We start from the raw sequence: 66,869 nt of genomic DNA on the forward strand, positions 1-66,869 counted from the left end.
GTTCTGTATTGTAGCCAGATTAAACAATGATGAGGTCAAATGGAAACATACAGGCTTTCAACACTGGCTCCAAGGGCTAGCATCTAGAAGAAACAGACTGATTCTACAGAGTTCTGAAGGGAGCCGGTGACTTAGCAGTTCTGTCTTCAGTTTCTCTGTGGTGAGCTGAGCACAAAAAGAGAGCAAAGCCTGAGGTTAAGTTTCCTTTAGTCTGTATCTCTCATCAAAATAAAAAGAACAAACTGAAGAGACTGCAAACACAGTACATGCTCACTCCAAGATTGAGTAAGCAGTTTTAAACTATGACCAGCCCACTGAGAGGGCCCAATTTATTCCAAAAAGTTTTGGGAATGAAATGCGTTCCTTACCCTTGTTTTTAAACAAACCAGCAGCCTCTTAGTCATAAAAACATTCCCTCCAGGTAGTAACTATCATTTTCTTTAATATTATTGTTACGGGATCTTTGGGGTGTTGCTTTTCTGGCCAGAAACCTGTGGCCGGTGGCGCCTTTGCCCAAGTTTTGCTCAGGCCTACTGGGCTCATTCTGCCTGCTCGGCCTGGCAGGCTGCACTCAGTTCACACTACTGGCCTGAATCCCAAGCCTCCAAGGTAGACTGGAGTCAGGCATGAAGCTGCAAGGAACATGGGGTCTGGCCACTGAGCAGTAAGGCACGCCAGCTGCTGCCACGTGGTGGGCAGCTCCCTGTGCCAGCATTGGTGCCAGCTTTCTGCAAGGCTGCAACTGGACCAGGTGCATTGCAAACAGCTTCCCCAGCTGACACTAGGGAATGTGGTGGTGCCCGGAAGCTTGGAGATGCCAAGACCCACAAGGACCCAAAGAGGGAATCATAGCCCTGGCTGAGGGAGCTCCCAGGTCTGGGATTCCCAAAGGGCTGCAGCTCTTCTATCCTTCTCTTTGCTCAAAACATGGCAAGCGAGGGGCATGTTTCAGCCCCGTTTGTGTTATAACAGCTCTTTTAGCCTCACCATTCCACAGGTCCCAAGTTCTTGTTCTGCTACCAGGAAGAATGAGGCATGCAGACACTTGAAGGGTGAGCAAGACAAAGAGGAGTTTTATTGAGTAACAAAACAGTTTAGAGAAGACCGCAGTGGGCAGCTCCTCTTCGTAGCCAGGGTGCCCTGACGAGTGTTCAGCTCCTAGCAGAGAGGGCAGCTCCTCTCTGCAGGCAGGTCGTCCTGACAAGTTTTCAGTTCTCAACAGAGAGGGTGCCTCCTCTCTACAGCTGGTAGTCCCGTTGTCTCTAGCTCTCTGCAGAGAGGAGGCTCTAGAGTGGGCGGCTCCTTTCTGCAGGCAGCTTGTCCCATCGTCTGCAGCTCTCAGCAGAGAGGGTAGTTTCTCTCTGCAGCTAGTCGTCCTGTCATTTCTCAGTCCTTTGCTCTACTCTGGCTAAACCCGGGGCATTTATGGGCCTTCAAGGGGAGGAAGTGCACACCAATTGGTTTATGGGTGGCCATGAGTGGGCCTAGAAAAGGTACCACAGGTCCCCACTCTGGTCCTCAGGACTGAAAGCCCTGCCCCCAGCCTTCAGGCCCTCCCTGGCCAGAAGGTGGGACCTCACAGGGACCTACCCCCTTTTGCCCAGGAGCCTGTATGCCTCCTGCCACCGTCCATGGCGCCCAGACTGCTCCCTCCAAGGGGCAACTGCAGGCCAGTGCCGAGCCACCCTCAGGTCCCCACTCAGTCCCCTAACCCCACCCACACTTGTGGGTGGTCAAGGTCTGGAGGAGGCCAAAGTGGCAGGATCCCAGCGTGAACACACTAGGCCAGCCTGTGATAGTACTCGGGCTCGGCCTCAACCCAGCTCTGAGATCAAAGCTGGTGCTGGGAGCCGGGGAGAGGCCAGGCAGCCAGAGTAGGCACCTTTGAGCCTGCAAGGGCAAGTGGGGGAGCTTCTCAGGCCCCCAGGAGTGCAGAGAGGCCCAGGTCCATAGCCCCAACTTGGGCCTTGAGTAGCTGCAGCTGCACCTGGTCATCCCAATGTGGGGTGGACCCTGGGGATGCAGCCCAGGCAGCCCCAGACAGAGTCTCTTCCTGAGGGGCAGGAACCCGGAGCCTTTGGCGGGGTGGGCACGAAAACTGCACCGCTGGTCAGTCCCAAAGCGGGTGCCGCTCCCACTTTCCACCCTAGGCCCTCGAAATGCGGCTCCACTTCCACCTTCTCTCCAAGCCCTCCCTGCAGCACCAGCGGGCGAGAGAGGGGATGCAGGGCCACGGTTGGGAGCCATGAAGGCTCTGGGCTTGGGGCTGAGTTCACCTGGCCATACGACGATGGGGGCGGCACAGTCGGCTGCCTTAAGGACTTGGGGCACAGGGGATGCGCTGCTGCTACTGTTGCTCCCTCAGCCTCTCCTGCTGCCACCGCCCACACCTCCCCCACTGTGGATGGCCTGCTGCTGCTATTATTAGCAAGTACTTTCAAATGCCCTAACTTATTTTATGTGACGAAGGATTATTCCCTTTTTATAGATGAAGAAACTAAATTTCACGGAGACTAAGTCACATGGCTAGTAACTGACAGAGTTAAACCTGAACCCAAACCAACTACTTCAAAACATCATCAATGTTTTCCTGTGCTCCAGCTTTCAAACTTCATTAGCGAAATGTTGGGGTCATTTAAACCTGCTGCTTTGCATTCAGGGAAACAACTAACAACCACAAGGAAACATGGGACATTTACAGAAATCATTTATTCTAGATTTTGTGAAATAACCCAAATTGAAACTTGACTTCCTCCAACTCTTGAACCTATTATAACATACTTCCAGAAATATGCATACTATTAAGATTTTTAAAATATTCTATATGATTATAACATGTTTTTCTTTTTATTATTTTTCCATAAGTTATTGAGGTACAAGTGGTATTTGGTTACATGAGTAAATTCCTTAGTGGTGATTTGTGAGATTTTGGCGCACCCATCACCTGAGCAGTATATACTGTACCATATTTGTAGTCTTTTTATCCCTTGCTCCCTCCCACTCTTCCCCCCATGTCCCCAGAGTCCATTGTATCATTCTTATGCCTTTGCATCCTCATAGCTTAGCTCCCACGTATCAATGAGAATATACCATGTTTGTTTTTCCATTCCTGAGTTACTTCACTTAGAATAATACTTTCCAGTCTCATCCAGGTCACTGCAAATGCTGTTAATTCATTCCTTTTTGTGGCTGAGTAGTATTCCATCATATAAATATGCCATAGTTTCTTTATCCACTCGTTGATTGATGGGCATTTGGGTTTGTTCCACTATTTTGCAATTGTGAATTGTGCTGGTATAAACATGCATGTGCAAGTATCTTTTGCAAATAATGACTTTTTTCCCTATAGGTAGATATCCAGTAATGGGATTGCTGGATCAAATGGTAGTTTTACTTTCAGTTCTTTAAGAAATCTCCACACTGTTTTCCATAGCGGCTGTACTAGTTTACATTCCCACCAGCAGCGTAGTAGTGTTCCCTGATCACCGCATCCATGCCAACATCTACTGTTTTTTGATTTTTTGATTATGGCCATTCTTGCAGGTTGAGGTGGTATTGTGTTGTGATATTGATTTGCATTTCCCTTATCATTAGTGATGTTGAGCATTTTTTCATATGATTGTTGGCCATTTGTATTTCTTCTTTTGAGGATTGTCTATTCATGTCCTTAGCCCACTTTTTGATGTGATTGTTTGTTTTTTTTTACTGATTTTTTGAGTTCATTGTAGATTCTGGATATTAGTCCTTTGTCAGATGTATAGATTGTGAAAATTTTCTCCCACTCTGTGGGTTGTATGTTTACTGCTAACTGTTCCTTTTGCTCTGCAAAAGCTCCTTAGTTTAAGTAGGTCCCAACTATTTATCTTTTTTATTTATTGCATTTGTTTTTTGGTTCTTGGTCATGAAATCATTGCCTAAGCCAATGTCTAGAGGGTTTCTCCCAATGTTATCTCCTAGAATTTTTATAGTTTCAGGTCCTTAATCCATCTTGAATTTGTTTTTGTATAAGGTGAGAGATGAGGATCCAGTTTCATTCTCCTACATGTGGTTTGCCAGCACCATTTGTTGAATAGGGTGTCCTTTCCCCACTTTATGCTTTTATTTGCTTTGTTGAAGATCAGTTGGCTGTAAGTATTTGGGTTTGTCTCTGGGCTCTCTATTCTGTTCTATTGGTCTTTGTGACTATTTTTTTTTTTTTTTTTTTTTTTGAGGCAGAGTCTCGCTCTGTCACCCGGACTGGAGTGCAGTGGCCGGATCTCAGCTCACTGCAAGCTCCGCCTCCCGGTTTACGCCATTCTCCTGCCTCAGCCTCCCAAGTAGCTGGGACTACAGGCGCCCGCCACCTCGCCCGGCTAGTTTTTGTATTTTTAGTAGAGACGGGGTTTCACTGTGTTAGCCAGGATGGTCTCGATCTCTTGACCTCGTGATCCGCCCGTCTCGGCCTCCCAAAGTGCTGGGATTACAGGCTTGAGCCACCGCGCCCGGCCGACTATTTTTATACTAGTACCATGCCATTTTGGTGACTATGGCCTTATAGTATAGTTTGAAATCAGGCAGTGTGATGCCTCCAGATTTGTTATTTTTGCTTAGTCTTGCTTTTGGCTATGCAGGTTCTTTTTTGATTCCATATGAAATTTAGAATTGTTTCTTCTAATTCTGTGAAGAATGATGGTGGTATTTTGATGAGGATTACATTGAATTTGTAGATTGCTTTTGGCAGTATGGTCATTTTCACAATATTGATTCTACCCATCCATGAGCATGGGACGTGTTTCCATTTGTTTGTGTCGGCTATGAATTCTTTCAGCAGTGTTTTGTAGTTTTCCTTGTAGAGGTCTTTCGATTCCTTGGGTATATTCCTAAGTTTTTTCTTTTTTTCTTTTTTCTTTTTTTTGCAGCTATTGTAAAAGGGGTCGACTTCTTAATTTGATTCTCTGCTTGGTTGCTGTTGGTGTAATAGAACAGCTACAGACTTGTGTACATTAATCTTGTATCTGGAAACTTTGCTGAATTTTTTTATATTGGTTTATAGTACTAAAATCATAATTCGACAAGTAGCAATTGAGCATGAACTATATTTTAGTCCTACGTAATCATTCTGCGATTACATAAAAGTAGGCCAAAGTCCTTGTTTCAAGTAGTCTGCAGGCTTATGGTAAATAATAACACAAAAAATACAAGTCACTGCTATGTATACATAATATAAATGAGAATTTGCCCGAGGCAAAAGAATTATTTAACTTTCTTTCTTTCTTTTCTTTTTTTTTTTTTTGAGACGGAGTCTTGCTCTGTCGCCCGGGCTGGAGTGCAGTGGTCGGATCTCAGCTCACTGCAAGCTCCGCCTCCCGGGTTCACGCCATTCTCCTGCCTCAGCCTCCGGAGTAGCTGGGACTACAGGCGCCCGCTACCTCGCCCGGCTAGTTTTTTGTATTTTTAGTAGAGATGGGGTTTTACCGTGTTAGCCAGGATGGTCTCGATCTCCTGACCTCGTGATCCGCCCGCCTCGGCCTCCCAAAGTGCTGGGATTACAAGCTTGAGCCACCGTGCCCGGCCTTAACTTTCTTTTCTTTTCTTTTTTTTTGTTTTTTTGAGACGTAGTCTCGCTCTGTCGCACAGGCTGGAAGGCTGGAGAGAAATGGCATGATCTCAGCTCACCGCAACCTCTGCCTCCGGGTTCAAGTAATTCTCCTGCCTCAGTCTCTAGAGTAGCTGGGACTATAGGCACATGCCACCACGCCCAGCTAGTTTTTGTAGTTTTAGTAGACAAAGGGTTTCACCATGTTGGCCAGGATAGTCTTGATCTCTTGACCTTGTGATCCGCCCACCTCTAAGCCATAACATCCTTGCTTTGAATATATTGTCAACAAAATGAGTTCATTAAATAAAACTCTTCTATTAATTAAAAAGATCAGTGGTCTGCTCAAGTAACTGCTTTATCATTCTCTACACAGGATAAATAGACATTCAATATGTTGGTTAAAATATAGACTTATCACCAAAAAAATAAATAAAAGAAGAACTAGCATCTAGTCTTCTTTAGTTGTTTAAAGACACATTCTATGGACAAAGCATGTACTTGCTGCATGAGAATCCAGATGTTGACCACAATCTAGTCCCTTGGAGTTTTCCATTGTCCCCCCAAAGGCAAAGTTCTGTCAACGCCTCTCAACTGCACCCTAGGCACAAGTCTAGCTTATGCCCACCCACCCTGCCCAACTGTCTCCTTAAAACAGGCCTTTCTGCCCATATTTTTGTTCATCCAGAAAGGGAAGCTATGGTGAGGTAAGAGTCTTGAGGAAAATATACAACAGAATACTTTATAAATATAGTAAATTCAGTTTTATTCTTCCTATTGTTTAAGACTTGGGATAGACTGAGAACTTTTCCTGCTTCTCTAATATTTTTGATCCAAGCTGTTTTATCCTGGAGGGTTCTCTTACTCTCAGGGGAGAAACAGTAGGACTTTGCTTTTGACTGCATAGCCTAAAAGCATGGCCTGGAGCAAGTCTCTAAGACAGGGCAAGAGAAAATCAACAGGATGGGGAAAGGATTGAGAAAAGTCTGTTGCTGGGTAGAAATGCTGAACTCTAATCAGAGTGCCAACAAGGATACAATGAAAGCTGGAATGAAGGCAGAGCCCACTCTTAAAGGCTCTTATGCCTTTGCTCAACCCCTCAACCCATAGGGGTCAATGCTACCTGATCACAAGGCTTGAAAAGGGAGGACTTTGTGATAATAAATGTCTCTTCCCTAATATTTTTACCTGTGGAAACACTCTCCTGCTCCAAAAGTCTGGTTTGACCCTGAGGAAGGGGAAGGAATTCCCCACCACATGGCTAAGATTGAATTTCTTAGCATCTTTGGGAGATAAATCTCAGAACCAGATTTAACTTCATTTTGAACAAATAAGGAATGTAACATTTCTACATCCCTAAACAGATACAGTGCCAAAAAGGTCTTCTCCATATAACATTATAGTCAAATTTTTGAACGTCAAAGACAGAATTCTAAAAACAGCAAGAGAAGAGCATCTAGTCACTTATAAAAGAACCTCCATCAGATTAACAGTGGGTTTCTGAGCAGAAACTTTACAAGATTGGAGAGAATGAGATAATATATTCAAAGTTCTGAAAGAAAAAGAGCCATAGATTCCATACCCAGCGAAGTTATTTTTCATAAATAAAGGAGAAATAAAGTCTTTCCTAAGCAAGCAAAAACTGAGAGAATTCATCACAATTAGACTGACTCTACAAGAAATGCTCATGGGGTCCTACACTTAGAAGTGAAACAGCAATATCTATCATCATGAAAATTCATAAGAACATAAAAACAACTGGTAGAGCAAACACACAAACAAGGAAAAGGAAAAGCTCATATGTTACCAATACAGAAAACCACAAAATGACACTGATAAACAAGAAGAGAGAGAGAGAGAGAGAAAAACAAACCATAAATAAATTAATAGAATGAAATAGCACTAATATATCAATAATAACCTTGAATGTTAACAGATTAAATTTCCACTTAAAAGAAATACATTGGCTAACTGGATTTTTTTTTTTTTTTTTTTTTTCAGATGGAGTCTCACTCTGTGGCCCAGGCTGGAGTGCAGTGGCATAATCTTGGCTCACTTCAACCTCCACCTCCAGGTTCAAGTGATTATCTTGCCTCAGCCTCCTGAGTAGCTGGGACTATAGGTATGCACCATCACGCCTGGCTAATTTTTGTATTTTTAGTAGAGACAAGGTTCACTATGTTGGCCAGGCTGGTCTCGAATTCCTGACCTTGTGATCCACCCCCTTGGCCTTCCAAAGTGCTGGGATTATAGGCGTAAGCCACTGCGCCCAGCCCTGGATTTTTTAAATGATCCAACTATAAACTACCTATAAGAAACTCATCTCACATGTAAAGACACATGTAGACTAAAAGTAAACAACCGAAAAAGATATTCTATTGAAACAAACCACAAGCAAGCAGAAATAACTATAATTATATCAAATAAAATAGACTTTAAGTTAAAAATAGTAAAAAGAGATATCAATTCAGCAAGAGATTATGACAATTCTAAACATAAATGCACCATGCACTGAGGATCCAGATATATATATAGCAAATATTACTAGATTTAAAGGGAGAGACAGACTGTAATACAATAATAGTTGGGGACTTTGATACTCCATTCTCAGCATTAAACAGATTATCTAGAAAGAAACTAACAAAGAAGTATTGGATTTAAACTGAATATTAGATCAAATTGACCTAACAGACATTGACAGAGCATTTCATTCAGCAATTACAGAATACATATTCTTCTCAGTACATGAAAGATTCTCCAAGATAGACCACATGTTAGGACACAAAATAAGGCTCAGAAAATTTTTAAAAATCAAAATTATATCAAGTACCTTCTCAGACCACAATGGAATAAAACTAGAAATCCATAAAAAGAGAAACATTGAAACTATACAAATATATGAAAATTAAACAGCAGACTCCTGAAAGACCACTGGGTCAAGGAAGAAGTTAATGAAGAAATCAAAAGTCTCTTGAATCAAATGAAAACCAGAACACAGCACGTCAGAACCTATGAGATACAACACAAGCAGTGACAAGAGGGAAGTTTATAATAGCGATAAGCATCTACATAAAAAAAGGTGAAATATTTTAAATAAACAATCTAACAATGCACCTCAAGGAACTAGAAAAGCAAGAACAAACCAAACTCAAAATTCACAGAAGGAAAGAAATAACAAAGATCAGAGCAGAACTGAACAAAGTAGAAACAAAGAATCAACAAAACAAAAGTTTGTTTATTTAAAAAGATAAACAAAATTGATAAAACATTTGTTAGACCAATCAAGAATAAAAGAAAGAATGCCCAAATAAAAATAATCAAAAATGAAAAAGGAGACATTACAAACGATATCACAGAAATACGAAAAAGCATCAGAGATTATTATGAATCACTACACACTAAAAAACTGGAAAGCCTGGGGGAAATGAATAAATTCCTGGACACATACAACCTACCATGATTGAGTCAGGAATAAATAGAAAACTTGAACAGACCAACAAGTAATAATATCAAGGTAAATAATAAAAAGTCTCTCAAAAACCAAACAGCCAGGAATCGATAGCTTCACAGCTGAATTCTACCAAATATTTAAAGAAAAACTAACACCATTTTTCTTCAAACTCTTCCAAAATTGAAGAGGAGGGAATTCTCCCTGATTCATTATATAAGGCCAGCATTACCCTGACACCATAAGCACACAAGGACACAACAACAACAAAAACAAACCTACAGGCCAATATCACTGATGAATGTACTTGCAAAAATCCTCCACAAAATATTATCAAACTGTGTGCAAAACCCCATCAAAAAATAATACACCATAATCCAGCGGACTTATTCCAGGGATGCCAAGATGGTTCAGCTACACAAATCAGTCAGTGGGATACATCATATCAATAGGCTGAAGGACAAAAACCATATGATCATCTCAATGGACAAAGAAAAAGCATTTGATAAAATTCAACATCCTGGAAAGTGACATCAGCAAGTTGGCTGACTAAAGAAGCCTAGACTTCTTCCCCCAACAAGAAAGGAACAAGTCAATGAATAAACAGCTAAGATTTGACTAGAGTGTCAAAGATATAGTGTTAAAGTGTTAGGGTGCAGGAGGTGAGTGGAGATGTACCTGTGGTGACTGGAAGTCCAGGAGAGAAGCATGGAGGCACCGGCCTCTGCAGCTCCATCTTCCCCACACAGATCAGATTGGCCTGGACTCAGAAGGGACTTCCCATTGTAGGTAAAAGGCAAGGAAGCAAAAGATTCTTACCAGCCCCCATTGCCACTGCAGATACCTACAGTTTTTCCAACAGGCAAATCCCACAGTCCTCACAATTTCTGAGCCCAGTTTGAAGAGCTACTAGGAATTCACACCGCTGCATTGCCCTAGATTAGGAACACAAGGTGTGACTTCCCACCCTGATTAATCCCCTGTGAGCCAAGATGCTGCAGATATCTCTTTGATATATTGATTTCCTTTCTTTTGGATATATACTCAGAAGTGGAATTGCTGGATCATGTGGTGATTTTATTTTTAGTGTTTCTGAGGAACCGCCGTACTGTTCTTCATAGTGGATATTCTAATTTACATTCCCACCCACAGTGTACAAGGGTTCCTCTTTATCCATTTCCTCACCAGCATTTATTAGATAATAATCTTTTTGATGAAGGCCATTTTAACTCATGTGAGATGATATCTATTATGGTTTTGATTTGCATTTCTCCGATGGTTAGTGGTGTTGAGCACCTTTTCATATACCTGTTGGCCATTTGTTTGTCTTCTTTTGAGAAGTATCTAGTCAGATCTTTTGGTTATAAGTCCCTTGTCAGAAGGATAGTTAGCAAACATTTTCTTCCATTCAGTGGATTGTCTCTTCACGTTGTTGATTGTTTCTTTTGTTGTGCAGAAGCTTTTCAGTTTGATGTTACACATTTGTCAGTTTCAGGTTTTGTTTCCTGTGTTTTTAAGGTAATACCCCAAAAATCTGCCAAGACCAATGTCTTGGATCATATCTTCAATGTTTTCTTCTAGTGCGTTTCATAGATTCAGGTCTTAGACACAAGTCTTTAATTCATTGTGATTTGTCTTTTTTTGTGTATAGCGAGAGATAGGGTTCTATTTTTATTCTTCTGCATATAGTTACCCAGTTTTACCAGCATCATTTATTAAAAATACTGTCCTTTCCCTATTGCATGTTTTTAGCATCTTCTTTGAAAATGAGTTGGCTGTAAATATCTGAATTTATATCTGAATTCTCTATTCTGTTCTATTGGTATGTGTCTGTTTTTATGCCAGTCTCATGCTCATTTGGCTACTATAGAGTTATGTTAAAATTTGAAGTCAGGTAGTGTGATGCTTCCAGCTTTGTTCTTTTGGCTCCAAATTGCTTTACCTATGAAGGGTCTTTTGTGGTTCCATATACATTTTAGGATTTTTTATCTATTTCTGTGAAAAATATCATTGGCATTTTGGTACGAATTTCAATGAATCTGTAAATTGCTTTGGATATTATCATTTTCACAATATTAAGTCTTCTAATCCATGAGTATGGAATAACTTCCCATTTTTTGTGTGTCCTCTTCAATTTCTTTCATCACTGTTTTATTTTTTTTTATAGATCATTAACTTCTTTGATTAAATTGATTCCTACGTATTTTATGTTCTTTCTTTTTCTGCTTTCCAACTTTTATTTTAGGGTCAAAGGGTACAAGTGCAGATTTGTTACATGGGTAAATTACACGTTGTGGGTGTTTGATGTACAAATAATTTTGTCACCCAGATAATCAGCATAATATTCAATAGGTAGTTTTTCCTTCCTCACCCTCCTCCCACCCTCCACCCTCAAGTAGGCCCCGGTGTCTAGTGTTCCCTTCTTTGTGTCTATGTGTACTCAATGTTTAGCTCACATTTGTAAGTGAGAACCTGCAGTATTTGGTTTTCTATTCCTGTGTTAATTTGCTTAGGATAATGGCCTCCAGTTCTATCCATTCGGCTGCAAAGGACGTGATCTCATTATTTTTATAGCTGTGTAGTACTCCATGATATATATGTACCACATTTTCTTTATTCATCCCACTGTTGATGGGCATCTAGGTTAATTCCAGATCTTTGTTATTAGGAATAGTGCTGTGATGAACATATGCATGCATGTGTCTTTATGAAAGAACAATATATATTCCTTTAGGTGTATACCCAGTTATGGAATTGCTGAGTCAAATGGTAGTTCTATTTCAAGTTCTTTGAGAAATCTTCAGACTGCTTTCCACAATGGCTGAACGAATTTATGTTCCAACCAGCAGTTTATACATGTTCCCTTTCCTCCACAACCTCACAAGAATCTATTATTTTCCACTTTTTAATAATAGCCATTCTGACTGGTGTGAGATAGTATCTCACTGTGGTTGTGATTTGCATTTCCCTAATGATTAGTGATATTGAGCATTTATTCCTGTCCTTGTTGCCCACCTGTATGTTTTCTTTTGAGAAGTGTCTGTTCATGTCCTTTGCCCACTTTTTAGTGGGGCTGTTTGGTTTTTGGTTATTGATTTGTTTGCAAACATTTTCCCCATTGTGTATGTTGTGTGTTTACTCTTTGATAGTTTCTTTTGATGTACAGATGCTTTTTAGTTTAATTAAGTCCTACTTATCAATTTTTGTTTTTGTCGTAATTGCTTTTGGAGTCCTTGTCATGAAGTCTTTGACAGGGCTAATGTTCAGAGTAGTATTTCCTAGGTTTCCTTCTTGGATTTTTATCATTTTGGGTTTGACATTTAAGTCTTTAATCTATCTTGAGTTAATTTTTGTATATGGTGAAAAGTTGGGGTCCAGTTTCAATCCTCTGCATATGGCTAGCCAGTTATACCAGCACCATTTATTGAACAGGGAGTCCTTTCCCTACTGCTTGTTATTGTTGGCTTTATTGAAGATCAGATGGTTGTAGGTGTGCAGCTTTATTTCTTGGTTCTCTGACCTGTCTCATTGGTCTATGTGTCTGTTTTTGGACCAGTACCATGCTGTTTTAGTAACTGTAACCTTGTAGTATAGTTTGAAATTGGGTAATGTGATAGTCCCAGCTTCTTTCTTTTTCTTTAGGATTGCTTTGGCTATTCAGATTCTTTTTTAGTTCCAAACGGATTTAAGAATATTTTTTCAATTTTGTGAAAAATCTCATTGATAGTTTGATAGAAATAGCATTGAATCTGTAAATGTCTTTGGGCAGTATGGCCATTTTAGCCATATTGATTCTTCCTATCCATGAGCATGGAATGTTTTTCCATTTTTTTGTGTCATCTCTGATTTGTCTGAACAGCGTTTTGTAATTCTCATTGTACAGATATTTCACCTCCCTGGTTAGCTGTATTTGTAGGTATTTTATTCTTTTGGCTATTTTGAAGCCAAAAAACATTAGTAGCATTTCTGTACACCAATAATGTCCAAACGGAGAGCCAATAACTTGATTTGGCTGTATCAGATCTAGGAGCCTGTATTAGTCAGGGTTCTCTAGAGGGACAGAACTAATAGGATAGATGCATATATAAATAAAGGGGAGTTTATTAAAGTGTGTTGACTCACGCAATCACAAGGTGAAGTCCCACAATAGGCCATCTCTTAGCTGAGGAGCAAGGAAGCCAGTCCAAGTCCCAAAACTTCAAAAGTAGGGAAGCTGACAGTGCAGCCTTCAGTCAGTGGTCAAAGGTCCAAGAGTCCAAGAGCTGAAGAACTTAGAGTGTGATGTTCGAGGTCAGGAAGCATCCAACATGAAAGATGTAGACTGGAAGACTAAGCCAGTCTAGTTTTTCCACGTTCCTCTGCCTGCTTTTATCGTAGCCACACTGGCAGCTAATTAGATGATCCCCACCCAGTTTGAGGGTTTGTCTGCCTCTCCCAGTCCACTGACTCAAATGTTAATCTCTTTTGGTAACACTCTCACAGACACACCCAGGAACAATACTTTGCATCCTTCAATCCAATCAAATTGACACTTAATATTAACCATCACAGAGCCTTTGGGCAGAGACTATGGGGTTTTCTAGATATAGAATCATATTGTCTATGAAAAGAAAGTTTGACTTCCTCCCTTCCTATTTGGATGTCTATTATTTCTTTCTCTTAACTGATTGTTCTGGTTAGGACTTCTGGTATTTTATATTCTTTGTAAATTGTAGCTATTACAAATGGGATTGCTTACTTGATTTCTTTTTCATATTGTTCACTGTTGGTACATATAAATGCTACTGATTTTTGTGTGTTAATTTTGTATACTGCAACTTTACTGAATTTATTAGTTATAACCGTTTTTTTTGTGGAGTCTTTATGTCTTTCTAAGTATAAGATCATGCTGTCTGTGAATAAGGCTAATTTGACTTTTTCCTTTATAGTTTGGATGCCCCTTTATTACTTTCTCTTGCCTAATTTCTCTGGCCAGGACTTCCAGTATTATGTTGAATAAAACTGGCGAAAGCAGGCATTCTAGTATTATTTTAAATCTTATAGGAAAGGCCTTAAATGTTTCCCCACTCAGTACAACAACAGACTCTTTAAGGAGAGGGGATTAGGAGATACAGGTTTGCTGGGAACACAACAGGAAGAGAAGCAAAGAGGTGCAGACATCAGAGGAAAGTCATATGAATATCTCAGCTGGGGGCTGGCAGCGGATATGTCCAAACTTAGAAGTGAATCAGGGGAGCTTTAAAGACTTGAACCCACTTCAACAGGGCATGTTGGAGCCACAGCCCATCCTTAAGCACAGCAATCCAGATCAGCAACTGTAGACGAGGTGACTGCGACCTCACTAGGTTGCATAAGTAGGGATATATTTATGCCTTTCAAGATGCTGAAGGAACCAGCAACTAGAAGAGGGAAAAAGGAAAGCTCTGTAAAGGGCAAATCCTGCCCCCTTCCCGAAGGGAAAAGACTGGTACTGGATAGTTGGATCTTGCCAATGCTGGAGTGATGGGGGAAATCTTCAAATTAAATTTTTGAGTTAATTTAAAAAAATGAACAGAAATGAATCCTTTAAAACAAAACAAGCCCTGGCAGGGTCATTCATGCCTACAATCCCAGCACTTTGGGAGGCCAAGGATTAAGGATTGCTTGAGCCTAGGAGTTTGAGAGCAACCTGGGCAACATAGTGAGACCTAGTCTCTACAAAAAAATAAAACAAATTACCCTTCTCCTGTCTGCAACAATCTCTCTAGCTGGCAAAAACACAGGGGATCCATCACCTTCACCTCCCAGAAACCACAAACAGCCCTGACCTTCCTCTGACCCCACTCCTAACCTGGCAGTCTCTGAGACAGCAGGTCACTTTCCTCCTGTTTAAGGAGAATAAGAAAGATTGACAAGCCCCTGCTTAAGCAGACATTTAAAAAATAAGTATCTATTTTCCTGTTTTTTAGACAGCACCATGCCTTATGAAGATTGTTTTGGCACCTCCAGCTCTTTGGGTTTCTGGGAGCAAAGCATCTCTCTCTCCCTGCAAACCGCACCTTCTAAAACAGGCTGCCTTTTCCCCTCTCTGCAGGCAGGGCATCAAGCACCCAAAGAAGACAGCTGGTTCTGAGTGGTCTCTTTCTAGTTAGTCTTTCGGGAAATAGTTGGTCTTAAACATAGATGCTTTCTTGAATTTAAAATTTGAACTGTATAATGACTTTTGTTCATAGCTTTGAGCCACTGAAATTCCCACACGAAAAATTCCAGACAACGTTCTATTATTTACACATATATAATAAGTTCGAAAGGCATTTCTAAAACTGTTCTAATTGTGATAACATAATCTTCATTTAAGCAAGAGTGTCTTACCTGAGAATTCCAAGAAGAGAATTCAGGTGAACCTGAGGAAGGACCATGGGACTTCCACCTGCCTGTTATGCAGAGGCAGCACTTACCAATGGGTCCCCTGAGGTTAGAGGATTGCCAGGCTGTGTTAGAGGATTACTGTTCTATTTATGCTTCCTGTCTCACCATTTCAACATATGCTCAGCATTGGTTTTCCAGGGACCATTTATACTTTACAAACTACATCCAAGAATAAGAGACAGAAAGGAGTTGTAATGAAATGCAAAATACTATGATTCTCAAATTGTTTGAATCGAACCTTCAAGAAAACATGCAAAAAAGGAATATTGGCTAACTTTCATTCCTAAAGCAATCAAGTGATAACATTTTTAAAGCATCATAATTTGAATACCCAAAGATTTTTTTTAAAAAAAATTCAGCTTTACCTATTTTGCTTCTTTCTGCTAATAAAATAAAAATTAGTTATTTAATGTTTATTCTTCTTTTACAAAGTTTGAATAACTGTAGGAATCACATTTTGATAATTTCTTTTGATTACTACTTTATTTGTTCTGAGACTATTTATTTATTTATTTTATTTTGAGATGAAGTCTTGTTCTGTCGCCCAGGCTGGAGTGCAGTGGTACGATCTCAGCCCACTGCAATCTCAGCCTCCTGGGTTCAAACGATTCTCCTGCCTCAGCCTCCCAAGTAGCTGGGACTATAGGCGCGTGCCACCATAACCGGCTAATTTTTGTATTTTTAGTAGAGACGAGGTTTCACCTTGTTTGCCAGACTGGGCTCGAACGCCTGACCTCAGGTGATCTGCCCACCTCGGCCTCCCAAAGTGCTGGGATTACAAACGTGAGCCAACGCACCCAGCCTGAGACTATTTGTTTTATCCATCTACTTAAATAAAAATATGCAGGACAGGTCATTAGATCTAATCATTGTTCCATTAACTCATTTTAAAGCAGCTTCATCTGCGCTTGGAGAAAACTGACTTATGTTAAGTAATACACTCCCTCTAGTGGATAAAGATGGGAGGAGCAGACTGAGTTTTTTTTGGTTTTTGTTTTAGATTCCCCAAAAGCTAGACTTTGTTAAGTTCAGTTTATCAAGACTCCAGCAAGCAGTGTATGAACGTCTTTGTAGTTTAATTTCATCTGCATTGTTGTATTTTATTTCCATCATGGTTCTCTTCATCCTTGAAGTCATTCAGTCAATAAATGTTGGATGCCTGCGATGTGTCAGGCCCGGCTCTGTGCACTGGAGATACAGCAGTGAGTGAACAAAACAATTTGAAATCCTGTCTTTGGGAAACTTAAAGCAATATCAGATTATTATCATCATGTGCTTTCTACATGCCAGACCATGTACTTAGTGGTTTGCAATTATTATTAAACTGAGTCTTCCCAACAACCATGTTTGAAGACTGAGAAGCTAAGAAACTTGCCCGAGATCACACAGAAACTGACGGACCAGAACACCTCAGGAACGTCTCTGACCATCTGGTCAGTTACAGACAACCCAGTAATTCTGAGTGGCCCTGTCTTGATTTTAGTTGTGTTTTACTTTTTTTTAGTTGTCTGTCTTCTCCAGCTAACATCATTATAACCCTAGCACCTGAAACCTGCCACTGGGTTCCCCAGAAACACCTGGTTAAATGACTTAAGGATAATGAAATAAATAGGCGGAGAGTCAAACTCTGGACTGTTTGACAGCAAAGCCCTTCTCACCGATGTCTCTACTGCCTGCATGAGTGTCCAGAAAACAGAAAGCAACCCCTTTCTGGATGGCTCAGTTGAATTATTTCAGAGCTGTATGTCGGCTCCATTTTCTTAAAGAGTAGTTGAGTAAAATGAGTCTAATATGAATGAGATCTGATTCTGTGGAAGATTTTTAAATCTTTAGCCCTTTTCGTCTTTAGAAAAAAAATAAGTGCAGCTCGCTGCCAGTGCTCATTTAATTTTACATAAACTTGCTCTTTGAGGCTGAAGCAAATCTCACTGACTTTCAACATGAAAATAAAATGTAAAAATTGTTCTTCGAATTCTTTCTAAACAGAACTAATATGAGAACTATCTGAATCATTGGAATTGTCTATTTTGGAAAAATCAGATTCATCAAATGAATCTTTGGCCAACAACTGTTCGAGAACAATGGTAGGAATACCACGTTTTTTAGGTTGACATTCTCAGTGAATGAGAATTGCTGTATTTTGTAAATGGAAATACCACCTCTAAAAACAGAATGCTATGAAGAGAATGATGGGTTTTGTTTCCAAAGTCCCTATGCTAGAGAGATGTGAAAATAATAATAAACGTGAGATACTTGGTGGAAGTTATCTCGGAGTAAACGCCGCAGCTGCCAGCGCCACTGGCAAGTACTCGGGGGGAGAATGGGAAAGGGTTAAACAGGTTCTCATTTGCCAGCTCTCCTGGTGTGATACCACTAGAAGAATCAGGGAGAAGTCAAAGGTGTCTTCAATTTTTGGAGGAACGCATTCCCCTAAAAGGGCCTAGTCTGCTGTGGGCAGCAGGAACTTACCAGAGAAGAGGAACAGATTCAAAACCCGCTAGAGATATCATCCACAGGAATTTGGCAATGATTAAAGAGATGGTGATGCAGAAGATGTGGGAATGAGCTCTTTTGGGGACATGTTGAATTTTAAGCAAGTGTAGGAAGTCCAGGTAGGGACGCCCAGAGGGCAGCTGGAAGAGCCACCTGAGTTTGAGAAGGAAGAATTAGGAAGATTGAGAGTAGTCTGCTGAGAGGTGATAGTTGACATTGTAGAAGAGGTGACTGCAGAAAGGCAGGAGGATAAGATGATTTAGAAACAATTCTCCTTAGAGGATCTTCTTAGTGTGGATCTATCCTGTTGGAGAGAGATTTATCAAGGAAGTTGCTATGTGAGCTGGACAGAAGTGAGCTGCCCTTGCATGTGCAGAAAACCCTGCTGTGAGTAGAATCTAATGCCAGTATAAAGGAGCCCGTTTGCATGGAACTATTTTGTTATTTTATAGTAGTTATTTCATCAATCATTATATACTCTATACCATTACTTGCCACTAGCCAAGTAACTTAAGAGTGTGATAGCTATCATTCAAATCTGTTAACCTTTCTTTGTGTGTTAAAAAGTCATTAGCGTTCTGGCCAATTGCAGAATAGTAAATATTGAAAGAGTTGTCTTACCATTTGAAGTGTTTTCTGGCTACAATAAATATTTGTTCAGGTTGTAGCAATGCCTGGGCAATCACTGGGTAAAAAGGCAGGATCAACTTCCAGTGCTAGAAGAAGCAGGAAAAATTACTAGGTGCAGGAAAAGTTGTATGGTGGATATCTCTTAACCTACTCTTTAAGTTTGAATTTTAAAGGGGAATTATCATTGTGTGCTCACATTACACAAGGCATAGTAAAACAAACCAAAAAGAGTACATGAAAAAGGGGTTATTTTAGAACAACAGTTTTAAAAAACAAAACTAAACAAAAACAAAAACAAAAACAGGGTGATCCTGAATATTGCAAATCAAGAGGCCCAGCCTGTCATCCAAACCTCATGAAATTCACAGAAGTGGTTCCTCCCTCCTTGTTAAGCTTTTTCTGCACACGGAGTTGGAAAGATAAGCTTGCCAGTTGATGCTCTGCAGTTCTTTCTTCATTTCACCCTGATTGTTTTCTCCACAGTCAAATGATGGTGATAACTGACAACCAACATCTTAATTAGAGAGGTCAAGATATCAGTTTCTGGTGGGTTAAAATGCTCTTAGAGTCACTATTTTTATTTTATATGTAACAACTTCCCTGATAAACCTTTCTTCAAGAGGCTGGATCCACACTAAGTAGATTCTGTGAGGATCCTTTGTCTCTGACTTCATCTTTCTGCTTTAGTGCAAACACCTCTTGTCCTGCAGTGTTAGCTATCACCTCTCAGCAGACAACTCTCAGTCTTCCTAATTCTCCTTCCCACACTCAATTGTTGGTGATTCCAGCTGCCCTCTGGCTATCTCTACCTTAATTTCCTACTTTACTTGAAGCTCAACATGTGTCAAAAAGAACTCACCCCAAATCTGCTCCTGCATCACCATCTCCCTAATAATTGCCAAAATCGCATAGATGATATCTCTACCAAGCATTTTGGATCTGTCCCCCTCCTGTGAGTTCCTGCTGCCCACAGTCAAACTGCCTTCATTCATTATTTCTTGGACTATTATAAAAGCCTTTTAACTGGCTTCTATTATTTTCAAATACACTTCTGTCTGCATGCTGCCGTTCATCAATCTCTAAATCCTGTGTGCAAGTTGCCATTAATCTCTCTGCTGTTCAACAGCTTTGACCAGCCCAGCCTGGCATCTAGGATCCTGCACAATAGGGTGTCTCCCGATATGTTCTTAAACCTAAGTGTGTGCTCCCTAAACTGGAGTTCTCACCCTTCCCTAAACTAACCAGTCCTTCCCTGACTCCCAGAGTTTTCTTACACTATTTCTTCTTCATGATATGCCAGTCACATCTCTATATTTCTGGATTTCATCTATTCTTTAAGGCCTTCAAGTTCAAAAGCCAACTTTTCCACAAAGTATTTCCAATTCCTCCTGGGAGTTTTCCCTCCAAATCTTTATCACACATTGTTGTCTAATTTCATCAAACTTTCCTTATTTTTTTCTTGGTATTAGAGTTATTAGTATAATTTATATTAATTTAAAATGTGTCCTATTTGTTAATAAGACACATCAATTTATGTGTCTTTTTTTTTTTTTTTTTTTTTTTTTTTTTTGACGGAGTCTCGCTCTGCCGCCCAGGCTGGAGTGCAGTGGCCGGATCTCAGCTCACTGCAAGCTCCGCCTCCCGGGTTCACGCCATTCTCCTGCCTCAGCCTCCCGAGTAGCTGGGACTACAGGCGCCCGCCACGTCGCCCGGCTAGTTTTTTGTATTTTTAGTAGAGACGGGGTTTCACCATGTTAGCCAGGATGGTCTCGATCTCCTGACCTCGTGATCCGCCCGTCTCGGCCTCCCAAAGTGCTGGGATTACAGGCTTGAGCCACCGCGCCCGGCCAATTTATGTGTCTTATTCCCCCTAAACCCCCCACACCCCGATGCTGGATGTGGTACAGCAATCAGGTGTGAAAAGAAAATAAGTCTCAGGACCACCAAATCACTAAGCCAAAGGGAAAAGTCAAGCTGGAAACTGCATAACAGGTAAAGCTGCCTCCCATTTAATTCCTAAATAAGATAGCTACAAAGATTTTTAAAAGCTACATGCCTCTCACAATTTTCTCATTAGGAGATTCCTTGTGGTTCCCAAGATCTTTACCCTAAAACAGTTCTGTTGAATTTCACACTCATAATGTAAATTGATAGGTACTGGAGAAAGGATAGAACTCAAAGTCATCCCTCAGCTCACCTGAGACAAATGCATATCTGACTGCTTCCTTTGCCCTATGTTTATTTTAACTTATGTAAAAATGCAGATTCACTGAGCCAGATGAATGCAAAAGTAACTATTCTGGCCAGGCGCAGTGGCTCATGCCTGTAATTCCAGCACTTTGGGAGGCCAAGGGGGAGCAGATCACGAGGTCAGGAGATCGAGACCATCCTGGCTAACATGGTAAATCCCCATCTCTGCTAAAAACACAAAACAAAATTAGCCAATGGTGGTGGCATGCCCCTGTAGTCCTAGCTACTCAGGGGGCTGAGGCAGGACAATGTTGTGAACCTGGGAGGCGGAGCTTGCTGTGAGCCGAGATTGCGCCACTGCACTCCAGCCTGGGTGGCAGAGAGAGACTCCATCTCAAAAAAAAAAAAGTGACTATTCTTCTGCCCATCTCTCACATGTGAACGGCTGATCAAAGATTCAAAAGAATGCAACCATTTGCTTCTTATCTATTCACACCTTTAAATATTTTTTCCCTTTTCCCCACTATCTACCCTTCCCTCTTTAAATACTGAAGCTCTGAAAATCATCTTTGGAGAAAGTCACAGGCTTGTCACCCAGGTGCATGTCCCTAACCTTGGCAAAATAAACTTCTAAATTGATTGGGACACATCTCAGATACCTTTTGGTTTACACAAGAAAAAGCAGGTGCTTTGAATCCTAATTCTAACACCCATCTGTATAGTCAGGGGCAGTTTCCTTATCCATTCTACACTTATTTTTTTCTCATTTGTGAGAAGAGAGGAACGCTCAACTTTTTCAAATTAAATTAAATCATGTATATTAACTACCAGCTACTCGCTAAATGCTCCTCTTATTAGCTATCATTATCCAAAGGGGGAGCACTCAGCCTTCCCATCTCCAGACCCCTGCAGTGCCCTTGCCCACACCTTCAGAAAACAGGTGCTCCGAAGCTTGGTTGAACTGAATGGACCTTGTCTTCAGGTGGGTCCCTTTGCTTAATACTTATCTCAGAATTTAGAAGTCATTTGACAAATACTTTGCTGACTGATGGAGCACTAATATATTCCCCCAATAAATTAGTCAGTCTCCCTTGCCTTCCGCCATGATGATCAGTTTCCTGAGGCCTCCCCAGTAATGCAGAACTATGAATCAATTAAACCTCTTTCCTTTATAAATTACCCAGTCTTGGGTATTTCTTCATAGCAGTGTGAGAACGGACTAATACAAGTATTATAAATAATCTAGAGGTGATTTAAACTATAAAGGAGGATACCTATGGACTATATGCAAATACTATACCATTTTATATTGGGCTTTTGAGCATCTGTGAATTTAGATATCCACCAGATGTCCTGGAACTAACCCTCAAAGACACCAAGGGAGGATTGTGTTAACTCTTACCCTTCAAAAACGAAAAAAAACAAAAAAAATCTCAGCTTGTTGTGAAGGTTCACAACAGAAGGAATGTTGCTGTAGCTGAAAGAAATCCAGTCTGAACTTTATGTCAGTGCATGAAGCTGGAGGTGAAAACCCTGAGATGAGGAGAGGGGGATCAAGCCTAATGACCTTGTAATCCATATTAAGGAATTTAGACTTCATCCCAAAACTGAGGAGCCATTAAGCTGGTGATCACTGATTTGCATTTAGAAAGACTATTTGAATATCTACAGCCCTCACACCTCACCTTTCATCGTGTGTAAAGTCAGATGAATGATAAGGGGTTAACACTTGAAACTCTAAGGTAGTAAACGAAATTCAGAATGGAGAACACTATGGTGGGAAAAACCCAAGCACCATGCACACAGTCCTCACTGCCCTGAGTCTGCCAACTCTGAAGTGGCCAGACAAGCTGCTGTCACTTTGAGGTCAGGGATATGAAGGTATGTTGCCAGTTACGAGACTAAATTAATGATAATGTTATTACATTTTTCCTCAACATAACATAAATAGTAATCATATACTTCTCTTATATTGTTCCTCACAAACCCCACCTCCATTACTCCATCATGCAAGCAAACATAATCTCTAAGAAAAAAGAAAAGGAAAGTGGACATATAGTAGTGTCTAAGCGCCCCCTGCCTTGTACCCCTGGAGATACAAGCTCTCAAATGTTTTTATTAGTGAGTCAATTATTTAACAGGGATATTGAAATATATTGGTGGGAAAGTATTCTCAGATGTGATAACAAAAGATAAGTATTTTATTTTCTATACGTTTGTGATTAATGAACATCTTTTAAGAGCTGAACCGCGAAGGCAACTGAAATCCAGGCCATAGTGAGTACAGGACACCTATGGCTCTGCTGAAGGGAATGTGAGTTAGCCCATGACCCAGAGTCATTCAATTTACGAAGGATTCCCTTGGTTTTAATACTATTTTACTAAACTCAAATATTGGCTAATGAGGTTATCTGAAGAAAAAATAATGTTTCAGAAATGGAAATACCTAATATAAGATGATTCCTTATGTGTAGTTTGTCATCTAGTGTTAATTTGCGGGAATTAAAAAAGGCAGGTACAATAGTACCCAAGGAGGCTTATCAGGTGGCAAAGCAATATTTTAATTTTAAGGTATCAAGTTGTGTCCTAAGACCCTCTAAGGTTCCTGGAGGTGGATGAGTAGGTGGGCATGTGAATTGGCTACTTTTAAGAAATCAAGCCAGACATGGTGGTCCTTGCCTGTAATCCCAGCATTTTGGGAGGCTAAGGCAGGAGGATTGCTTGGGCTCAGGAGTTTGAGACCAGCCTGGGCAACATAGAGACTACATCTCTATAAAAAGTAAACAAAAACAAAAAAGCCAGTTGTGGTGGCTCACACCGTGTAGTCCCAGGTACGCAGGAAGCTGAAGTGGGAGGATTGCTTGAGCCCGGGAGGTCAAGGCTGCAGTGAGCCGTGATTGGGCTGCTGCACTCCAGCCTGGAAGACAGAGCAATACCCTGTCTGAAAGACAAAAAAGAGTTACATCTAGGAAACAAAATGGTTCTCAATTCTGGCTGCTTGGTATCACCTGGGAAACTTAAAAATTACAGATGGCCAGGTGACCCTCCAGACCTGGTCAGACACTCAGGTGGGATGCCAGCAGCAGCTTATCTATAAGCTCCTCAGGTGGTTCTAACGTACAGCCAGCAGGAGGACCACCAGGCAGGGGGTTAAGACTGTGCACCCCTGCCGTGTCTCTGCAGAAGTGTCATTGCTTAGCTATGTCACCCTGAGCAGGGAAATTGGGCTAATTAACATCTATGTGCCTCAGTACAAGGAGGATAATAACATTTGCTGGGGTTATTGTGAGGTTTAAGTATGATCATGAATATCAAGTGTTTAGCATAATGCCTGGTACATTGTGCCCAGCAAATGCTAAATATTATTAATAACATTTTATCAAGGAAAATATTTCATGAATTACTTAAAGAAACTACCTAAGGGATATGAAGGTATTATATAGGACATACTGGAAATAAGAACATGTTACCTATGGCCTATTTCCATTCCTCTTAAAAACAGGTAGCCTGGTGGGATTGAATATTGATATCCAGTTCCATCTAGGAAGCTTGCTACTTCTTTTCCAGTGCTTACCTAAAGTGCTTTATAACACATTGAATTATTCCCAATTTTTCCTAATCTCTGTCTTTGGGGTCAAAATATCAAATGCCCTAGCAAATTTAAAGTCCTTTTGGGTCAGATATCCTTTCCTGGATTAAACAGGGAATGGAGCCACACCATCTACAGATGTGGTGACAGTGGGCACAGTCCTGTTTGTTGGGGACAACTCCCAGAGAAAGGAAAATCACTGTAATTTATAGTTAACTTCACAATCATAAAAAAGTAATCTATTAGTGTAGACTGTTCTGGGCAGAATGACTGTCGTCTGAAAAGGTTCAGAGGAGGCCAGTGAAGAGCTAGTGTTCCAGTTAGGTTGGAGAATTCAAACATGACTTATGACAAATTGGATATGAAGACTAGGGAAAGAGAAAGCTCCAATATATTTGGTGCTAATTTGAAAGCACAGAGGAGAATGCTGCAGTAGAGTAGCAGAAAACCGTGAGCCAAAAATAGTTAGAAATATATTGAGCAGATCAAGTATGGGCAGGAGATGCAGGGGGAGAATTCAGATGAGAAATATGGGCTGTAGGTCAAGACTGGGGAGTCAGTAGAAAGGAAGTGATGGTTGAAATCATGGGGCATGCATGGGTTTCCTCAGAGTGACTTGACAGTCAGAAGGTAGACCACCAAGGAGAGTACTCTACAGAGCTGTGTTATCACCAGAGAAGAAAAGTCAGCAAGGGAAACAAAGAAAGGAACAAAGAACATTTCAAAATGGGATTTTTAAAAAAACGGAACAAGCAAGGGGGAAAAACTGAAGAGAGGTTAAGTTCAAAGCAGAAACAAGTTGGCTTCTGTAAATTATTAGGATATCATTGGTGATATCAAAATGTGCAGAATCATTGGAAGTCAGAGCTTCAGCCAGATTGCAATTATCCACATTATTGTGTGTAACTGGAGTCTGTTCTTTTCATTGCTATAGAATATTCTTCATGTGATTAGACCACACTTTTTAAAAAAAATCCATTCTGTTGGTAGAGTTTTGCATTGTTTACTGTTAAGGGCTATTATAACAAGATGCTGCTATGAACATACTTGTCCATGCCTTTTTTTGTGCATTTATTGTGGATAGGTGCAGAGGAATGGAGTTGCTGTGTCCTAGGGCAAGCTGAAAATTGGCTTTAGTAGACACCACCAGAATTTCCCAAAGTAGTTATACCAATGTACACCCCTGACAATAGCATATGAGAAGGCAAGGTGTTTCACATGCTTACCAATCCTTGGTATTGTTGGGGGTTGATTTGGCTTTTATTGTTGTTAGATTCATGGTTTGCTTTAATGATTCTGGTATATGTAGTGGAGTAAAATTATTGATTTAATTTGCATTTCTTTGATGACTAACAATACTGAGCACTTTTACATTCACTTAGTGTTTGAATACATTATTTTGTGGAATATGTATTTAAATTTTTTGCTTATTTTATTGTTACATAGGAGTTATTTATATCCTCAGTATAATTTGTCAGATAGATGTATTGCTGACTCTATGGGCTGCCCTGCTGACTCTCTTAATCATGTATTTTGATGATAGACATATTAATGTAGCCCAATTTATCAACCTTCCTTTAGAGTTAGTGCATTTTTGTGTGTCCTGTTCATTAAGTCTTTGCCTACCAAGGTCAGGAAGATATGCTATCTTTTCTTTTAGCTTTCATTTTTAGGATTAGGATCTATCTGGAATTGATTTTTCCATATGGTATGAGGGGATAAATATTCTTTTTTTCCTCTTCATTACTGATATCCAAATGATTCCACACTCTTAACTGGAAAACACCACCTTTCCTTACTGCACTGCAATGACATCATTATCATAAACTAGGTAGTTCTATAAGTTTGGGTTTATTTCTGGACATTCTGTTCCATTGGTCTATTTGTCTAGTCTTGTGCTAATATCACTGTTTTAATCATAGAGCTCTTTAAAAAGTCTTGATATTCCCAAACATTATTGGGATTTGGACTGTGATTCTTTTAAATCTATAGATCAGTTTGGCAAGGACTGCCATCTGAGCAATACTGAGTGTTCCAAACCATAAGCATGGTATATTACTCCATTTATTATGATATTTTCAAATTTTTCTCAGTAATGTTTTATAATTTTTCCTCTTGGAGTTGTTTTTTATTTGTTTTGTTTTGTTTTGTTTGAGATGGAGTCTCACTCTGTCACTCAGGCTGGAGTGCAGTGGCACGACCTCAGCTCACTGCAACCACTGCCTCCCGGGTTCAAGTGATTCTCCTGCCTCAGCCTCCTGAGCAGCCAGGACTACAGGTGTGCAACACCGTGCTCGGCTAATTTTTGTATTTTTATTAGAGATGGGGTTTCACCATGTTTGCCAGGCTGGCCTTGAACTCTTGACCTCTGGTGATCCACCTGCCTCAGCCTCCCAAAGTGCTGGGATTACAGGCGTGAGCCACCGCGCCCAGCCACTCATGGAGTTTTTGCACATCTTTCTTTCGAATAATTTTTAGTTATCTGATGGCTTTTTAAAAATGCCAGCGTAAATAGTATCTTCATTAAATGCTATCTTATGGGTTGCTAGCTTAAACAAATGAAGTTGATTTCCATACACTGAGTGTGTCTCCGGTGACATCACCAAAGACACGAATTCTAATGGTTTGTCTGTAGATTCTTTCGGATTTTCTAAGTGGACAATCCCATAGACTATCGATCACTTTTATTTCTAGCAATATACCCTTCTACTTTGTTTCCTTGCCTTGCATTAAAGCTCCAGATTTCCCTAGGCAAAATGCTTTCCCTGCATCCCCCAAAATTTTTTGTTTAAAAAGCAGAGGAGGGGCATTCAGCTACAAATATTTTTGCATATATCTCTGTGTGTATACACATACAAAAAGATAATATATCTGACTATAGCATATACATGTTAAGTCAAAGAAGTCTTGTTACTCAAATAAATAATTTCAAATAATATTTGATAATTCATTTCTCAATCATCCTTTTTCATAATCTAAAGAAATTTTAGCTACAGAATATCCAATTGCATTTAGAATAAAAATATGTAAAAGTGACCTATTTTAAAACATTTTTAGCTTTTTTAAAATTCAAAAAACTATAGGCAAAAAAATAAGAATCTATATTCAATTACAATGGCAAAGTTTGTGTTGTAACTTAACATAAAACCCCTAAAAGTAGTTTAAACTGTAAACATTAATAATGTAAATATCAATTATACTTTTCATTACAATTTTATTGAAATATTCAAAATTTTATTTATAATACTCTTCTTATATTAAAATAAATTACAAAAACAACCCTAGAATAATACAGTATCAGATGTTTTAACTGCATGTGATCAATAGTATTAATAAATTAATTACAGTACTCAAATCCTAGTATCATATATATTTAGATGTACACATAATAAAGTAATCCCTACTTTGAACACTTTATAGCAGCACTTTTCATTGTATCAAATACAAGGCATTTAGAAATCTACAATAAAACTTAGTAGCCTTTTCATGTGCCAAGGGCTAAACAATAAATTAATCCTTTAAAAATATCTATGAACCAGTACAATTTTCTTTTTTTGTTTGTTCAGCCAAGGATGATTAAGATATTTATTGGTGGCTGGGCGTGGTGGCTCACGCATGTAATCCCAGCACTTTGGGAGACCGAGGCAGGTGGATCACGAGGTCAGGAGTTTGAGACCAGCCTGGCCAACATAGTAAAACCCCACCTCTACTAAAACTACAAAAATTAGCTGGGGAGGCTGAGGCAGGAGAATCACTTGAACCCAGGAGGCGGAGGTTGTGGTGAGCCGAGATCGTGCCACTGCACTCCAGCCTGGGCAACAGAGTGAGACTGTCTCAAAAAAAAAAAAGAAAAGGGAAAAAAGAAAAAAGATATTTACTAGTATTTACTGACCAGGTTGGTGTGAGAGAGAGGAAACTGCAAGTCATACTGGTCTGAAAAATGTCATCTATTCTCTTTCTTAAAGGCTGAATGGAATCCAGTAATGATGAAATTTTATAAGGATTTGGGAGGAACCCAAATAGTTGAATATTAACATAATTTGCCAACACAACCAAATCAGCACCAACATCTTTGAAATGTGACTATTGAAATTAGTAAAATGTCACACTGCATCAAAATATATCAGATATCTGATGAGAGTGCTTTTTGGGAACAGTTTCTTCTCTCTTACTCAGGGACTTTAAAAAAATTAAAATACGTACCTTAACTAAGTGCTTTGGAAAATATATTTATTGCAGAAATGCCCACAACAATCAACTGTATCTGGCAGTATGGTAATGTGAAATATACAAAAGATAACTACTGTTTTTACTTCAAAATTCATATCATGAAAAATACAGCAAAAGTACAGAATGGTGAGCTCATTATGTATCTACTCTATATAATAACTAGGAATCGATGACTTCAAAATATTCATTCTTATGATGTTTAATTTTGGTTGCCAACTGACAGGCATGGTGCTAGGTGTTATATGAACACTGAATAAAACAAAAAAGGTCCTCTTCAAAGAAAAAACCTTGATCTAGGAAGTACTCAATATATCCTTACAAATTTAAATATGGCTTTTGAAACCAAACAATTTTTTTTCCAAATAGGTAACTTTCTAAGCAAGTGTCTAGGCATACATGTATATAGCAAGTCAAAATTTCAGACCATTGATACTCAGAAATGCAAAATTGCTAACTATTTCAGTTGATGTTATACTTATTTCATCAATTGTACTTTTTGTGTATTTTTCCTAAAGCTCTCACATGCCATTTTTTTAAACAATGAAGTAAACATTATGTCTATTCTTGCAAACCTGGTCATAGTAAAATATGAAACAAGTTCAAAATTTTTAATCTCGACAAAGACAATTGAAACCAAGCATATCATACATCTGAAACCCATATCCATCAGTGAGTTAGCAAATCTGAGGAAAAGCAACTGTGACTGACTATGAGGCTGCTGTAATTAATCTTCATCATCTCGTTGAAAAGGTACTACCTGAATTTCTTTGGCTTTCCTTTCTGCTAATGCTGTACATTTTGCAGCAATTATTCTTCATGACATTAAATCGAATGGTCCACCTAAAACAAATCAAGTATGGTAAATAGTTATATCTGTTACAAAAATAATTTACATCAAACAAGTACAGCAATGTGCACTATGGTCAATCATGACATTTTAATACTTTCAGTTTTCTTTTAAAAATCTACTATACTGTCACATAACTACAATGTTTAAGCTTTGGCAATACATAGCTGAGTTTCTAAGTATATGTTTTTTAAAATACCATTTGTTTGGTCTTTACTGGCAAAGTTGACGGGGGAGAGAGGGAGTCTCAAGTCATGATAGTCTGAAAAAATGTCATCTATTCTCTATTTCTTTGTGTGTATGCGTGTGTGTATGCACTCTTATTACCTCTTTACTGTTTAAGAATCTATGGACAGAAAATGTGACTCCAATTAATTTTCATACCACTGTCCTTCCCATTTCCTTATTCCTTTGTTGCCTTTCTCTCAGATCACTGGTGAATCCTTTGAACCCAGGTTCACTCTTCACTTCAGAAATTTCACCATCAGCTCAAAGCAAATATTTAACTTCTCTAGTCCCAACACAGAAGGTGATGGTGGAGGACTGAAGTCCATCATCAACTATCACAGTGGTCAGCATTCAAAGAACTCTGAATACAAGCCTCAGACTCAGTGACTTTCTAGGCTTTCTCTACAGCCTTTCAGGAGTTCCTATTACTCACATTTGAAAAGGCTTAGCCATTCATCACTATCAGTCCCACATTGCCATTAGTTCTCATCCTTGCCTCTATCTCCTAATGTTTGTTTTGATTTTGCACAAAATTATATAGCCTGTTTGTCTTAAAAGCCAAGCTATCATATGTATCAAACTTTTTTTTAACCCCACATACAGAGGAAAGTCCAAGAGATGTAAAGAGAGAAATGATCCATTATCTCATAATTTTACCAGTAACATCCATAAGCACACCACCAACTTCAGTAACAATAATGGCAGCTCCTGCAATATCCCAGCAGTGAATTCCCATTTCATAAAATGCTTCTGCTCCCCACTTGCCACAATGCACATTAGTAGCTGCTGTTCCAACACTCCGGATCCTAAAAAATAGTATTCAAAAATGGCAGATTGAAAATATAACCTTTCAAATAAGGTATTCCTCCTAACTTCAGTTTGAATGTTGATTGAGATAAGTTGAACCAATCTAGAGAATAAATGTAAAAAAAGATGGTAATTAATTTTAAAATAAAAATACATAAAATCCAGTTATCGTGATGTACTATATAAATCCAAAAACGAATACTCACAAAGCAATAACTTAATAAGATAAACATGAAAACAATAATTTTGCAGAAAAAAGCCCTAAAAATAATGCTATAATTCTACTATAACAGCATGCAAATATATTCATATTCATATTTTTCTAAACCCAAGGTAACTACAGCTTATTTTACACAGATACACACACACACACACACACACATACACACACACACAATGCACAATAATCTCTAGGGAGCATAAAGTATCATGATATTGATCATTTCCTACTGGATGTGCATCATATCTAGACCTACAGGGATTGCAACCTACCTGGGTTCTGCATAAACCTAGGCCTCTCTTGAACGATTACTACAGGTTTTTCCTCTCATAGCACCTCTTCCTTGAAAATACAGCAAGGTAAGATGAATATGTAAGATATAAGTAAGAATAAGTAAGATACTACTTGATAGCAATTATAGTAATAACTTATTCAGTAAAGAATCATCAATAAATTTTAAAATTAATGGGTAAAATTTTGATATTTTCAGTATCAAAGTATCTATCCACAAGATATATAATAAGTACAGTGAGAAAAAATAGCATTTTTACAATGGTCTACCATTACCAAGTAATCAAAGTTAATATCACCCATAACAGGACAGAAAGATACCATGTGCCTCCTGATATGATGCACTGAGAAGGACAGAACATTACTTCTGTAACATTCCTGCCAAAAAAGCATAATCCAAATACAATCATAAAGAAACTAGACAAATTCAAATCAAGAGCTAGACTACAAAATAATTGGCCTATACTTTTGAAAAATGTCAAGGTCATAAAAGATAAGGACCAAGCAAGTTCTAAATTAAAGAGTTTCCTTTAATTAAACTGAGTTTCCTCAGTTTCGATGCAAAATGAGAACTAAATGCAATGTATGAGTCTGGATTGGACCTTGGGTTAAAATTTTTTTCAAAATTTGAATGAAGTCTTTATATTTGTTTATGTATCAATGTTAATTTCCTGACTTTTATAATTGTACTGTGGCTGTATGAGACAATGTTCCTTTTTATTAAAGAAATACACACTGAAATGTGTTTTCAGAAGAAAAAGGTCATTATGTCTGCAAGTTAATTGCAAATGGTTTTTAGTCAAATTCCTTTTGTGACTGTTTAAAGCTCTGGAAATAAAGCAGTGGGTTCTATTTACCAACATGTTTCCAAGTTTATTTTTTTTAAAAGTAATGATAAATTGATTACAAATATGGTATTTATTTTGTATCTATAAAAAATATTGCACCTAAGTACATCCTTCATCTCAAAGCAATTTTTTAAAAAAAGGATTAGAATGACATAATATCTTTGATTTGGAATGTTTTTCTGCCTATGTTTTTGCTGCACATCAAATTTAAGAAAGAACTAGTGGGTACAATAAATTTCCAAGATGCTTGTTTCCCAAATGAATGAAATCAAACTAGCTTTCGCGGCACTTTTTCAGTTATAAAGAAAGATGTCTTTCTCCCCTTTTCATATGAGATATGTGATAGTTGATATCTCATATTATAGAAAGCAAAGACCAAGATCTTTTATAAGTAATCCCTTAGTATTCTATTCAGAGAGAATCCTAGGTTAGCAGAACAACAGTGATAGCAACTAGTGGTGCTTCCATCACTTCTAATGAACGTCATGGGATCTCAGGCAAGGAGTCTTGTAGTCAGCTAGAGCATACTTTTTGTGAGCAAATATTACCAAAGAGATTACTTATACTACAAGGTAATTAAGGCTATGGTATAGATTCTACACTGTGCCTTCTGAATCCTATCTTAGTCTGATCCTCCTATACAGCTAACAAGGTATATCATAAAAAACACTGGGGTCACAAAGAGTTGAGTTTATTCCATCCTCAGCTGCCTAAAAATCATGCCCTAATCTGGGCCAGGCATAGTGGCTTATATTTGCAATCCCAGCACTTTGGGAGGCCAAGGAGGGTTGATCACCTGAGGTCAGGAGTTTGAGACCAGCCTGGCCAACATGGTGGAACCTTGTCTCTACTAAAAATACAAAATTAGCCCGGTGTGGTGGCACATGCCTGTAATCCCAGCTACTTGGGAGGCTGAGGCTGGAGAATTGCTTGAACCCAGGAGGTGGAGGTTGCAGTGAGCCGAGATCACGCCACTGCACTCCAGCCTGAGCAACAAGAGTGAAACTCCATCACAAAAACCAAAAAAACTAATTTGGACCAAGTTTCTTCTTTGAGTTTTAGCTTTCTTGTCATCAAATAGGGATACCAATTTACCTTAGATCACTGTTACAATAACTACAAACAATATTTGTAAAACACCAAAAGAGTGACTGGTATATAAAAGATCCATAATAAAAAGTAGCTATGTTTATGATAAAATTATTCTCAAACAATGATGCCAGAAAATATATACCAGGTACATTTCATCTAATTACATTTTGAAAAATTAAAGGAAATTGAGCCACAGTAATTGTTGTCTCAAAAATGTTTGCCCCTAGTTAGGAACCTATTAGACTGTTTCTGCTTGTTTACAGCATTCATTCAGATTATGACATCCTTTAGTTTCATTGTTTTGTATAAGTAACTCTGAAGTCACATTGCTAAACTAAAGAAGCAGCTGAATGCAAAAGATCTTAAATCAATTTCAGAACTTCTCCTTGGTAATATTTCCCTGGTTATATTTCTGAAAAAAATCTTGAAGTAAAAATTAGTTTTTACTTTATCCAACAGCAAAATTAAAGGTTAAAGTTGTAAACCTTTTGCAGCTCTTTTATGACTAACATAACCATTTTATAGCCTGTGGTTACAGTCCTTGCTTCAGGACTGCACAGTGTAGCAGCAAGTTTATTGCCCTTCTCTCAAGGGCATCATTCTGGGAGGTTCTGTAGCTATTTGACAGAAGATCTCTCTCTTTTACTTTACTCATTACTATGTAGAACAAAAATGTATAGTAACAAATTAGTTTGTACGTGGTCAAACTATATTTTTAAGGTCTCAACTCCTAAGAGAAGTCCAATATTGGAGAAAGAGAAATGATCTGGGAGCCAGGATTCTAGTCATATTTCCACTCAGCTCTTTGATCTAAGGCAACCACATCACCTCTCTGAACCTCAGTTGACTCACCTACAAAATAAGGCTGGATTATTAGATGATCTTTGATCAGGTCTAAGACTCTTATAACTCAGTGATGATATTTTCAAAAGGAAAAAAGGTAGAAACAGTAGGCAGTAAAATACGTTATTCAAAACTTACAGATTTTGTTGAATAACAACAAAATTTATGATTTTTAATGCAAACAACTATAATAAAGGCCAGCAATTATATTTAATATAGCATAACTATATTAAAGTTAAAGACCTCAAAACTTTAGCTTGTCTTGAAAATGTAAACATAAGGATAGATGTTTGCTTTTAATTTCTTCATTTATGAAAATGATTACAGAAGGACTCTGAGGTTTAGAGAGGAATAGTGGCCTGCTGATTTTGAAACTCCCCATTACCCAACTGAAAAATAAAATGAAATAAAATCAACAAGGAGGACAAATAAAACCCATAAGACCTATTCCTTCAGCATTTCTAGGAATCGGAAAATACAAATCTCAAACTACCTGTAAGCAGAAGAAAGAGCAAACAAACAAATTAATTCTAATGGAGCATTCCTAGCCTGTGGACACACAGAGTGGAGGAGAAGAGGCAGAAAAGACTTTGTGAGGGAGAGCAGGGAGGAGCTGAGGACCCACAGGGAACACAGAAAAAACCACCCTCAGAAAAGAGTATAAGTGAGACAATAAATACAAAAACACTGAGCACAGATCAGCACTTGGTAATTCACAGTCCAGCTACCTCGGGGAAACTGTGATTCTGGAGGAGAATCAGAGCAGACAGAAGAGGTGGTACCTCTTGGAGATCAAGAAGTCAAGGAAAAGTTGGAACTAAGTGAAAAATTAAGGATCCTGCAGAAATCAATGATAAGCAAGACAAGCCAACCCTGCCTACCACAACCACTCAACAGATATTATAAAGGAAACTGCACAGAAGGGCAGAACTGACAAAATACAGAGCTCTGAACCAAGGAGCCCCAATAACCAAATGAATCAAAATAGAGAAAAGTAGAACACATCCACACAAACCTACTGCAGAACATCAGACACTGCTAATAAAAATGGTTGTCTTTTTGTTCTGAAGTTTCTCAAAAAAACCAACATTGTGAACAGTGAGAACACATGGACACAGGGAGGGGAATATCACACACTGGGGCCTGTTGGGGACTGGGGAGTAAGGGGAGGGACAGCATTAGAATTATGGTACCAATCCCATTTCTATAAATAAATGCTTCATTTCTAAAGGAAAAAATATTATTTTAAGATGTTAAATGATCTAGAACTTTAGGTGGAAAATGAAAAGAGCTTACCCATGGATAGGAATGCAAAAAAGCTTTTCCATATTGGAAATAATAATTCTTACAATTTCTCGGTCACCAAGAGTGATTTGGTAATATCTAAAAAGGAAATGTTTTAAATAATCACTAGATTTTAATAATTGGAATTCTTAAAAAATGACACTTTTATTCAGAAGAAAATATAACATTTTTATCTCTCTTCCTAGTTTTATCAAGTTAATTTCTAAGCTTTTACATATTAAAACTGATAAAGTTATTATTTCCAAGTCAGCTTTTTATAAGCATCAAAAAGAATTCAGCTCCTTAGACCATTCCCCAAAAGGTACAGAATATAACCAATTTGCCTGCAGGCATGATATGTGTAGTGAGAAACGAGCAAATATCTTAAGCACAAAAAAGTAGAAGTTACTAAATTCAATAGGGAATTTATATACAGATTTGAAAGAAAACAGAAGTTGAAATTACATGGTAGCTCTTCTTCAACTTCCATTTACAAAGCTGGCAAATTATCCAAGGCTTTACATTTTCCTCTGAAACATCCTGACTAAAACTCAGGACACACTTGACACCCCACACTTCACCACCTCCCATCCAACAAGATGTATGTTCACCAGGTGTGTTTGTCCTGAGCATTTTTGTAACTGTTGTACTACATTTTAAAATTAAGTTCCAGAGTACATGTGTGGGATGTGAAGGTTTTTTACATAGGTAAACGTGTGCCGTGGTAGTTTGCTGCACCTATCAACCCATCACCTAGGTATTAAGCCCAGCATGCATTAGCTACTTTTCTTGGTGCTCTCCCACCCCCCAAGTCAGCCCCCACCCCCGGACAGGCCCCAGTGTGTATCTCCCTCCCTGTGTCCATGCATTCTCATTGTTCAGCTCCCATGTGTAAGTGAAAACATGAAATGTTTGGTTTTTTGTTCCTGCGTTAGTTTGCTGAGGATAATGGCTTCCAACTCCAACCATGTCCCTGCAAAGGGCATGATCTTATTCCTTTTTATGGTTGCACAGTATTCCATAGTGTATATGTACCACATTTTCTTTATCCAGTCTATCACTGATGGCCATTTGGGTTGATTCCATGCCTCTGCTATTGTGAATAGTGTTGCAGTGAACATACGTGTGTATGTATCTTTGTAACGCAATAATTTATATTCCTTTGTGTCTATATCCAGTAATGGGATTGCTGGGTCAATGGTATTTCTGGTTCTAGATCTTTGAGGAATTGCCACACTGTCTTCCACAATGGTTGAACTAATTTACATTCCCACAAACAATGTAAAAGTGTTCCTATTTCTCCACAACCTTGCCAGCATCTGTTAATTTGGCTTTTTAATAATTGCCATTCTGACTGGTGTAAGATGGTATCTCGTTGTGGTTTTGATTTGCATTCTTTAATGATTAGTGATGTTGAGACTGCTTTCACATGTTTTTTGGCGTCATGAATGTCTTCTTTTGAGAAGTGTCTATTCATGTCCTTTGCCCACTTTTTCACGGGGCTGTGTTTTTTCTTGTAAATTTAAGTTCCTTGCAGATGCTGAATATTAGACCTTTGTCAATGGATAGACTGCAAATGTTTCTCTCATTCTGTAGGTTGCCTGTTCTCTCTGATGATGGTTTCTTTTGCTGTGCAGCAGCTCTTTAGTTTAATTAGATTCCATTTGTCAATTTTTGCTTTTGGTGCAATTGCTTTTGGTGATTTTGTCATGAAATCTTTGCCTGTGCCTATGTCCTGAGTAGTATCGCCTAGATTTTCTTCTAGGTTTTTTATAGTTTTGGGTTTAACCCATCTGGAGTTAATTTTTGTATCAGGTGTAAGGGGTCCAGTTTCAATTTGCTGCATATGGCTAGCCAGTTCTCCCAGCACCTTTTACTAAATAGGGAATCCTTTCCCCATTGCTTGTTTTTGACAGATTTGTATGTATGAATATATATGTATTTTGTTATAATAGATAAGGTAAATCACAGGATAATTTTGGGATAATTTTGTTCTTTATTAAAATAAAAAAGCCTATATGGTTAGGAATTAGTGAAGTGGGGATGACAAATAAATGTACATTTCAGACTTTCATCACCAATGAAAAAAATAAAGTATTTTTATAGACTTAAAACCGTCATTTTAAGGAATTTTAGATTTTGCAGAAGGATTCAAAATGTAAAATATCTCTACAATAATACAATGTGAATAGAAATTAGTCATGCACTGAGTGCATTTTAGTGAGCTACCATCATTTAAATATCAGAGAAGTAGGTCCAGGCACAGTGGCTCATGCTCTCTACAATAATACAATGTGAATAGAAATTAGTCATGCACTGAGTGCATTTTAGTGAGCTACCATCATTTAAATATCAGAGAAGTAGGTCCGGGCACAGTGGCTCATGCCTGTGAACTCAACACTTTGGGAGGCCAGGGTGGGCAGATCACAAGGTCAGGAGATCGAGACCATCCTGGCTAACATAGTGAAACCCCATCTCTACTAAATATACAAAAAATTAGCCGGGCATGGTGGCACGCGCCTGTAGTCCCAGCTACTCGGGCGGCTGAGCAGGAGAATCGCTTGAACTCTGGAGGCGGAGCTTGCAGTGAGCCCAGATCATTCCACTGCACTCCAGCCTGGGCTTCAGAGCGAGACTCTGTCTCCAAAATAAATAAATAAATAAATAAATAAGAAAAGTAATTTCTTAGTTCAAATTAGTGAAACCTTTAAGAGGATGTCTTTAAAGATCATTATTTGAGAACAGTGCTTTTTCAGACATATTCTGATACTCAAATTCACTTTATAACAGAATTATAGATTCACCTTTTAATTACATCTTTGTTAAAAAGCCGTCAGAATTCCATTTCTTCAGGAGATATTTTCACCAGTGTGTTGTTTGATTCCACAGGTTAAACTTTTGCTTTCTTCATTATTATTAAGAACTTCTCACATATTAGAGAGATTGCCATTCATCGCTTTTTTTTTTTGTCTTTTTGAAGAGACACAGGCAGACTTGCTAGACTAAAGCTGACACCTTTAAAAGCATGCAACAAGAATATCTCCATGATTATCGTAAAGCCACTCAAAAGTACCAATGACATCATCAATGGGCATATCTTGCCACTCCTTAAAAACAACAGCTGAACAAGTTTAAAAACTGATGTTGTAAAGAATATGTAATATATTGGAGTCACAATGGAAGTGTTAAACATATCCAGGGCCCAATTTAGGTAATTAATCTATGTGTTCACACAGACAATGAGGCTTAGCAGCAGAATACAGGCCAGGGGATGTGGCAGCGCAGGCTTTCCAGCAAACAGCTCTCTGATAGCACTGCCTAGGCTCTAAACCTAGGAGACTGAAAATGTGCCAATTACGGAGCAGATTGTTACATACACAAGATCGTTGTCCATGGTGGGGACCCACCAGGAAGATTCTTATCATGGCCATAATGACCACAAGTGTTGCAAAGACCACAAAACCTGGATCACCTACCTTGTGAGGTATTTTATTTAGTTTCAATATCCTCTTCTTTTGGAGGATGAGTGATCATAACTGTAGATCCTCAAATACTTAGCAAACATCCAAATTTCCCATAAGGATTAAATCTTTCATTTAGAAAGAATGAAGAAAGAATGGCCTTTACTAGGAGGCTGAGAGCTCCTAGTGGAGTCACCAGCGTGGCCAGTGCAAACCCATATGCCGCAAAGTTGGCCACCTCGCCAGCTTCCGTTGACAGCAGTCTGGCCTACCACAACCATTCTTTAGGATATGCGTGGCCACCTTGACCTGCTGTCATAGAATCTTTTCTGGCAAGTCGTAGAAAGCCTTTTTTTCCCCACCCCAAATGAAACTTCCTCCAGTGAAAATGCTGGAGATCATAGCTAATCCCAGACCAATATAAAAGTCATATTTTCCACACCCTTGGCTCATTTAACAAAATGTTCCTGTGAATCACACTGATCACAGAACAGAGAAACTGCCAGTACTGGAGGCAGAACGATGCAATTTTCAAATAGTTTGAAAATAGGACATCAGTGTGAATGTCATTAAAGAAATGAGTTGCTTTGCCATCTCAGACCTGGTCTCACTCTGCTCTCACTCTGTCTAACTGAAGGACAATAACAGCTAGGAGAGTGCATAAGTTTAATTTAGTCTCTTATGAAAAAAAAAAAAAAAAGGCTGGAGGAGGTTAGATACGATTTACTCTCTTTTTCTCATAAATATTACCCTTTAGTCCCATTTCAAGTTTTAAACCCTAGCAGAGTAGCTCCAGCCTGAAAGGAAGGAGTGGCGACCTCACCCCAGTCTTCAGGCCAGCCTCCCAGCTTCCCTTCCGCGATCTGGCCCCGGGTACCATGGCTCACACCCGCACACCCGCACAGAGACCCTCCCGTCCTGCGCAGGCCATCCCAGTAGGAAGTGCGAGCATTCCTGGCAGCATCCTTATGCAGCTTCCTCCATGCAGGGATGCCAAGGAGAATCTGCCCCAGGACCTCCGGCCCCGCCTCCTTCAGTTCTAAGATGCATATTTTTTCACGTTAACATCTCAAAAACTAGATTGCCTCATCCAATCTTTGGGACCTTAGAATTCAATGAAAAGCAAATGACCTAAAAATCTGCTCTCAAATTAAGTGATTGAGGAGAAAAATTAAAGTCTAGGAAGATTCTGAACTCAAATTCCTTTGCAAGTATCTTTAAGTTCTTGCTGCACTTAAAAGAATCTCAAAGTGCAATCTGAAAATGTGCAATTTGAAAAATGTTGGATATAGTTTATGGAAGAAAGGTAACTCAAAACTTCAATCGGTTGTCAGAAAGAAGAAAAAAAACCACTTTTTATCTGTGGAATGTCAGCCCCTTTAAATTATCAGGCCCAGAGAGGCATTTAAAGTATACCAGCAGTCAGTCTCACTCCCCATTGAGCTAAATAATTGCCTCTTGAAGTCACTTGCTATGCAGGCTGTAGACTAACTGATGCCAAGTAACCATAAAATGCCATATGTGCTATAGTGCAACAATGTATAGTCAATCAGTAATTAATGTGATACCGGTAAACCAAAGAGAATTCCTGAAAAACATTAGAAATTACCTCTTCTTCTGATTCATCCTTTTTTCTTTAAAAACTTGAGCCTCTCTTTAGTTCTCCGGAGCACTCTTCAAGACAATCTGGAAGTGTATCCTGGGCTGCAGACCTCAACTTTGGCCTGAATAAACTCTCTACATTAATTTTGCCTGAGCTTTCTCCTTTTAGGTCGACAGCTGTCACAGAGGAAGAAGACTTCAAATGCCAATCATCCAGTTCATATAAAATGTATGTGTATCATTTTAAGTGATTCCAGCTTTAATTGACTTTTTTTTCCCCCAAATTACTTTCCAGTAATTTGTCACAATGGCATCAGATCAGAGGAATTCCATAAGGAATTTTAGCTACAACGGATAACACATAAACCATGAACTCAAACGAGGGTAGGAAGCCAGTCTTAATCATCTTCCTATCTCCATCACCAAACCTAGTGCTGAGCCTGAAGTGTTTCCTCAATTACATTTGCTTCCCCTATTTCCACTCCACATTCAAAACTGAAGTTGAAATAACAGAATGAAGAGAAAATAAACACAGTTTATGAAACACTTAACAACTGGGGAATTCCATAGGTAAACATTAAAAGAACAATAAAATATGAGTACACAATATCAATTGCACTAAAACTTGGAGAATAAACCTACCTTCTTGTGAAACCTGTAGTTTTTGACCATTACAAAACACACCTTTTCCTTTCCTGGTAGTGTACATCTTATCTTCCACACAACTGTACACAACTCCAAATTCTATCTGCAGAAGAAAAACAAGTTTCCTTTACCAAACCTGAGTATTTTTCACCATTAAGTCAATGAATTGTTCTAGGACAGTAACAAGAAAATATCACACACTACTAATAATAGATTGAAATGGCTATACTGTAGGATGCTTTCCAGCCTAATCAGAGAAAAAGGTAATCAGATCTGGAATCCTTCTTATTCTCATCTTATCTATGTGCAGACTTAATAGCACTCACCTTACCTTTCTCCCTCCTGCTCCAGAAGAAGACAGAGCTTTTCTATTTTCTACCCTCTCTTATATTCTCTGAAAAGCTGCTCCATTAACTGATACCTCTTCTCTTGGATTTTTCTTTTCATACCTTCTCACCAAGTTTCTCCCTCCCTTACAAAAGCTTCAAAATGTTATTCCCTCCTTTTCCCTTTACTGCCAGTGAGTAGTCTACACTTTGCATCTCCTGTGCTCCTTTTAATACGTTACAGTTTGGCTTCTGCCCTGATCACTTATTCTTCTGAAAGTCCCGCAGAGAAAATCAATGAACTTTCCTGACCAAATGTATTGTCTGAAGAATTGGAGACTGCTGGCCATCATCAACCCTTATTTAATACTTAATTCAGTACCTCCATGTTTCCAGAATTACTCTTTCAGTTCTACCTTACTCACCAATCCATCTCAGAGTCACTATTTTAGAACCTTCTTCTCTGCCTCAGCCTTAAAAGTTAGGTACCTCAGGCTTTTCTTCCTTCTTCCATTGCTTCCATTTCCCTTGTAGCTCTCTATATTCATACAGATTGGCCTTTCCAGTCCACAAATTCAACTTCTTAATAATTTTGCTCCCATCAACCCCATAATCATAGATAAAAACACATACAGCTGGGCACAGTGACTCACATCTGTAATCCCAGCACTTTGGGAGGCCGAGGCAGGTGGATCACAAGGTCAGGAGATCGAGACCATCCTGGCTAACATGGTGAAACCCCGTCTCTACTAAAAATACAAAAAATTAGCCGGGTGTGGTGGCAGCGCCTGTAGTCCCAGCTACTCGGGAGGCTGAGGCAGGAGAATGGCGTAAACCCGGGAGGTGGAGCTTGCAGTGAGCCAAAACCATGCCACTGCACTCCAGCCTGGGCGACAGCGAGACTCCGTCTCAAAATAATAATAATAATAATAATAATAATAATAAAACATACACTTTGGAACCTAGTCTTACAGAATCTCTATCAAAGAGGTCAAAATCATTCATTACCTGATCACCTCCCATTGCTTCCCCATAAATCTCCTCCTTCAAATTGAATCTTAAAAACACTTCCCAATTTTGGCATTTCCTTGGCTATTCTCACTGCCTCTACTTAGTTCAGAATCACCCACGCCCCAGTATAATCTCTACATTGCTAGAATTATCTGTCACTTTCCACTTCAAAACCTCTTCTGTTTCCCAACTACCTAGAAACAAAAAACTAAATGTGTCACATAGACTGGCCACTGTGCCTTACAGTAAGACCAAACTAACCTCTGCCTGGCCACTTCCAGTGCTTCCCTCTCCATGAACATCTCACTGTTCCCCACACACATCATGGTCTTCGACTTCTCCAAGCTGTTCTTCGTATTAAAATGCTTTCCTTTTTTCTTTTCCTTTTATCCCCCCATCTGGCAAAGCCCTAATTTTCTAAGGATCAACTCGCATGACCAACTTCTAAGACCCCTTCTGTTATAAAGATTTTCCCAACCCACTTTTGGCAGAATCGGTGACATCCTGTGTTCCTACCGTATTTTTTATCATGGTTCCACCACATATCATCTTTACCTGTTCACACATCCAGCTCTGTGCTGAGCTGTGAGTTCAGTGGCAGGGCCAGCACACAGCCCAGGGCTGATTATAGACTGAATGCTCACTCATCTCCTTTTGGACGTTCTCAAGATTAATACAACCCTAGGGCTAAGCTTCCATTTGTACTAGTTTGTGTTTTATTTTCAGAAATTTTTTTAAAGTTTTTGTGTACAGGTTGATCAAACATATCAAAAATTCCCTAATGACAGGGATGTAAGATAGTAGCAAATATATTCACTGTTTAACCAAACAAACAGCCAAACAGCAAGGAAATGCAATAGCTATGGATTTTACTCTACTGGGCTTTCGACACAAGTATTCAATAATGTGTCAATCCCACAATACACTTGCTATTTTCACACCATGCATTGGCCCTTGCTAATTCTTGGTCTTTAAAGGGCTCTTTTCACTGATACCTATTAAAGCATTCCAAGCTTAAATCCCAGTTTTTCCATGTAGCATTTTAGATCACACACAAACCCTACCCCATTTCACTCTCTCGCACATATAATGGTGGCTAAATACTGAACTTTCAGTTACTTGTGTGCATTTTCTCCTTACGACCCCTGATTCTCAGAAAACATTACATTTTCTTCAATGGAAATGTATTGTGAACATTTTAACAGTCCTGTAGCTTATACTCAAAATAATGCAGTTCTATGAATTGAAAAAGAGACATCTGAATTTATTATGAAGATACATTTACTCTTTCCCAGAAAATGAAAGCAAGGCATTTAATCAACTATACATTTAAAACAACATACCTTCTTATTTACAACAAAGCCAATCAAAACAGCCACAAAAGGAAATCTTAAAAAAAGACAAAACATAAATTTAACAAGATAAAACTTATTGTTAATATAGTTACTAAAATTAATCTTTTCGTAGTATAAGTACTCATAAATTTTTTTCTATAAACAGTCTTATCCCTCATCCCCACAATATGCAGAACGGTGTGTATTGTATACAGCTCCTTGTGTAAATAGGAGGGAAGGGGACATACATACGTACATGTATTCACACAAGATGCTCCTACAGGCATGAAACACCTCTGAAAGGATTCATAAGAAACGGATAGCAATGGTCACCTGAGAGATGGGTCCTGAGAAACTGGGGACAGAAGTGGCACGGGTACCTTCTACTGTATGCCATTTCCTATCTTTTGAATATCGAATGCCGTCATCTAATGACTATATGAAAATATCTTTTCAAAAAATAAAAGTAAATTTTAAGAAAATTAAAGTGAATTGTTAGAAAGAAAATGGTCTGTTTTCATCATTTTTCCTGCAGCCTGGAGCCTTGGTAGACACAGGTACTGCATTGTACAGAATTGCTGTTACTTGTCTCTATTCCAACACCAAACCTGTAACTTTACATCTGAAAAGTAGACTATCCACCATTATTTTTATTGTTGCATGACAGTTAAAACAAATAGTTTGAAATTTCTGACCCACGAGAGAGTCAAGATCAAGGCAAAATAGGGTCAACATAACGACTACAAATAAAACCCTCTAAATATATGAGTTTTTATTTTAACAAAAATAGGATCAAACTATACACACTGTATCATACAATCTTCTACTCTTACATTACACCATAAGCATCTTTCCACATTTAAAAGATACAACACTATCACATATACAAAGTCTATAAAATTTTATAGATTTTAACGATTCTGTACATAGTACAGACATGTACAACTACATGGCAACTTCAAAAGTAACATTGATGGGCCGGGGTGGTGCCCAAGACTATAATCCCAGCACTTTGGGAGGCCAAGGTGGGAGGATTGCTTTTGAGGCCAGGAGTTTGAGACCAGCCTGGGCAACATAGTGAGACCCCATCTCTACAAAAGTAAATAAATAAATAAATAAACAAACTAACTTGGTGTGGTGGCTTGCACCCGTAGTCCCAGCTGCTTGGGAGGCTGAGGTGGGAGCATACTTTGAGCCCAGAAGTTCGAGGCTGCAGTGAGCCATGATCTTGCCACTGCACTCCAGCCTGGGTGACAGAGTGTGACCTTGTCTTAAAAAAATAAAAAGGAAAGAAAAAAGTAACATCTATGTGGAATCCCACCATAGTTGGCTACTCATTTTAACTCAACATGCACAATGCCATCGGGCTTTCTTCTAGTGATATAATATACTTAAACTCTGTGCCAGGCATTATACTAAGTTCTAAGATAAATGTACCACTCATAGAGTCCCATCATTAAACAATTCTATTAGGTGTCATTAATATGGTCTTTTTTAAAACTGAGGCTTAAAAAGATTAACTTGCCCAAAGTCACAAAGTCAATTAAAAAACACCAGAATTCAAGCCTAAGCCTGTTGAACCTAACACCCCTCCAATTTTTAACCCTGTTTTCTCTTCTGGACTGAACTCATTCTATATTGACAGCACTCCAATAGTGACCTCATTAGTTTCTTTGTCGATCTCAAAGAAGCAAGGTTGTTTGCTTCAATTTTTATATGGCTCCAAGAGTGAGAAAAGAATGGTGACCAGGGCATGCTACTCCACATAAAAAGATCACACCATTAATATTTCTTCACCTCCACATCCGATGAGAAGTCTGCATAATACAATTTGCTCTATTCACTTTAGGTACCCTTTCTTAGAATAAAGATGCATAAACAAAGTATGCGATTCTCTAAAATGTATATGTTCCTGCACGGAGTACTCTAAAGGGCTATCCAGGTAATATACAAAGAACAATTATATTAAACTATTTAAAACATATCTATGTACAAAGTTAGTTGTTCCATCAATAGGGTCAATGATCCACGTGGGATTGTCAGTTAAAACACTTTTTCCCCGGCTGCCACAGATTCCTCACCAATGAAACTAAAAGCAAGAAAGACGCACTCCTATTAACAATGTCCAAACCATGATATTTCCTTAGCTGCACAGTCTTGTATAAAATATAAAAGTCTGCACCCTACTTTTCTATTGTTGCTTCTTTGTCCCTATAAAGACTGATAACAGTGGGGGGGGAAGCTTTATTTTATTGTACTGAGAGAAAGTCATGAGAAAAATTACAGAATTCAAAATTTTAAAATGTGGCTGGGCATGGTGGCTCACGCCTGTAATCCCAGCACTTTGGGAGGCCAAGGTGGGTGGATCGCCTGAGGTCAGGAGTTTGAGACCAGCCTGACCAATATAGTGAAACCCCTCTCTACTGAAAATACAAAAATTAGCTGGGCGTGGTAGTCCCAGCTACTCAGGAGGCTGAGTCAGGAGAATTGGTTGAATCCGTGAGGTGGAGGTTGCAGTGAGCCGAGATCACACCATTACACTCCAGCTTGGGTGACAGAGCAAGACTCTGTCCCCCCCCAAAAAAATTATAAAATGTAATACCAGAGTAAGTAATGGCACACGCATGTTCATGCGTGTGCACACACACACCAGACAAGCATTTTTTGGAGATGAGAAATCATTAAGGAAATGCCATGATTTAAAAAATGGGTCCAGATACTCTCTAATACTCCCATCAAGAGGCAGAGCCTAATACCCCTTATCCTGAGTGTCAGCTACACTTGGTAACTTGTTTCTAACTGAATCTTATGGAAATCTCATAAATGATACTAGAGTTCACTGGTTTTCTTCTTTCCTATTTTCTTTTCTGTTTATTTTCTTTCATTTAAAACTGAACTGTCTTAAACTACTATCATCATCTCCATTTATCTCTTTTCTCTTAGCTATAAATCTTTTTATTCTGAAGAAATATACTTAGCCACGGCTTTAAACATTTTTTCTTCTCAATGGCTAAAAACACCAGGAATGGCCAATGACATGACTAGGAAGAAGTCCAGAATCACAGTGCTAACAGTTTAGCATGATAATGTTTCTGTTAAATTTCTGTGCCTGTAAAAGAGCCCAAATTTCAGGATTTTCTCTCAGACTTTCTAGAGCTACTGCCACTCTACCATATAAAGAAGTTTACGATACAGAGAATGAAATTGAACTTTTAAATCATGCCAACAGCAGACGTTTGTCATGTTAGCTTCCCAGCACCCAACCATTCATTCCTTTTACTATGAAGGAATCCAAATATTCCTCTTTCCTACTCCCTGTCAGCTTGAGCATATGCAAAGCACCTAAGCTCAGAAACCGCATATCCCTGCCCAGAATTTGTAATCTTAAACTAATGAGGTAAAGATAAAAGGTTAGTTAGAAAGTATTCAAACCATCAGAGTCAGGAGTGAGGGTACCAGTGGCTGCCTCAGCCATAGCTCCTGTGTCCCCTCAGATACTCCTCCTCCCTCCCATGGTTCTGGCCCAAGGAGCCCACACCCACAACATAAATCCCTTTTCAGCTTAAGCTAACTGAAGTCAATTTCTGTGTCTAAAATCAAAATGCTTGTCTAGTATAAGTGACTCCAACTTAGATTTCATTTTGTCATTTGAAATAGAAATAAGAAATACCTGTGAGAGGGATACTCTTCCTTTATGGAAGAGATAAATATTTTTTCAACTTTTTGGTCAGTAGCAGTTACCAAATCAACTGGAGAACTTTCCAGGATAACATTCACTTCATTTTTAAGAGCATCACGAACCACCTAAAAAGGGTTTTTGGCAGGCAAAAAAAAAAAAAAAAAAAAAGCATAAGTAATTTTAAATCAAACAAAAAGATAAAACACAAAAATGGTTTAAAACATTCAATCTGACTTTAAATAACATTCCTTAAAGATAGTCTTGGCTGGGTGCAGTGGCTCACGCCTGTAATCCCAGCACTTTGGGAGGCCAAGGCAGGCAGATCACCTGAGGTCTGGAATTTAAGGCCAGCCTGACCAGCATGGAGAAACCCCATCTCTACTAAAAATACAAAATTATCCAGGCGTGGTGGCATGTGCCTGTAATCCCAGCTACTCGGGAGGCTGAGGCAGGAGAATCACTTGAACCTGGGAGACGGAGATTGCAGTGAGCCAAGGTCATGCCATTGCACTCCAGCCTGGGCAACAAGAGTGAAACTCCGTCTAAAAAAAAAACAGATATTCTTAAGAATTTCTTATAAAAATGTTTATAACATAAGGCTTCAATAATTATGACCTTTTAGGTACAGAATTATATAATCTAACATCCTATTTTAGCTGCACAACTGTCATCACAAGACGTTTAATGATATAAAATTGAAGTACTCACTGTAAAGTGTTTAGTAAAAGGAAAACAAATGCAGACTGAACAAAATACATGTTTTATTTAATAAGGCAACCACACACTTCACACCCGTCACATTATGGCTGACAAAGTTTTAATTCATACCTCTTCAGCTTGTCTTGCTGGGGTTACTGCCTAATCCATGCCTTCCTGCCAAGGATCAGCCATCTTCCGAAAATATTTAACACATGTCAGCACAAAGTAGTTAGAATTCTCTAAAAGTCTTAATTATAGAATAGTTTTTTCACACACAAAAAATCTTAATTAGCAACAGACTTTCATTTCGTATTTACCCTCTGCCCTATTCCAGAGTTCAATTTTTTTCCCCAAGATTTACTCCTAGACCAATTAAAGAAAACTTTCTACCTGGATTACTTCACTACTAATGCAGAAATATTTTTAAAAATTTCTATTAAATTGTCTCCAAATGTGTTCATACCATAACACGTTAAAAAACAAAACACAATCTCCGGTGCATTCCTCCAAGATGACAAAGAAAAGAGGGAACAATGGTTGTACCAAAAAAGGGCTCCAGCCACGTGCAGCCTATTCCCAGCACACACTGTGCCCGATGCATGCCCAAGGACAAGGCCATTAAGAAATTTATCATTCGGGACATAGTGGAGGCCGCAGCAGTCAGGGACATTTCTGAAGCGAGCGTCTTCAAAGCCTATGTGCTTCCCGAACAATATGTGAAGCTACGTTACTGTGTGAGTTGTGCAATTCACAGCAAAGTAGTCAGGAATTGATCTCGTGAAGCCCGCAAGGATCGAACACCCCCACGCTGATTTAGACCTGCGGGTGCTACCCCACAGCCCCCACCAAAGCCCATATAAGGAGCTGAGTCCTTAAAGACTGAAGACGGACTATTCTCTGGAGAAAAATCAAATAAAAATTGTACTTAATATTGCATGTTAAGTGTATCTGTGCCAGATAGGGTGGGTGTTAGACCAAGTGAGAAGTGACACACAGTATTTTCATGAGAAAGAAAGCTTATTCATGTAAATTAAACCTTAACTGTTTGTGGTCATATCCCTGGCCTCGCAATTTGCATAGCTGGGTGAAATCAAGGGAGTTTAGGCAAAAAAAAAGAAAAAAAAATCAACAAAACACTGGTTTAGGAAATAGAGAAAAAGGACACAAGAAACATTTTAATAGATAGCTAAATGTCTGGGTGAAGGATAAAGTGAAGATAAAAGAAAGAACACTGGGAATACTGAAATAAAAGAAGCTTTGAAAGGAAGGAGCAAAAGGCACATGTACTAACTAAATGCCAGCCAGGCAGGTGCTCTACATAGGAGATGTATTTTTTAATAAGATTATAAAGATCAAGAATTTAAGGCTTAGAGATGAGAACTTCTGTACCCAAGATGATAGAGAAAAATAACACAGGAAGAATTTGAACTGATTTTAAATTCCATTGTTCTTTCTATTATGACATTCTGAGGAAAGAAAATTCCGGGACCAAAAGAATAATAAAAAAGAAAAAAATGAAATGTATTTCTCTGAGATTAGAGAGGAGAAAAAACAACAACATATATTTGTGCTCTGAAGTGACCAACTTTCCACTGACTTCCGAAGACTAGAATAACTGGTCAATGGCTTGACCACGCTCTAAAGACTGTATCTAGCACAGTGAAGCTTTTTAAGCTGTCAGATTCCAAAAATGTGGCCTCAATATAAAGCAATCCTAGTTTTGTCTCCTTTGCAATTGCAAATAGCTAACACAGAGTTGCATCTTGAAGATACTCAGAAATCCCTATCTTGGGATTATTATTTATAGGAAAAGAGACAGGAGAGGAAAGGAGGGCAAAGGACCAATACAGTGAGTTTCTTCTCACTGTTGCTTTTTCTTCCTGATAAAGGAATTAAAAAAAAAAAATTTAAAAAGGAGGCCACTCTCTGAGTTATATGAGTAACTCCTTAGAGATCTTCAAGAATTGTTGGTGACAGATCGAGAATCCATCTCAAAAAAAAAAAAAAAAATTGTTACCAAACTTTTTTTCATTCTGACACCCATTCTGCTCCACTAGTCTTAACAGAACTAGACGTTTTCAAGCTGCACCCGCTTTCCTGCCAGAAATGACTCAAGCCACTCACACCTCCACCTTCTAACAGCACTAATGTCACTCCGACCAATTCTTCAGGGCCCATTTCAAAAGCTACCGTCTCTTCTAGGGATTCTCCACCCAGAAGTGACTATGTGTTTCACCCTTCAAGAGATGTTTGCTGAATACCTATTATGCGCTGTACACTGCACCATGGGGAGGAAAACCAGTTCCCATTCACACTTACTCTCTAGGAGGGGACTCAGATACTAATCAAAAATGCACAGACCACATGCAAAATCACAACTGTAATAACAAAGGCTAAGGAGGACAAGTGCAATGAGAAGCATCTAACGGGAGCTTTCACCTGGACTTAGGCATCAGATCAGGTTTCCCTGAAGACAAGATTAAACTAAGGTGAGAAGAACAAGTGAACACGCATGAACTCACTCAACTGCAGGATGCCTGGTACATGAAGACTAACTGAAGGACCTAAGTGTGACAGCTCAGAGGTCAAGAGAATCAGGAGGGATAAAGCTGGGGAGGTAGTAGGGTTCATCCCTTACAGGGCCTCAGGGATAAGAATTTGATGGGAGACACTTGAGGAATCACTTCACTGTGGCTACTGGACAGGCAGAAAGTGGGTATGGGTAGACAGTTAAACTATTTACATTCAGGATGCAGTAGTGTGGAGGATAATTGGCTGATAATTGGCTGAAACCTGGGGAGGGAAGTTTTGCTGGTGGTGAAGCTAAGGGAGTCAAGAGATACCTGTTTGGGAAGATAAAACTGGGGAGATTCAGTAACAGACTGGTTATGGAGTATGAGGGCAAGGCAGAGTACAAGGATGCCCAAATTTTCCAGTCTGGCATGTGAATGCGTAACAGTCACATCCGCTGAACAGGGAGTAACAAAAGAAGAGTCAAGTTTGGGATGTGGGAAAGAGGTTGGAAAATTAAGAGTTCAATTAGCAGAGATATGAGGCCTTCGTGAAATCAAAAGAAGATGTCAATTATGCAGCTGAAGAGACGGATCCTGAGCTCAGAAGAGAGGTTTGACCTGCAGATATAAACATGTAAGTTACTTGAGTAGACAGCAACTGAGGGCCTGAGTCTGGACTTCACTGGATAAGCATGATTGACAGATAATTGTGTAGGAATATCATCCCACAAAATCAGCATGATCTAACAGTAATAGACCGGGGAAACCCACTGAGGCCTGTCTGTTCAGATTCTTCTCGGTTCCCCTTTGCAGCATTCCTTCCTCCTGGGTATGGAGCAGGGCCCCTTCCGAAATGGGAATCTTATGACTTACAATCAGACAAGATAGGCCAGAGAATTTATTTATAGCCAGCTACAAGACAGAAAGTTAGGGGAAGATCCCTACCTTGGGGAGAAAAAGCAGCAGATGAAAGGAGGGCAGAAGAAGGTCAAAGAGAGAAATTCATTTTTCTGGGGGCTGCGGTGCCCCACATTATAACACAAGACTGTAACAAGGGCTTATGGGAGTTATGAGCCAGTAATGGTTGGTGAAAACATATATGTATATGTGTATACACATATGTAATACATTTATTCTGATATACACATATATATCACAAGTACATTTCTTGATGTAAAGGGGCCGTATTTACTCACTTTTATTTTCCCAAATCCATAAACACCTGAACTGTTTCCTGCTGTTTCTGTCCTGGTCACACCCTTCCCAGAATGGGAGCCAGGCCATCTTCCTCTCGCCACCTGTCCCCAGCAGTGCGACTGGCGCTGCCCCATCTCTTAGGGTGACTACCTGTAAGTGATCTCTCTGCCATCTGTTGGCCACCTGTCCCTAGCAGTGCGACTGGCGCTGCCAGTCATCCGGGCGCTGCCCCACCACTTACAGTGACTACCTGAGCCTGGGATGCACCAAGTTTCTCTCAACTTTTCACAGTAGGGAAAATGAAAACAGGCAATGATTCCACAGAAGCTGCCATAGGGGTTAAATGCGGTGTCTGCGAACAGCTATCCCAACGTCAGGACTGTTTCTGGTCACCCCAGGGCAGTTCCAGATAACGTGGCAGGCAGGGGTCACCCAAATGCAGCCTCGGCCCCAGGGACTGACCGCGCACCGCAGACCGCGCTCTCCCCGGCCCCTGCAGAGGGAAGCACCAGCCGAACCCGGAGAGGGTGGCGAGTGGGGCGGGGAAAACAGGGGTCTCACTTCGAGTCGAAGGGCGTCCTGCTAGCTGGGTGCCCGGTGCTATCCGGCCTCAGTGCTTTGGGAGGCAGAGGGGCTGCCCGGGACCAAAAGGTCCCGGCTTCGTAAGCCCGTCAATGAGGGGGCGTGGTTGCTTTGCTGGGCCCGGCCCCGAGCTGTGCCCTGCGAGGCTCTGCCAGGCCTGTCCCAGGTCTTCACCAGCACAGGAGACTCAGATCTGGCCTTTTGTTTCTCAGTTCTGGTTCTTCTAACTTCTTTTCTTCTGCTTGCCCTTTCTTCTCTAAATCTTTTTAAAATTCGATTCCTCTTTCTTTTTCTCTTTTCTTCTTTACTCTTCCATTCACGCACCTTTTCCCATTTCTCTTTCTTTACACTTTCTCTCATTTTTCCATAGTAATATTTTGACGAAACACAAATTGGAGATATAACTTCGGTTGAGCAGCTTTTATTTGCCAAAGCAATACCTGGTAAACTTATAGTACTTAAAAAAAAAAAAAAATCAGTAGCCAGAACTAACTGCCCTTTTCCTCAATGATGTATTTAGATACCACCTATCGAGGACTTACTATGCTTTCAGCAATTGTGTTTTTATATGCATTATTTTTGTTAAATATTGCCTGAGGTACGTATAATTACCTTCATCATACAGATGAGGAAACTGAGGCTCAGAGAAGGTAAATGATTTGTCCTCACACAGGTCACCAGTCACACAGCAAAAGCAGAGCAGTGAAACACACTGACTCCAAAGTGTTGGGGCTCAGAAAACGACACCCCAAAATGAAGCCCTCAGAAGCAGCCTCACAGAAAAAAAGTTATTTGACCCCTCTTGCCTTCCTGTGTCTGGCCCCACATTCTCCCTCAAGGCTTGCCTTAGAAACTGGAATTCTTCTTCCCCAAGGCAGGTCCTAGGAACCCAAAAATATTATTCTAATCCCCGCAACTTTTTGTGTAAAACAGACCATAAAGAAATTATCCAACCCACTTTTTCTGATTGTAGGTCTCAAGACCCCCATTCCAGAGAGGGTCTTGCCCAATGCACAGAAGGAAGGAATGCACCAGGGAGAGGCCAAATAAAATCTGAACAGACAGGCTTTGCTGGGTTTCCCCACTCAGTCTATTCGCATTATATTATATACTTTTGGTCCAATCCTGTTTCTGCGCAGCTGGGTATATTTTGCTTGAACCTAAACATAAAAATGGACTGTTCCCCTGTGTCTTGGGTCTTCATTCTGAAGGCTCCCATGTCACTTAAAACTATGATCAAATAAATTTGTATCCTTCTCTCCAATTAATCTTTCTTTTGTCAGTTGATTTTCAGCAAACATTCAGAGAACAAAGGGGAAATTTTCCCTTTGGTCCTACAAAAGTCTGCACACAGCAAATGTACGGCACAAGGAGGTTGCATTATATGAGGTACAAGGACTAGTTTATGGTCTTTAAAATGTTTCCTCTTCTTGAAGGGGCAGCATCATGGTACATACATCATTATCATGCAAAAACTGTTGCACAGATATAAGATGTCCCAGCCACAGCAGGACCAGAAAAGTGAGCTATTTGGCTCCTTGCTTAGGAAGTGATTGTTTCTCTGCATTTAATCAAAGAACAAGATGTCACAATCATGTTGCCAATGAAACACTTCCCAGAGATGAATGATGTGAACTGTGGACCCAATTCCCACACCCCACAAAGAGCAAGAAACTTGTCTTAATTGTCTAAAGAATGATGCCTTAGGTATCTGGTTTGGATATCTCTATTTGCCTATTAAATAATTTTTTTTTTTTTAAAGACAAGCCTTCAGAAACTAGCTATTTTGTTCTTCATTGTCAATCATCTTAAAAATCTTGCCAACTGTATGATGACAAGTGTTAATTCATAACTAAATAAAATTTTCCAGGCTTTTGCAGAAATGTCATCCATCATCTTTTAACCTTTTTAAATGAATGTGGTCCCACTGATTTGGCAAAGCTGCTAAAATCAGTATAACCAATTTGAAGCAAGAGAGATTAAATATCACCTATCTTATTCCTTGAATGATAACATTTCAAGCTACCTTTGTCAGGTGAGCAAGAAGCCTAGTTTTTTTTTTCTAGAGACCTTAGCATCTGCCTCACAATTTTTCTCAGGTAACCTACATTTTTTTCAGTTCAAAGAGGCCATTCTGCTTCCAAATGCCTACTGAAAGTGAAATGCGGCCGGGCGCGGTGGCTTAAGCCTGTAATCCCAGCATTTTGGGAGGCCAAGACGGGTGGATCACGAGGTCAGGAGATCGAGATCATCCTGGCTAATACGGTGAAACCCCGTCTCTACTAAAAAATACAAAAATCTAGCCGGGCAAGGTGGCGGGCACCTGTAGTCCCAGCTACTCAGGAGGCTGAGGCAGGAGAATGGCGTGAACCCAGGAGGCAGAGCTTGCAGTGAGCTGAGATCCTGCCACTGCACTCCAGCCTGGGCGACAGAGCGAGACTCCGTCTCAAAAAAAAATAAAAAAATAAAAAATAAAAGAAAGTGAAATGCAAAATCTGCCGGTACACAGGGAAGTCTCAGTGTTCAGATTCGATTGTGGCAAAGCTGCAAACTGCTCTCACAAATCCAAGGGATCTTTGGTCCAATGTTGTGAAAGTAGTTCAGAAAGCTGCAGAGACCTCAGTACAGGATGCGTTACCCCTGAGTTCCCAAAGGGGCAATGTTTAAAACTCTGGTCCCATCTGCAGCCACTGTTCCTAACCCTAAGAACATCGGCTGTGCCCAGGTGTCATCAGGGGCAGGGACCAGCAACACATACTCTGCTTCCTGGTATGATATCCAGCTCCTCACTCTTCCAACCTTCCTTAAGGGAAGTTCCCTCTTGGAGGCTTTTGGTATCCTTTCTTGTCAGCTGACTCCCATCTATGAGAGAGGTTGTAATTACGCTGAACCTCAGAAGGAAAGAGAAGTGAGATCCAATGCCCCTGACACCTCCCCACACAGCTGAGTGTACACAAGAGAGTTCTAGGGAAGGGTGGCCTTTGTGAAGCCACAAGAAGGTCTGTTATCCTTTCCCAAAGGCAAGGATGACAGTGCTTACTTGCCCTGTATTTGCATAATAAAGAGGGTCCACCACAGAAATGAGTGGGCAATTTCCCTCCCCAGAAATCATGGGCATCTTGCCAACTGCACTTAGTCTTTGAAGTTGACTTCTTTTAAATGATCTCTCTCTTCATTAAAACAAGTTTTAGTTTCTACACGCCAAGATATTCTTAGTTAATAGTTAATGATTTAAGTGGACTCTCACCCAATATAATTATATATACACCATGGCAGCTGGTCAGGGGTGGAGTGTCCAGGATAGCAAATAAGATCTTACGTTTTGCTACCAACATAAAGTATCATATTCACATTGCACTCCATAAAACATTCTCAAACCAACACAACTGAAAAGTTACCTCCTTCCTCTGAACTCCTGTGTAGCATTCTACTGTTGGAAGCACTCATTGGATGCTTAACATTTATGGTGTTGAGTATATACACACATTTATTCTTCCTCACCCCATGTCAACTTTTTTATTAGATCATAAGTGGATTATGAATGGACATCATTTTAGTTATTCTTTGACTCTCCCACAGTGCCTGAGTAGGAATTCAGCAATGCTTTAATTGTTAGGCTTGGCAATTTCTTTTTCTCTTATCTTCTAAGATAAGGGTACAGCTTTTCTTAGCCTTGTAAGACCAAAAGGAACAGTAACATTTCACATCCAGAACACATGGCTCCTGTAAAAGGAACTACAGAGGCTAAGTTTGCTTTGGACTTGGAAAAGACAGCTGAATAATGGCAAGGGCTAAGAAACTATTTAACAACCAACTGTCAATAGCAATAGTTTTACAAACAAGAAGACGCAGCATACAAACTTTAGCAAAAAAGTGCCCAAATGAGAAATGTGAAGCAGGAACTAAGAGACCCAACAAAAGCACCTCTAGGTTATCTGTTTTTAGAAACATTAATCAAACTCTGAAAGTCAAATAAATCCCTACGAACGTTAAAATAAAACTCAGAGGTCTAATTATTCTAAGAAGTTTGCTCTTTCAGGTATTCTACACTTGATGACTATTTCACACAATAGTGTGATACTGATAAAGTATAAAAAGGAGTATTGACACAATTTTAGAAACAGGGATATGAAATGTACCTGAAAACCCTAATATGTTACTGTATATATAAAATTGACAGGCATCATGATCAGGGCAATAATGCTAGTGTGTAAGTAATCAAAATGGCCAATGTGAAATTTCCATCTAGAAGTAGAACAAAGAGACAGCCCCCACACCTCCTGGGCACATGCAGGTCATTACAAATCCAAAAGCTTGTGCCTCAGGCAATGCCACAATCTGAGACAAAAGAAATCCACAAAATGGCATTAAAAAAAAAACAAACAAAAAACCTGTGTTAACTTTCCCAAGAATTACTGGCAAAGCTCTCTTCCATACTGTTTGAAACACCTGTAATTCAATCTTGCAACTAAATGTAGATTTGTTCAGTAGTATTAGTGGTAATATAAGCATTAGGCTATTTCTATCAATATGCATTGATGCCTGGAGAAGACCGTCTTTTTGTTTGAGTACTTTGACTTTCACATTCTTGATTTCTTCAATGAGTCTTTCTTGCCTACCTTCAGAATCCCAGAGTTGAATAGTTACATTTGTTTCTCCTTCTTCATCAGTCACCAGATTTATGGTAAAGTTTATAACATATGATATCTTCTTGGTCAAATAAAGGGTTTAGCTCATCTATAAAAGAGAGATAGTACAAAACTGGATTTAAAAAACAAAGTCTAGCTATATGCTGCTTATAAGAGACATCCAAAAACAAAACAACATAGAAAAGTTGAATATAAAGGGATAAAAACAAGACATAATAGTGAAATATTCACCAAAAAAGCTAGTGAAATGATATTATTATACTTCAAAATAGGATTTAAGGCAACATTCATAAAAAGCATGTAACAGTACAGAAATTCTATGCACCTGATAATATACTACTCCACAAAACCATTAGAATTATAAGAAAAAAAATGAATAAAACCACACAATAGTGTGAGATTTTAACACGTCTCAAAAACTGATAGATCAAGCTGACCAAAAATTAGTTAAGTACACACACACACACAAACACACACACATAAATATGTGCATATATGTGGACAGAGGGGGACTGCAAATGATAAAGCAAACAGGGCAAAGGTAAATAATTGGTGCATTTGGGTAAAGTCTATGGAAAAGTTATATGTACTATGTTTGGAACTTGCCTGTGTTTTAAATCGTGTCAAAATAAAGATCATAAAAAATCACATCCAAATAAGTAAATTGAAAACAGTAAGTTCCCATCCTATGTGAGGAATTGGAAAAAGAACATCAGAGAAAATCTTTTTAAAAAGCAGAGAGAAGGAGATAATACAAGGGCAGAAATTGACCAGGCACAGTAGTTCATGCCTGTAATCCCAACACTTTGGGAGGCCAAGGCAGGTGGATCACCTGAGGTCAGGAGTTCGAGACCAGCCCAGCCGACACAGTGAAACCCTGTCTCTACAAAAAATACAAAAATTAGCCGATCATGATGGCAAGTGCCTGTAATCCCAACTGCTCAGGAGACCGAGGTGGGAGAATCGCTTGAACTCGGGAGTTAGAGGTTGCAGTGAGCCGAGATTGCGCCACTGTAGTCCAGCCTGGATGACAGAGTGAGACTCCATCTCAAAAAAAAAAAAAAAGAAAAGAAAAGAAAAAAGAAAAAAAAAGGTAGAAATTAGTGAAACAGAAACAATGAAACAATAGGGGAATAAAAGTGATATATGTTTCTTTGAAAAGACTAAAAAAAAAAAAGGTAAACCTCTAACTATACTGTTTAAAGGGAAATAAAGAAAAGTACAAATGAAAATTGTTAAAAATGAAATGGAATGGCTAAAGATACAATAGAGATTTGGGGATATAAGAGAATAACTTGAACAACTTTATAACATCTTTATAATGGATAGAGAACACATGTATTTACATTTAAATAGCAATTTTGAATCAATTACTACTTGCAGACTTTCTTTCCAAAAAGATAGCTAATGCTTTTCTTTCCTTTTAATTCCCAGTCTTTACTTATGATTTGACCTGAGTAATATAACAATCGTGATAAAATTTCAAATCAGAGGCACAAAAAAATCCCACTTCAATGTCACCTTTGCCAAACTGGCATTTAGAGGGGGCCGTAAAACTTGTTTTTTCGAATGAAGGATTCATATAAAATCTTTACATATATTTCCCTAAATATAATTTTTAATACATATTTTTGCACAATTAAAAATGCAGGTAAGTATACAGTAAAAGGTCTTCTCCAATGTTTGCTTTCCATCAAGTACCTTTCCTTACAGACAAAATTTCCAGGGTCTTGGGTATATTTCCAGAGATGTTCTATGTTATATATAACAGACACAGCACACACACACACACACACACACAGATATTTTATACTATATATACTATATATACTGTTCTGGACCTTTACTTTTCCACTTAAAAATAGGTATTTGACAATATATATTGGACATCACTCCATAATAAACAGTTTACTTTTTTTAAAAGACTTGCTTCACATTCAACTAAATGTTAGTATAGCCTAGGATATGTTCTAGTCACAAACAATCCTCAAATCTCAGTGGCTTAAAACCACAAAGTTGTTTTTTATTTTGTTTTGTTTTGAGATGGAGTCTTGCTCTGTCGCCCAGGCTGGAGAGCAGTGGCGTGATCTCAGCTCACTGCAAGCTCTGCCTCCTGGGTTCATGCCATTCTCCTGCCTCAGCCTGCTGAGTAGCTGGGACTACAGGTACCCGCCACCATGCCCGGCTAATTTTATGTATTTTAGTAGAGACGGGGTTTCACCATGTTAGCCAGGATGGTCTCGATCTCCTGACCTCGTGATCCGCCCGCCTTGGCCTCCCAAAGTGCTGGGATTACAGGCATGAGCCCCGAGCCCGACCCACAAAGTTTTATTTCTAGCTCCTGCTACATGTTTATCATGAGTTGACCAGAAGTTCTATTTCACGTCTACACTACTAGGGAACCCAGACAAATGTATCTGGCTCTAGCTGGTCACTTTGGTCAGTAGGAAAGAGAACTGTAGAAAGAATCACTGAAATGAAATAATTTAGTCTAAAAGTGGCAGATGTCATTTTTGTTTACAACGTTGGACAAAGAGGTCACATGACCACCTATAACCAAAATGGAACCAGGAAATGCTGAAAATATTTGAACATCTCTAACAACCACCAGAGGATATATCATACTTTAAAAATTGGTTTTCTACTGATGATCCTTTGTTTTCATTCTTTATTTACTACAAATAAGCACTATAATAAAAGTGCACATCTCATTTTTTACATGTGAATATATCTATAGGACATATTCCTAGAAGTAGAGTTTTGCATGTACCTTTAGAAGTCCACCTGTGGAGAATTAGTCCGAGTGGAATGAGTGAGCCGAGTGTCCGTGTGGTTGCGTCTCTGAAACCGGTAGCGCTTGTAGCATGGCTGACCAACTGACTGAAGAGCAGATTGCAGAATTCAAAGAAGCTTTTTCACTATTTGACAAAGATGGTGATGGAACTATAACAACAAAGGAATTGGGAGCTGTACTGAGGTCCCTTGTACAGAATCCCACAGAAGCAGAGTTACAGGACATGATTAATGAAGTAGATGCTGATGGTAATGGCACAATTGACTTCCCTGAATTTCTGACAAAGATGGCAAGAAAAATGAAAGACACAGACAGTGAAGAAGAAATAAGAGAAGCATTCCGCGTGTTTGATAAGGCTGGCAGTGGCTATATTAGTGCTGCAGAACTTTGTCATGTGATGACAAACCTTGGAGAGAAGTTAACAGATGAAGAAGTTGATGAAATGATCAGGGAAGCAGATACTGATGGCAATGGTCAAGTAAACTATAAAGAGTTTGTACAAATGATGAAAGCAAAGTGAAGACCTTGTACAAATGTGTTAAATTTCTTGTACATAATTGTTTATTGGCCTTTTCTTTGATTGTAACTTATCTGTAAAAGGTTTCTCCCTACTGTCAAAAAAAAAATGCATATATAGTAATTAGGACTTCATTCCTCCATGTTTTCTTCCCTTATCTTACTGTCATTGTCCTGAAACCTTCTTTTAGAAAATTGATCAAGTAACATGTTACACGTGGCTTACTCTGGATATATCTAAACCCTTCTGCACATCTAAACCTATATGGAGTTGGTCAAATGAGGGAACATCTGAGTTATGCCTTTTTTTAAAGTAGTCTTCTTTAGGAACTGTCAGCATGTTTTTGTTGAAGTGTAGAGTTGTTCTCTGCGTGAACTATGGGTAGTCAACAATATGTACTTAAAAGTTGCACTATTGCAAAGTGGGCGTATTATCCAGGTACTTGTACACTATTTTTTTTGTACTGCTGATACTGTACCAGAACCATTTTCCTTTACTTGCTTTTAAAACTTTGTTTAGCCACTTAAAGACAATCTGCTTATGGCACAATTTGCCTCAAATCCATTCCAAGTTGTATATTTGGGAGGCTGAGGCAGGCAGATCACAAAGTCAGGAGTTCAAGACTAGCCTGACCAACATGGTGAAATCCCATCTCTACTAAAAATACAAAAAAACTTAGCTGGGCATGGTGGTGCATGCCTGTAATCCCAGCTACTCAGGAGGCTGAGGCAGAGAGGTGGAGGTTGCAGTGAGCCGAGATTGCACCACTGCACTCCAGCCTGGGCAACAGAGCAAGACTCCGTCTCAAAAAAAAAAAAGAAAAAACAATTACAATTTATACCACTCCACCCCCGTAAAAAAATAAAAGAAGTCCACCTGTGGCATGAAGCACCCCAGGGATTCAGTTTATCCACACTTGACATACAATGAACATAGATTATTACAATGTTTCCATTGTAATAATGGTGATATTTGGTGGCAGGTGATATTTGGTGGCAGGTGATATTTTTTAGAAATCGTCCAGATACACAATTGACTACAGTTACATTCTCTGAGCTAGAATAGGAAACAGGTATGGCTACAATATTTTGTGTTTTAATTCTTAGTCCAAGTATTCTCATCAATTATTTAATTTCAGTCAAGTCAGAATTATAGTTCTAGATGTTGCACCAAACGCCAGGATTAGAAGATGGAATCCTCTAATTATTTATTTTTACTAGATTCCCCAGTAGGCCCATGGGAGGTTGTGTCATCTTAAAATATGATTCTATGATCACATTAATTTGAAAATATCAGGTTAATCAAAGTGAATTTTTAACCACAGAACTTATCACAACCTCATAATATGAGTACCAAAACTGGAAATTTGTAATGGGGGAGGAGGGTGGAGCAAGATGGCCAAAGAGAAGCCTCCAAATTGTCCCCCCAACAGGAACATAAAATTGAGCAAATATCCACACTAGAAATAGAAAGTACCTTTACAAGAAGCAAAAATCAGGTGAGCAATCACAGTACCTGATTTTAACATCATATCAAAGAAAAAGGCACTGAGGTGGATAAGAAAGGCAGTCTTGAACTGCCAGTGTCACCCCTCTCCCTTCCCCTAGTAGCCCTGCGTGGCATGGAGGGAAAATCTGTGTGCTTGGAGAAGGGAGAGTGAAATGACGGTGGGACTTTGCATTTCAAGTCAATACTGAACACAGTGAAAAGCAACACGTGGAAGAATTCAACCAGCATCCAAAAAGGGAGGATTTAGACCAGCGCCAGCCAATGGGGAATAGTTCACCCCAGTGGTTGGAACCTGAGTTCCAACAAGTCCCATCACTGCAGGCTAAAGTGCTCCAGGTCCTAAATAAACCTGAAAGGCAGTCTAGGCCACAAGGACTGCAATTCCTGGGAGGTTTTGGTGCTGTGTTGGGCTTGGAGCCAGTAGACTTGGGGTGCAGGTGACCCAGTGAGATACCAGCTGGGGTGTCTAAAGGAGTGCTTGGGCCACCTATCCCCCAACCTCAGGCAACACAGCTCACAGAGTGAGGAGAGACTCTGCTTGAGGAGAAGAGATGGGAAAGTAAAGAGAACTTTGGCAACTTGGATACCAGCTCAGCCACAGTAAAATCAAGCACCAATCAGAATCTTGAATCGCCTCTTTCAGGCCCTGGCTCTCAGATGACATTTCTAGAGCCATCCTGGGTCAGAAGGGAACCTGTTGCCCATATGGGAAAGACACAGGACTGGCAGGATTCACCATCTGCTGATTAAAAAGCTCTTCTTGGGCCTTGAATAAACATCAGCCATAGCTGGGCAGTAGTCACCATGGGCTTCTGGCAAGACCCAGTACTGTGCTAGCTTCAGTTGTGACCCAGCACAGTCCCAGTGGTGGTGGCCAATAGGAGTGCATGAATCACCACTCTCCAAATTTTAGAGCATAGAAAGAGAGACTCCATTTGTTTGGAGGAAATCAAGGAAAGAGAACAAGAGACTCTGCCTGGTAATCCAGGAAATTCTACCTGATCTTACTGAAGGCCACCAAGGTGGTACTTTGATGAGTCTACAAGAGTCACAGTATTACGGGATTTGGGGTGACCCCTCATGCAGATGGTGACAGTGACGAAAGACTTAAATCAAAACACAATTCTCTTTGAATACTTGGAAAACTTTCTTGAGAAAGATGAGTATAAACAAACTCAGACTCTGAAGATACGAATAAATACCTAACTCTCCAATGCTCAGACATTGACAAACATCCACAAGCATCAAGACCATTCAGGAAAGCATGACTTTACCAAACGAAACAAAAAAGTCACCATCCCAGAGTGATACAAATATGTCCTCTGACCTTTCAGACAAAGAATTCAAAATAGTTTTGAGGAAGCTCAGTGAAATTCAAGATAACACAGAGAAGGAATTCAAAATCCTATCAGATGAATTTAACAGAGATTCAAATAAATTTTAAAAAATCAAGTAGAGAAGAGGGCGGAGCAAGATGGCCGAATAGGAACAGCTCCAGTCTCCAACTCCCAGCGCGAGCGACACAGAAGACCGGTGATTTCTGCATTTTCAACTGAGGTACTGGGGTCATCTCTCTAGGGAGTGCCGGACAATCGGTGCTGGTCAGCTGCTGCAGCCTGACCAGCGTGAGCTGAAGCAGGGCGAGGCATCGCCTCACCTGGAAGCGCAAGGGGGAAGGAAATCCGTTTTCCTAGCCAGGGGAACTGAGACACACAACACCTGGAAAATCAGGTAACTCCCACCCCAATACTGCGCTTTAAGGAAACAGGCACACCAGGAGAATATATCCCACACCTGGCCGAGAGGGTCCCACGCCCACGGAGCCTCCCTCACTGCTAACACAGCAGTCTGCCGCGATCTATCCACAAGGCAGCAGCGAGGCTGGGGGAGGGGCGCCCGCCATTGCTGAGGCTTAAGTAGGTAAACAAAGCCGCTGGGAAGCTCGAACTGGGTGGAGCTCACAGCAGCTCAAGGAAGCCTGCCGTAGACTCTACCTCTGCGGACAGCGCAAAGCTGCAGTCCAATAGGGAAAGCAGCGGGGGCCGGTGCAGACGCGAACGACTCTGTCTGACAGCTTTGGGGAGAGCCATGGATCTCCTAACGCAGAGGTTGAGATCTGAGAACGGACAGACTGCCTGCTCAGGTGGGTCCCTGACCCCTGAGTAGCCTAGTTGGGAGACATCCCCCACTAGGGGCAGTCTGACACCCCACACCTCACAGGGTGGAGTCACCCCTGAGAGGAAACTTCCAAAGGAAGAATCAGACAGGTACACTCGCTGTTCAGCAATATTCTATCTTCGGCAACCTCTGCTGCTGATACCCAAGCAAACAGGGTCTGGAGTGGACCTCAAGCAATCTCCAACAGACCAACAGACAGTCCTTCTGACTGTCAGAAGGAAAACTATCAAACAGGAAGGACACCTATACCAAAACCCCATCAGTACGTCACCATCATCAAAGACCAGAGACAGATAAAACCACAAAGATGGGGAAGAAGCAGGGCAGAAAAGCTGGAAATTCAAAAAATAAGAGCACATCTCCCCCTGCAAAGGAGCGCAGCCCATCACCAGCAACAGATCAAAGCTGGTCAGAGAATGACTTTGATGAGATGAGAGAAGAAGGCTTCAGTCCATCAAACCTCTCAGAGCTAAAGGAGGAATTACGTACCCAGCGCAAAGAAACTAAAAATCTTGAAAAAAAAAGTGGAAGAATTGACAGCTAGACTAATTAATGCAGAGAAGATCATAAACGAAATGACAGAGATGAAAACCATGACACGAGAAATACGTGACAAATGCACAAGCTTCAGTAACTGACTCGATCAACTGGAAGAAAGAGTATCAGCGATTGAGGATCAAATGAATGAAATGAAGCGAGAAGAGAAACCAAAAGAAAAAAGAAGAAAAAGAAATGAACAAAGCCTGCAAGAAGTATGGGATTATGTAAAAAGACCAAATCTACGTCTGATTGGGGTGCCTGAAAGTGAGGGGGAAAATGGAACCAAGTTGGAAAACACTCTTCAGGATATCATCCAGGAGAACTTCCCCAACCTAGTAGGGCAGGCCAACATTCAAATTCAGGAAATACAGAGAACGCCACAAAGATACTCCTCCAGAAGAGCAACTCCAAGACACATAATTGCCAGATTCACCAAAGTTGAAATGAAGGAAAAAATCTTAAGGGCAGCCAGAGAGAAAGGTCGGGTTACCCACAAAGGGAAGCCTATCAGACTAACAGCAGATCTCTTGGCAGAAACTCTACAAGCCAGAAGAGAGTGGGGGCCAATATTCAACGTTCTTAAAGAAAAGAATTTTAAACCCAGAATTTCATATCGAGCCTAAGTAAGTTCATAAGTGAAGGAGAAATAAAATCCTTTACAGATAAGCAAATGCTTAGAGATTTTGTCACCAGCAGGCCTGCCTTACAAGAGACTCTGAAGGAAGCACTAAACATGGAAAGGAACAACCGGTACCAGCCATTGCAAAAACATGCCAAAATGTAAAGACCATCGAGGCTAGGAAGAAACTGCATCAACTAATGAGCAAAATAACCAGTTAATATCATAATGGCAGGATCAAGTTCACACATAACAATATTAACCTTAAATGTAAATGGACTAAATGCTCCAATTAAAAGACACAGACTGGCAAACTGGATAAAGAGTCAAGACCCATCAGTCTGCTGTATTCAGGAGACCCATCTCACATGCAGAGACATACATAGGCTCAAAATAAAGGGATGGAGGAAGATCTACCAAGCAAATGGAGAACAAAAAAAAGCAGGGGTTGCAATCCTAGTCTCTGATAAAGCAGACTTTAAACCATCAAAGATCAAAAGAGACAAAGAAGGCCATTACATAATGGTAAAGGGATCAATTCAATAGGAAGAGCTAACTCTCCTAAATATATATGCACCCAATACAGGAGCACCCAGATTCATAAAGCAAGTCCTTAGAGACCGACAAAGAGACTTAGACTCCCATACAACAATAATGGGAGACTTCAACACTCCACTGTCAACATTAGACAGATCAACGAGACAGAAAGTTAACAAGGATATCCAGGAATTGAACTCAGCTCTGCACCAAGCGGACCTAATAGACATCTATAGAACTCTCCACCCCAAATCAACAGAATATACATTCTTCTCAGCACCACATCGCACTTATTCCAAAATTGACCACATAGTTGGAAGTAAAGCACTCCTCAGCAAATGTACAAGAACAGAAATTATAACAAACTCTCTCTCAGACCACAGTGCAATCAAACTAGAACTCAGGACTAAGAAACTCAATCAAAACCGCTCAACTACATGGAAACTGAACAACCTACTCCTGAATGACTACTGGGTACATAACGAAATGAAAGCAGAAATAAAGATGTTCTTTGAAACCAATGAGAACAAAGATACAACATACCAGAATCTCTGGGACACATTTAAAGCAGTGTGTAGAGGGAAATTTATAGCACTAAATGCCCACAAGAGAAAGCAGGAAAGATCTAGAATTGACACTCTAACATCACAATTAAAAGAACTAGAGAGGCAAGAGCAAACACATTCAAAAGCTAGCAGAAGGCAAGAAATAACTAAGATCAGAGCAGAACTGAAGGAGATAGAGACACAAAAAACCCTCCAAAAAATCAATGAATCTAGGAGTGGTTTTTTGAAAAGATCAACAAAATTGACAGACCGCTAGCTAGACTAATAAAGAAGAAAAGAGAGAGGAATCAAATAGACGCAATAAAAAATGATAAAGGGGATATCACCACCGACCCTACAGAAATACAAACAACCATCAGAGAATACTATAAACGCCTCTACGCAAGTCAACTAGAAAATCTAGAAGAAATGGATAATTTCCTGGACACTTACACTCTTCCAAGACTAAACCAGGAAGAAGTTGAATCCCTGAATAGACCAATAGCAGGCTCTGAAATTGAGGCAACAATTAATAGCCTACCCACCAAAAAAAGTCCAGGACCAGATGGATTCACAGCTGAATTCTACCAGAGGTACAAGGAGGAGCTGGTACCATTCCTTCTGAAACTATTCCAATCAATAGAAAAAGAGGGAATCCTCCCTAACTCATTTTATGAGGCCAACATCATCCTGATACCAAAGCCTGGCAGAGATACAACAAAAAAAGAGAATTTTAGACCAATATCCCTGATGAACATCGATGCAAAAATTCTCAATAAAATACTGGCAAACCGGATTCAGCAGCACATCAAAAAGCTTATCCACCATGATCAAGTGGGCTTCATCCCTGGGATGCAAGGCTGGTTCAACATTCGCAAATCAATAAACGTAATCCAGCATATAAACAGA

The 66,869-nt window shown here is 39.6% G+C and overlaps 1 protein-coding gene and 4 pseudogenes across 1 annotated transcript; 2 read left to right on the forward strand and 3 right to left on the reverse strand.

The window, feature by feature from the left end:
* Positions 1-28,546: 28,546 nt before the first annotated feature.
* Positions 28,547-51,604, reverse strand: LOC117079551 (annotated as a pseudogene).
* Positions 37,777-39,492, reverse strand: LOC117079549 (annotated as a pseudogene).
* On the forward strand, positions 48,292-48,640 carry LOC117079550 (annotated as a pseudogene).
* A 3,638-nt stretch (positions 51,605-55,242) lies between the features above and the next one.
* Positions 55,243-56,791, reverse strand: LOC117079046 (annotated as a pseudogene).
* A 2,732-nt stretch (positions 56,792-59,523) lies between these two features.
* LOC117079553 (calmodulin-1-like) lies at positions 59,524-60,608 on the forward strand. The gene has a single exon (XM_033203574.1). The coding sequence runs from the start codon at positions 59,586-59,588 to the stop codon at positions 60,033-60,035; it is 450 nt and encodes a 149-aa protein (XP_033059465.1). The 5' UTR covers positions 59,524-59,585; the 3' UTR covers positions 60,036-60,608.
* Positions 60,609-66,869: the final 6,261 nt, after the last annotated feature.

The sequence above is a fragment of the Trachypithecus francoisi genome, unplaced genomic scaffold (genome assembly GCF_009764315.1).
Source record: "Trachypithecus francoisi isolate TF-2019V2 unplaced genomic scaffold, Tfra_2.0 Lachesis_group7, whole genome shotgun sequence".
Lineage (NCBI taxonomy): Eukaryota > Metazoa > Chordata > Mammalia > Primates > Cercopithecidae > Trachypithecus > Trachypithecus francoisi.

Coding starts and splice junctions, on each gene's coding strand:
- LOC117079553 (XM_033203574.1), top strand. CDS start 59,586: ATGGCTGACCAACTGACTGAAGAGCAGATTGCAGAATTCAAAGAAGCT.